The sequence below is a fragment of the Oncorhynchus tshawytscha genome, linkage group LG28 (assembly GCF_018296145.1).
Source record: "Oncorhynchus tshawytscha isolate Ot180627B linkage group LG28, Otsh_v2.0, whole genome shotgun sequence".
In the NCBI taxonomy this organism is placed as follows: domain Eukaryota; kingdom Metazoa; phylum Chordata; class Actinopteri; order Salmoniformes; family Salmonidae; genus Oncorhynchus; species Oncorhynchus tshawytscha.
Window position 1 is genome coordinate 8,971,323 of NC_056456.1, and position 72,089 is coordinate 9,043,411.

The window sequence follows — 72,089 nt, forward strand, 5'->3', positions numbered from 1 at the left end:
TAAATAGCAACCCTGTTTTCAAAAAACAGAAAAAGCAATACCTCACGGCACAATGCCTCTCCCCTATTTGACCTAGATATGTGTATGCATTGAAATGTAGGCTACATGTGCTTTAAAAAAATGTTGTATGTAGTTCTGTCTGTCCTTGAGCTGTTCTTGTCTATTAATGTTCTGTATTGTCATGTTTCATGTTGTCTGAACCCCAGGAAGAGTAGCTGCTGCTTTTGCAACAGCTAAATGGGGATCCTAATAAAATACCAAATAAGTATTCTTGTTTCATGCAAACCATTTATTTAATATCCTTGAATAGGACATCTTATAAATACAACTGATGTTTTTCTTAAACAACACTGACCAACACACAGGACATAGAGAGTATTGTACAAGACAATGTACAGTGTAGTTCTGAGAGTCCAATAGAGGATGCACTCCCTTTGAACAAATCAGCCAATGATCACAGGGTTTGAGTTCCACTGGATTGTGCTTGTGTACCAGCCCACAACACCAAAGAACAAGAGGAGCAAATGCAATCAATGGTGTACAGTAAGCCTAAATTAAAATACTTTCATACTTTGTTATTTGTTGCAACAGGACAAAGAACCTTTGAGGAGTAAAAAGTGTCCTAGCACCAGTAGGTCATAGCATCACACAGTAGCCTAGCCGATTAAACTCAACTCCATGATTTAAAATGGAGTTGAGTGGTGACTAGTTTAGGCGGACTGGAGCTCCGACATCACATAAAATTAAGTTTTTATCCAGATCTACTGATTTCAGCACCCAAAGAATAGCCCGCAATTACACACAACATTGTTCTGTGTAATTGCGGCTATTCCTTGGGTGCTAAAATCAATTGTTTTTGATTTAAAAAACTACATTTTCGTGATGTCGGAGCTCCAGTCCGCCTACACTAGTTGCCGCTCAACTCCATCGTGAATCATGGAGTTTAGTTGAGTATAGTCGGCTAACAATAGCCTAGGCCTAGCGCGCACGCACACACGCACACACACACTAGAAAATAAGGTTTTACGTGAGTTGTAGCAACGACACACACAGTAGAGAAGGTTTAGTCAAGTGGAGCACCATACCATCATTGCACCAACATAATACAATAGATTAGAGCATTGGCATTCTAGATGCACAAAAACAACTAGACATGTTTATCTCTAATCCAGTAGTCATTAACCCAGGACCTGGAAGGTCTGCAGTGATGTACAGGTTCAAGGTGTGCATGATTTTGTTCCAGCCCAGCAATAACACACATGATTTAATTTATCAAGACTTTAATTCGTTGATCCAGGTGTTAGTGTTGGGTTTGAACAAAAGCCTGCACACACACCCAGTAGCACTCCGGGACCAGGGTTGGTGACTACCGCTCTAGTCTCTCTCTAGTCTGGTTTCTCAAGCTTTTGGTGTCACTCTTTCTAGTCTCCAGTGTGGCGTCAGTTACATCAGCAGCAGGACAACAGACACGTTGGCTCAATCGGAACAATGGAGTAACAGGCTCAGTCATTGGTCCTTTGTATTTGTGTGCTCATTTAATGCTCAACCCCACTGGTTATCCCTTCTTGAAAACTGTTTTGAGGCCGCAATTTTAGGCTGCTGAACACAACTCAGGTGGATAAGATGCGTTACCCAAACATGGTGGGAAACACTTTGAAAGGTACTGTAGGACTGTGATCCATGAGGACCATCTATTCTGTAGTCCACCAATCAGAAGGCACAGGAAGAGAAGAAAGCTGCTGCTGCTGGTGGTGGAAGAGTTTTGACCGCTAGTTGGCTGAGAAATTACAGGAAGTCAATCCTGACTGGTCCGTCTCTTCTCCAGTTTCATTTTGAGCTCCTCTGTGAGGCCTAGGGAGAGAGGAGTGAGACCTCTGTAGTATGAGAGTGCGTGTGGGAATGAGTGGATACATTGATCAGGACACATGCCACTCACTTTGTGCGAGGAGGGGGGAGGGGGAGAGAACAAGCCGTCTCATTGGGCTGCTGGGTGATGACGGAACTGGTGATGTCACAGCTGACAGAATACGGCGGTCGGGAGCGGGAGACCTGGGTAGGGGTTTCCATCGCTCTACACCAGGACAAACAGAGCGGTTAGTATGTGTGTGTGTATGTGTGTGTGTGTGTGGTGTAGGATTTCTGGGTACCTTGTTTGGGGGGTAGGGCGGGGGCTTTGGGTAGTGGGCTGGAAGGGGCACAGTGTAATATTCTCTCTCCATTCTCTTCATTGGACGAAACAAACGCTGAAGGCGACAAATACAAAACATCAATTAACTACATGAACGTTGGACAGAACCTCAGATACTGTATCTCTTAGGATTTCAATCAACACAGTGTAAGTGGAAATGTGCTGAGGATTAAAGTGTGCCCGTGTGTGTCTCACTGATGTTCTCCTCATAAGGTTCCTCCAGAAGAAAGGGCTGAAGGGTTCCTGCTGTCTTCTCCACCAGCGCATCGATGACATCATGAAGCGTAGCACAGGGAATCTAGAGAGGGAAAACACAGAGTTAGGACCCATGGAATAGCAAGATATGAGGCAAGACAACAATGTAGCATGTGTTTGTGTGTGTGTGTTGGACTTACTGGGTTCTCAACATCTATCACATATCCTCCCTGCTCTCTCTGAGTCACACGATAGTGTCTGAACACTGACCTGAGAGAGAGGAGAAAGAACGCAATTGATGGATCCAATCAATCAAGAAAATGCTTGCAGATCTATGTGTGTATATCTATGCTGAGTGGCCGTTACCCGTTGAGATCCTGGCGGGTGGTGACAGCCAACGAAGATCCGTCTCTGCCGGGCCTCAGCAGCATGTTGCCACAGTCTGGATGTCTCTCTAACAGAACTTCTGCCTCAGTCCTCGACACAGGCCGGAAACACCTATAGACACACAAAAACATATACCGCAGTTTCATATACACACCTAAGTGTAACACACCTGCACTCACTTCATTGTCAGCAGTGTGTGTGACTCACGATGGGATCTCCCCTAGTAGAGGTACTGATAGGGGGGAGGGGGGAGCGCGGGTGGGGGTGCGTGCTGCTCTGCGTCTGTTCCTTTCTCGGTCCACCACCTCTCTCAGCATCTGTACCTGCCCCGGCAGCAACGTCAGACAGCTAGGCACACTCAGCTACAAGAACCAATCACACACGGGGTTACTGACAGTTCAGGGATCAACCACCAATCAGACATGATTATACTGTGATGTAGGGTGTATGATACTTACATCTACGACAGATTGGAGGAAGCCCTTCCATAGCTCTCGAGCCTCTAGATTGGCAACCTGGATAAGAGAACAGAGAAGGGGTTGTTTCTCTCTGGCTGGCTGTGTGTGTGGGGGTGTGTATCTGTGTGTTTTATTACGGTGAGTTTTGTCTCGCCATCCTTCATGCGCAGTATGAGTCTAGCTGCCTCCAGGTTTCTGTCTCGGCTGCAGTCATCTTTGAGTGAGACAAAGCCACTGAGATCCATCTTCTCCACATACTGCAACAGATAGACAAATTAACATATACAATAATTCATCCCTGAAAATTTACAAAGTGTTTAATGCACACACACACACACACACAGAGAGCATTTACGTGAGTGTCCTTGGCATTATTAAAGAAGAAGAGGGTGTTCCCACACAGACAGGTCCACAGCCGCCGAGAGATCTGGGAACACATATGGACAGTTACACAGAGGGAATTAGAGCAGTTTAATATTTTCATTGAAAATTTCAACATTTATCATGGTTATAACATTAATTGTATTACATATATTCCCACACAGTTTATCTCCCTCACACACACTTTGGCCCAATAGTGATCCCAGGTCTCAGGGGATGAATCTGCACCACAGCTGTTGTCAATCTGTGGCCATGTGATCCTCCCTTCAACAGAGTGCACCTGAACCCCAGCCCAAATATCTGGTCTGTGTGTGTGTCTTTGTTCCACATTCCCCCCATCACCTCCCTCCCAGCTGTGCCCAGGCAGTGTCATTATCATGCAGCACCACAACCCACACAGCTCAGCTGGGCTGACCACTGACACAACCCCATACTTCTCTCCTCTCCCATACTCCATAGCACAGCGGCACTACCACTCAGCGATAGGCATTGCCATAGTACAAGCAGCTGTCAAACATTTACAGTCGTCAAAAATCACTGTGCCAGCCCGAGCCTTCCTTTTCGGTTGAATAGGCCAATACATTGATTCATTTGTGTTACTGACATAATGACAAATAATGTCTTGACTAGGCTACATTCACCGGGAAATGCCTGTAGTGTTATCCTTTTAAATTCAGTGGCCACTCTAACCCGAGGTTAATAGGAGGACGTTTAGTATACGCGCTTAATTAACTCGCACTCCAGTCGTCTGCTAGTAATCGTGCGCAATAAGCAAGTGTACCGCTGATGAAAATCACTGCCAGCTTTTTCAAGACTCGCCCATTCGCACACAATAAGGAAGTTGACAGCTTTCGCAGACTGGGATTTCCAAGGAATTCGCCCCCGCCCGGTGCGCGCTATCTGGGCGACACTATGCAGCCACTCACACAGCATGCAATGCAATGCACAGACATTTGCACATTGGCGGTATGGCTGCACCTACCTTTTCTTTCGGTCCCCGTTTTTCCAGGTATCCTTCGTAGTAGCAGGGAGGGAGCTGAGCCCTCGTTCCCGAGCGCTGTTTGACTGGTGCAGCCGCCATGAGTATCGCAGGCTGGCTGGGCATAGACAGAGGACAAAGGGGCGCTTAGTAATTGGGAGAGATGACACGCCTTCCCCCGAAGAGATATCACCATGGATATCCGCCAACAGCTGGCTGTCGTGCACGTCCTTATGTGTCAGTCAGTATAGGATATGTCATTGTGTGGTTTATTGTGAAGTTTGTTTTGATTAGGCTTCTTCAGTAGGGTGAGAGATTGGTTGTGACATCTCAAATAGATTGCTTGTCTAACACCACCTGCTTGGACACTTATTCCACTGACCTATTTTTTTGTTGTTGACAAGACTTGTTTTTGAAACCACTGATTAAATTATTCTACGAATTTAGGCTACAGTTAACGTCAATTTCATTCAACATGTGTATAATATTGAAACTACACTGTATTAATGAAATACTTCTGAAAATAGTGTAAATGATATGCATAATGTGCATCCCCCAAAAATAAAACAATCCATCCAATCATGCATTGTAACCCTGAAGACACAACCAACCTGAAGACACAACCAAGCACACGGAGGGCCACTTCACTTCCCTTTATATGTATTTAACAAGTGAAAGGACAGCATCCTTTCCCCTTTACATCATCACAAAAATACACAATACACAGGAGATTATGACAATACAAAGATAATATAGAGAGAATCCATATAAAAAGATCACCCTGAATTGGTTCAAGCCTCGATCCCTGGAGTGTCACAGTTACAACAAAAAGAGCCTCATAATGAGGCATTAAATCGCTAAACCAAGGCATTACCTATAGACACATGCAGGCTACTAGCAATTTACACGGGACACCTTCCAATATGATTCTGTATATTAAAATAAAGTTAAGATAATACTTATTTTCATAATATCTAAATAATATGGTACTCCAGTAGGGGGGTTGGTAGATCTTACCCCAGCTCCGAATTGTAGTGTGAAAAACATACACATATAATTAGTCACCAGTGGCATTAGAATAGTTGACAATGACACACGTCCACAAAAACTGACAAAAGATGGTCTGAACCCTTTGTTATATTATTAAATCGACACAGGTATAACGAGGTACTTGGCACAACATGATCCTCTCTTCCCCCTGCCTAGTTATTTTCAGTTAGGCTAAAGGACCATGGCACCTGCACCTAAACATTACTCACTGACAGAGGCCCAAAACCATGTCAACTCAACAAATATACAAGACAACAAGAGAAACATGTAAACATTAAGTTAACAGGAACATGCCAAAATGTTCTAGGGAAGGAGTGGAGAGAGAGGGAGAGTTCTGTAGTGATGGGAGAGGCAGGGCTCGAGGGGGAGGATTAGGAGATGAGTGGGGGGTTAGGGATGACAATAGGGAGGGACCAGGGGCAGGTGTGAGAGAGGGGTAGGAGGGGAGGCAAGGGGGCATAGGAATGGGGGCAGGGGATGGGGGCAGAGAGCCAGAGAGTGGGGGTAGGGGATAAACTGTGCTATTTCTATATGAAAGATTATGCTCCAGTTCCATGGATGCCATGAATGAGTGAAACAACGAGATAACAAGGAGAACCAGTTATTGTCTGTGTGTAGAGTTCATATCTTTACAGTTCTGAGGCTCCGTTTGTAACACCCAGAAAAACACCAGTGTTTGGTCATATCCAGTACTCTGTCCACTCTTTCTCTCCCACACACACACACACTGGGGTGACACGTAAATACTCTAGAAAACCTGATAACAGACTCCAAGACACTGCCAGCCGTGTCAACAAGCTATGCATACTGACAGACATACACCTTACTGACTGTACATAGACTAACTGTAGCAAGTCAATTATAGGCCACTGTGGTATCAATCTCCACGTAATTTAAAAAAATGTTAAACTTTGGTTTCAGCCCTCAGGCACAGAGACTAGGGTTATTGTCACAGGGTGCAGATTACTACAAATTGGTTTTAGAACACAAAAACACATTCAGAACTAAGGACTTTGGGTGAGAAATGCAAAATGTCCCCTTTTTGATAATTAGACCATGTAAAAGTTAGTGTAAGGCAGAGATACAGAGGAGAGGGGGAGGAAAGGCAGAGAGGTATTGCAGACAGAGTCTATGAAAGGCAGCCTAGCAGTAACAGTACTAAACAGAGATAGTGTTCAGAGACGTAGTACAACTCTGACCAGCAGAGCTGTGTGTATGCCAACAGAAAAGGACCATTCACTACAGTTATTCACTAGCCTAGGTGCCCAACCCCATTTTGTTGCCTTACCAAGACAATGGCCACTTTGGCTTCAGTAGAAACAGGCTGGAAATCAGGCTAGTTATTCCACATAGAAGCTGAACAATCACATTTTTACAAGTATGGGATAGATTATGAGTTTGAAAAAAGGACCATGAAATAAACCATTAGGGGGGAAAACACGCAAAAGGATCAGTATCTATTGCAACTCCATCCTACTCCTGACGGTATAACACACAGACCAGCAGAGGGCAGCATATAAGTGCTAAAACGGAGCTCAATGTAACGCTCCACATCTTGTGTTTGTATATAAAAGAAGAGGGCGTGTGTGCATGAAAATTAAACAGGCTTTGATTCCCACTCGTGGAAGAGTAAAACATATTTAAACAATTCTGCCTAGAAATGAGGACAACGTAAAGTAAATTAGTGATTAAAGGCAACAATGTCAAGGCAATTTTGCTGCCGTTTTTTCCCCCCTAGGTCTGCTTACAGCATAGCCTGGTAGTGTTCATAGGTACAGGTCACGTATAATAACACAAACATCTCCTCTAGGAACCCCTTCTTCATATCTCCCGGTAAGGGAGGTGAAGGGTAGAAAGTGCACAGGTGCATAGAGAATGAAAACAAAGATACACCCAACCCCAATGTTGTACTAACTTTTGCCTCCGTCAGCATCCTTATCCTGTCTCCCTCACTTTTTCTGTCCATACATATTTGGGTGAATCTCAATCTAAAGTGACCTCTCTCCTCAGCTACTTTCCTCATGCCGAGATCTCCTTGTATTTAGACCAGTGACCCACTTCAGACAATTGAGATGCCCCCTCGTCTCCCTCTCCCTTCTCCTCTCTGAGCGTTACAGGGGCACCACCACTTCTACGTAGTTGTTGGGGAAGAATCCTGATTGGCCGTGGAGTGTGCCCTCTAACCAGTTCTCGTCGATGCGGTTGGTCAGCGTGATGATGTCGCCCTCGTGGAAGCCCAGCTCACCCTCGTTCTCCGGCTCAAAGTCATATAATGCCTTAGCGCACGGCTCAGAGCCTGGGGACAGGGAAGGAGAGGAATGTGTTGGAAAGAGAAAAAGGAAACTTAAAAATGTTGCATTCTTCTTAAACACTGTTCGCATTTTCAAACCAGGACCACTTCCAGAGTTTAAATGAGGGAGATGCAGGAGAGGAACACTTCAGAAACCTCCAAACCTCTGGGTTCAGAGGGCTGAAGGGAATTGTTATCAGCTACCAGATCCAGTACACAGGGTTAGTTTAGTGATTGTAGAGGCTGGGGCACGTGGGAGTGTGTGTTAGTGACCAAACATATACTCTTTGTGGTGACATGCAGGGGATGGGAGGTTTAAGCATCCAACACACACCATTCCATGTTAATTTAAAAAAACAACTCCCAAAGGGAGTCATTAAAATACCATTTAAGTGTCACTCTTTCACAGATTCACACACACGCTCACAGTGTTGATTGTTCTTCATGGACGGTGTTCTGTGGAAGGATGGAATTTCTACAAGGGGGGCTATACATACAGAGAAAGATCAGTTCTGGGCTGGTGAGACAATAGATACACACAGACAGGGACAAAAGCACGCACACCACACGCAGCTAAGGGCCAATCTTACCTGATGAGTAGGAAGGGGAGTATCCTCCGTTTGAGTGCTCCGGCTCTCCGTAGTCAAAGGAGGGTTGGGGTTTAGGAGTGTACTCACGCCTGGGGCGAGACTGGGCCTCGTTCACCCTGATTACACACACAGGAGAGGGGATGACTCCGGTCACACACACACACACACACACACACAGTGACAATCAACACAAACATCTTCAACTGAATTGTAGATGTCCACACACACAGAGCTTAAATACCGGTCTCGGAGTTTGTCAGTCAGCTCCTCCAGAACCTGCACGGCCTGTTTGTGATACTGCAGCTGGGACTCCACCAGAGAAGCCATCTGACTCACCTGCTCCACCTACACACAAGCACAGAAATCAGTCAGATGTATTATTTCTACAGGGGGACGGGACAAGAAATGCCATTACCATGGAACACTTAGGCACGTTGGCTTCATTGTTCTTCATTCTCTCCCCTCACAAGGCCTATTTTCTGACTCTCAAAACTGCTTTGTTCCTGACTAACACGTGTTGTACTCACTCCATACCTTGATGGAACAAAAGGTAAATACCTAACATGGGCCTCGTTTATAACAGTTGCGTAAATTTCACAATTTCTGCATGCATAATTTCTGAAATTAATATGTATGTCTAAAAATAAATCAGACCCGTCTTAAAACTGTGCGAACGTGAACAAGCATTATAACTCTGCCTGGAAAACGCCCTCCATTCACCTTTTATTGTGAAAACACCCTTTATTTGCTGCATAATCTGTAACTATTGGAATTAGGCCACGTCAGTTTCTAAAAGAAAGAGCAATGGCAAATTTGATCAAAATGTCTTTGAAGGTGTTGGCAGAATCTTTTAATCTTTTACAGTAATTTATGCAGTATTTGGCAAAGGACTGACAGATTCTTAAATAAAATCTGCTGCTAATTGTTGTGGATCTGTCAGCAGAACGTTTGAATTCAACAATGTTTTAGATCGACTTTTACCCCAATCCTAAATATGCTGGACTGCCCGCAAGTTCTGAAACTACTCAAAAACATTGACATAACAGTAGGCTACTTACGGTAGTTGCATACATAGTGCCTTTGGAAAGTATTTAGACCCCTTCACTGTTTCCACATTTTGTTACAGCCCTATTCTAATATGGATTTTTTTAAAAACCCTAAGCAATCTACACACAATACCCCATAATGACAGAGCGAAAACAGGTTTAGATATTTTTGCATATTTCTATATACACTGCTCAAAAAAATAAAGGGAACACTTAAACAACACAATGTAACTCCAAGTCAATCACACTTCTGTGAAATCAAACTGTCCACAAAGGAATTGTCTTGCATTAGGGTTCCTCCTAATGCAAGACAATGCTAGACCTCATGTGGCTGGAGTGTGTCAGCAGTTCCTGCAAGAGGAAGGCATTGATGCTATGGACTGGCCCACCCATTCCCCAGACCTGAATCCAATTGAGCACATCTGGGACATCATGTCTCGCTCCATCCACCAACGCCACGTTGCACCACAGCCTATCCAGGAGTTGGCGGATGCTTTAGTCCAGGTCTGGGAGGAGATCCCTCAGGAGACCATCCGCCATCTCATCAGGAGCATGCCCAGGCGTTGTAGGGAGGTCATACAGGCACGTGGAGGCCACACACACTACTGAGCCTCATTTTTACTTGTTTTAAGGACATTACATCAAAGTTGGATCAGCCTATAGTGTGGTTTTCCACTTTCATTTGGAGTGTGACTCCAAATCCAGACCTCTATGGGTTGATAAATTTGATTTCCATTGATAATGCGTGTGATTTTGTTGTCAGCACATTCAACTATGTAAAGAAAAAAGTATTTAATAAGAATATTTCATTCATTCAGATCTGGGATGTGTTAGTTTAGTGTTCCCTTTATTTTTTTGAGCAGTGTATATATAAAACAGTAAAGTTTGGACACACCTACTCATTCAAGAGTTTTGTTATTTTTACTTTTTTCTAAATTGTAGAATAATAGTGAAGACATGCAAATGATGAAATAAGACATGGAATCATACAGTAACCAAAAGTGGCATTAAAACACAGTTGGTTTTTCCTTTATTTTGGCAGTTACTGAAAGATCCCCCCTAACCTCCACTATTAATGGTAATTGTTTTGAATATACAATAAAGCTCAGTATTTCAATTATTTACTTAATAGTCCTTATTGCTCATGTTTATCAAGAATCTCAATAATGTCAGACTGCACTATATATATATATATATAAAACAACACAGTACCAGTCAAAAGTTGACACACCTATTCATTCCAGGGTTTCTTTATTTTTTTAAAACTATTTTCTACATTGTAGAATAATAGTGAAGACATCAAAACTATGAAATAACACATATGGAATCATGTAGTAACCAAAAAAACGTGTTAAACAAATCTAAATATATTTTAGATTCTTCAAAGTAGCCACCCTTTGCCTTGATGACAGCTTTGCACACTCTTGGCATTAGGGGTGGTAAGTATTCAGACCCTTTGTTATGACACTAAATTGAGCACAGGAGACATGTGCAGTTTCCATTGATCATCCTTCAGATGCTTTCACAACTTGGAGTCCACCTGTGGCAAATTCAATTGATTGGATATTATTTGTAAAGGCACACACCGGTCTATATAAAAAGTCCCATAGTTGACAGTGCATGTCAGAGCAAAAACCAAGCCATGATGTCGAAGGAATTGTCACAATCCTGTCTCTGAGCACTACGGACGAGGCACAGAATGTCTGCAGCATTGAAGGTCCCTAAGAACACAGTGGCCTCCATCATTCTTAAATTGAAGAAGTTTGGAACTAGCCGCCCAGAAAAACTGAGCAGTCGGGGGAGAAAGGCCTTGGTCGGGCCAAAAAACGAAGGTCACTGACAGGGCTCCAGAGTTCCTCTGTGGAGCCACTCCTCAGTAAAAAGGCACACGACAGCCCACTTGGAGTTTGCAAAAAGGCACCTAAAGGACTCTCAGAACATGAGAAACAAGATTATCTGGTCTGATGAAACCAAGATTGAACTCGTTGGCCTGAATGACAAGCGTCACCTTGAGAAAAACCAAAACCTGGCACCATCCCTACGGTGAACCGTGGTTGCGGCAGCATCATGCTGTGGGGATGTTTTTCAGTGGCAGGGACTGGAGACCAGTCAGGATCGAGGCATACCCAAGAAGACTCAATGTTGTAACCGCTGCCAATGGTGCTTCAACAAAGTACCGAGTAAAGGGACTGAATACTTATGTACATTTATTTTTATTTAATCCATTTTAGAATAAGGCTGTAGCATAACAAAACATAGAAAAAGTCAAGGTGACTGAATACTTTCCGAAGGCACTGTACTTCAATGTAAAAGATCAACTGTCCACCTGTTAAATTCAACTTGATTCTGTTATAAACCGTGCTGCCAATGGGATGGCATAGGCAACAGCAAAGCTTGAAATACATAGCCTCTATTTACTAAGCTACTTGGCCCAATTAAATTAGAGATGCGCATGGTCATTTGTTGTATGGCTACTTCAGGGATGCATCATGGGCAGAATGTGAGGAATTTATTCTGCAATGAAAATAAAATAAGTAGGAAACTATTTCCTATGTCTAATTATTTTAGGTAGGTTGTTTTTATACACAGATTTTCACTCTTAGGCCTACTAACTGCCAATGACTGCATCTTGTTTTTTATTCATCCCCCATTTGCATGCAATAGAATACTTCAACCACTAGAAAATGTGCGTATACATGGTCTAAAGTTTGCGTGGAGTGAAGCACATCCCAACGCCAAGCTTAGTTTTAATAAATGCCAACATTGCAGGAAAACTGGCGCATGCATGTTTTGGGGTATATTTTATACATACGCAACATTTATAAATGAGGACCCAGGCCATCAGACGGTTTAGACATGTTCTCAGTTGCTAGTACCAACATTGCTGTGACATGACTTAACTGTTCCACTCGCCAGCTATGTAGTCGTGGCAAGCGGACTGCATTCTGGTCCTGAAATACTCATCAAGGCTAATGCTAACGTTGATGCCAAATCTAGTGCTAATGCTAGCGATAGGGTATTATGGCTTGGGAGTATGAAACCTCATATGGCATGACGATCATACTAGCTCTGACCTTCTACCCAGACAACCAATGGAAAATAGGCTCCCTTTATTCCTTGTCACTGTTTATACTTGCTATTGAGAAGTTTAGGCACATACTGTATGTTCCTGTTAAGGGAGCACTTTACGACCAATTCATTTGTAAGGAGCACTAGAAATAGTATACAGGCAGTGGCGACCCATCATTCAGGTCAGGCGGGGCAGAGAGCCACCTGTTTAGCTAATATTATTATATATATATATATATATATACACACACACACACACGTGTGTTTTGCATGTTATTTTGGCATTACTACGTGTCACTTATCAGTTTGCAAACTATGTAAAAAATGTATAATTGATATAATAAAGCCGCATACAAACATTATCTATTTTTTGCTTTCTTGAGTAAGGCAGCTCCAAAATCCAGGTGTTTCAGCCTAGCTCAATGTGGTGGTGGGGCAGCCAGTGGAAAATACAGAACGTAGGGGTTGGTAATCTTCTTTACTTATGGGGACACTACGTCACCGCAAAATCTACAGGGGGAGCTAGAAAGTTCCAAGCCCCTTGGGTGCTGCAATAGATTTACATTAGAAGTGTCCATCTAAGAATGCTGAAGGTCATTGGCCACAAATAAAACAATGTCAAATCATGCTATGTCTACCGTAGCTTTGATTGGACTCATGTCGACATCATACTTTCAAAATATTAGCTATCAAGCCAGACAAGCAGTCATGAATCACATCGACAATCTACTGGCAAATCCTCTTCAATCCTTGTCATATGAAGTGAAATGATAAAACCTATCTATCTGTGCTATTCGGCCATAAACATTATAAGTTGGAAATTGTAAATTCAACAATGAATGGTTAGGAAGGAATCCGTGGCTAACTGCAAGTATTGCATGGCAATGACTATTTTCCTTCCCCTGCCTGCTATTCGAAGGAGAGGGTGTGTGGTGGTCCAACGTTTCAATCCTTCTGACTTCAGTGAGTTCAAGACAACTGGGAACTCTGGGGGAGGGGGCTCCTACTTCGAACAGTCATCCAACTCGCAATTCCAAGTCGGGAACTCGGGCCTCTTGCTAGAGCGCCAACCTGAAGATCACTGATGTCATGATTCGACCTTGCCCCCCCCCCCCGTAGCTAAGGAAGTAATACGAAGTGTATGTTGTGTAGTAAGCCGTTAGTAGCCCATGTGCCTCACCCTGATAATTTGGTCCCTTTCCCCTTACTGTTTTGACTTGGTGGTGCACATGTAGCCTATTGCCTGTTTTAGAGAAATATTGTTGAATATTGTAAGAGCATTCATTGTCTGCTTATACGCTCCCTTTATTTATCCTACGGTTCTGACTTGGTGTACAGGGAGAATACTAAGAACAGCCCATGTTCTGAATTCTGTCGCTGTACATTTCAAGAGTGCTGAACAAACAGTTATATTGATTACGTCCGTCCTAGCTCTCTCATTGTCTTAAATCAAAATTACGGATGGCCTCTTTTCCGCTCATCGTTCCATAATGCCATAGTTTGTACATCTCAATTGTCAGTAGAAACCACATTTGTTTAAGCAAGTCAGCCATATCAGCTATGTTTTTTAAAAAAAGGCAGTAAATGAGGCTGAATGAACTGTTTCACTGGTAAGGATTCACTACATGGTGCTTAAAATAAAGCTCTGCTGTTGGGACAGGTTTATGTAGGCCCTAACAGTTTGTGGGCATAGTTTGTCACCGTTATAATGCAATGTTTAGTGTTGTGGCCTTGCTGGCATGCATTAAAAAAAAGTTTGCCCCACCAAGATGCATATGCTAAAATCACCACTGTATACAGGTAACTGTCAAAATAAGGGAAACACCAACATAAAGTGTCTTAATAGGGCGATGGGGGCCACCACGAGACAGCACAGCTTCAATGCACCTGGGCATAGATTCTACAAGTGCCTTGAACTATCGGAGGGATGCGAAACCATTCTTCCACTAGAAATTCAATAATTTGGTTGTCCCATAAGTGTTCAATTGGGTTGAGATCTGGTGACTGAGACGGCCATGGCATATGGTTTATATCGTTTTCATGCTCATCAAACCATTACGTGACCACTCGTGCCCTGTGGATGGGGGCATTGTCATCCTATGGGGGCATAGCCACGGTAGCCAAAATAATGGCCTATCGAGCATTTTTATACATGACCCTAAGCATGATGGGAAGTTAATTGGTTAATTAACTCTGGAACCAAACCTGTGTGGAGGCACCTGTTTTCAATATATTTTGTATCCCTAATTTACAAAAGTGTTTCCATTATTTTGGCAGTTACCTGTATATAATTTAGCAGACATTTATCCAAAGCGACTTACAGTCATGCGTGCATTTTTACACCGCTGCGACCATCTATGCATAATCACTCTACCTACATGTACATATTACCTTAATTACCTCGACTAACCAGTGCCCCCGCACATGGACTCTGTACCGGCACACCCCTGTATATGTACATATATTTTACTGCTGCCCTGTAATTACTTGTTCCTTTTTATTTCTTATTCATATTTTTTTAAACTGCATTGTTGGTTAGTGGTTTGTAAGTAAGCGTTTCACTCTAAGGTCTACTACACCTGTAGTATTCGGCGCATGTGACTAATACAATTTGATTTGATGACTCACGTCAGTCTCCAGCAGGTTGTGCATGGAGCTCTCAGCCATCTCTTTGGACTCGTGGAACTTCTCCAGGGCCGATCTCAGCTCCTCGTCTGGGATCTTCCCCTGTCGCTTCTTCTTATAGTCGTAGTCCAGACGCCTGCCCTCCAGCTTCTTCAGATGATGCTGGGCAGGGAGAAGGAGAGAGCCCTCCCTTAGTTGATTTTGCAGGGTTAGAACAAAAATGTGTAACATTGGGGGAGAGTCGAGAATCACTCATTCTAGATCTGTACCTGGATATCTTTGATGTCCTTGTCGACGACGGCCTGTAGTGGGTCGATAAAGTTTTGCTTGACGTCGATATCCAGAGAGTCCTTGACTTCGGCCAGCCTCTTCATGGACTCGCCCACGTCCACCAGGGCCCCACCTACAGGACAAACATTTACATGAGTGGGTACACAATCCACTCAACTGCCACAAAGGACAATGTTCTTCTATTGAGTACTGTTTTGAGTGGTCATTACTTCATACATACGCACACACACCTGGAATTCTGTATTTTGAGGGGCAAAGGCTAAAATAAAAAACTTATGGCGATTTATGAAACCAATTTCTTTCTTACCAAAGTTGGTGTCCTCTCCCATCTCTCGTCCGAACTTGGCCATGCTCTCTCCCAGCAGCCCCTCAGCCTGGGGGTAGCCAGGGCTCTTCACCTGGCCCCGGATCTTAGACACTGTGTTCAGCATGGTCAGCTTGGCCCTAGATGCTGGGTTGGGCTGCAGGTACTCAGAGGTTTTAGAGATTAGATCCACCACCGCTTTGCTGGTAACATCTGCCCTCTGTGGGGAGGAGAGAAAGGGTAAGACAATCATGTATAACTTCCTTTAACAAAAACGGTTGTTTGTAGTACAGGAGGGTCGTTTTGTTAAGGAGAAAGAGCCCTTACCTTCTCCAAATCTTTGAAGTCTTCATCCAGCTTGGTTCCTTCTGCACCCCCCACCTTCTCACTCACCATCTACAAAGGACAAGGGAGGAGAATAATAAGTTGACTACAAGTCTCTTTCACATCCATTCTGCACGGGACATGAATTTTCAATCACAACAAAGCAGGCCTAATTCAGACAGAATAGTAGCATACAGAAGTGAAACGTGGTATTGCCCATGTGATGGAGAAAGTTTACTCTTCTCCAGTCTCTGCTGGTTCATTACAGGACATGACTACTCCTAGCAGTGAAAGTCTACACTGAACATGGTCAATACAACATTTCACCTCTATATGCTACTATTTCAAAGATTTTACTGAATTACAGTTCATATAAAAGGAAATCAGTCAATTGAAATAATTTGATTAAGCCCTAATCTATGGATTTTCACAAGCCCAGGAATACAGTTATGCATCTATTGGTCAGCAATACCTTAGAAAAAAAGGTAGAGGCGTGGATCAGAAAACCAGTCTTTATGTGGTGTGACCACCATTTGTCTCATGCAGCGCAACATCTCCTTTGCTTAGAGTTGATCAGGCTGTTGATTGTGGCCTGTGGAATGTTGTCCCACTCCTCTTCAAATCGCTGTGCAAAGTTGCTGGATATTGGCAGAAACTGGAACACGCTGTCGTACACGTTGATCCAGAGCATCCCAAACATGCTCAAATGGGTGACATGTCTGGTGAGTATCCAGGTCATGGAAGAACTGGGCCATTTTCAGTTTCCAGGAATTGTGTACAGATCCTTGTGACATGGGGCGGTGCATTATTATGCTGAAATATGAAGTAATGGTGGCAGATGAACGGCACGACAATGGGCCTCAGGATCTCATCATGGTATCTCTGTACATTCAAATTGCCATTGATAAAATGCAATTGTGTTCGTTTTCTGTAGCATATACCTGCCCATACCATAACCCCACCATGGGGCACTCTGTTTACAACGTTGACATCAGCAAACCGCTCACTCACACGAGCCATATACGCCGTCTGCCATCTGCCCGGTACAGTTGAAACCAGGATTCATCAGTGAAGAGCACACTTGTCCAGTGTGCCAGTGGCCATCGAAGGTGAGCATTGGCCCACTGAAGTCGGTTACGACTTCGAACTGCAGTCAGGTCAAGACCCTGGTGAGGACGATGAGCACACAGATGACCACTTTGTTTTTAGTATTTTTCATATTATATTTATTTCTTGCCAGTTTTTTTTTTCTTTCTTTTTAGTGGCAGCCTACGGGTACATGTTTTATAAACGTTAACATTTAAAGGGATAATGTACCTGTAACTCCACCCCCAACAAAACAAAAAAACACATAAAAAAACGTGGTTTAATAAAAAATACAATTTGCTGTCAGCATAATTTTATTTTAATTCATTTTGGGGTAGAATGTCCTTTTAAAAAGTCACCAGAGCAGACCCCACAAGTCACCGACAGACAGGAACACTTTCAGACAGAGACGTTCTCACACACACACAGACACACCCATGTGCACATGCACACACAATCACCAGAAGCTTTTGGTTGATTGGCAGGTAAAAATCACTCTTTTTTGAATATTCCTCCACCATGTGACTCAGTGCAGCTGTCTCCAGGGCATTTCTCTCACTACATGCACACTGCAGATGGGTTAGTCAACCAGTCTTTACATTAGCAGTGTTCTTTCATCTAAGTCATGGAGACCCAGTGTATGCAGGCTTTCGCTCCATTTCAAAAGTTTTACACCACTGATTAAAACGTATCAACTAGTAACTACTCATCAACATCAATAACCTGCCCATCAGTGTGCAATACACTCGCAAAGACCGTACGCCTGCTTCAGTCCTGCTTCAGCTGTTGCCATGAATCGTGAAACAAGTTGCACCTGAAGTGCAATAACTGTTGCAGTTACCATAGTCACATAACCTGGCATGCTCAATGCTGTCACATTACATGCTCAGTGGCCAGGTTTCAGCTACTGATAGCTGTAATCCACATGATGCTATATGGCATAACATGTAGGACTGGGGGTGGGCCTGCCTGGGAGTGGGAACATATTTCTGGTGCGTTTGTTCATGTTATCAACACATCTCTCTGGTGTACGTTCACATGAGGAGCACCAGCCATTTTGCAGGTTCTCCCTCCGTGCATTAATGCCTATTCCATGATCTGCGGTACAAGATGTAGCAACAAGTAGGCTGCTAATTTTAAAACCCCAGCAGCAAAATGATCAACATATGTTGCCAAGAGCCAACTCAAAATAATTCCTCATATGACAGTAGAGTCAATATTATGAAATGGAACAGACTAATGTATGGAGTTCAGTGACACAAAATGAAGCAATTATGTATTGGTTTTCAATGTCATAGGCATTGAAATTTGACATGACATAATTTCAAGTTCATGTTGACCGTGACTAACAAATGAGCTTGAACTGTGTCAGAGAGAGAAGAGGAAGCGCAAGAGTGTCTGTATATGCGTGTGTGCCAACAGACTGTTACTGACGTTGTATTGTACGTGCATAACACTTTGCATGTGAGTGTGTGTGTGGAAGTGACTGTGTGTGTGTGTGTGTTTATCGGCAGGCTGTTGACCCGATCGGTTCTCCTGGTAAAAATAACGACCCAGGAATCCGGTTTGGGCACTACTGCTGCGTTGCGAGATTTACGAAACACACCATGGCCCACACCCACAAGCGAACAAGTCACCCCACCAGATACAGGGTAAGTAACACACCAACAGACTAGTGTTGCACGGCGTATCAATTAGAGGTCGACCGATTATTGGAGGACCAAAAAAGCCGATACCGATTAATCAGCCGATTTTTACATTTATTGGTAATAATGACAATTACAACAATACTGAATTAACACTTATTTTAACTTAATATAATACATCAATAAATCCATTTAGCCTCAAATAAATAATGAAACATGTTCAATTTGGTGTAATTAATGCAAAAACAAAGTGTTGGAGAAGTAAAAGTGCAATATGTGCAATGTAAAAAAGCTAACGTTTGAGTTCCTTGCTCAGAACATGAGAACATATGAAAGCTGGTGGTTCCTTTTAACATGAGACTTCAATATTCCAAGGTAAGAGGTTTTAGGTTGTAGTTAATATAGTATTTACAGGACAATTTTTCTCTATACCATTTGTATTTCATATACCTTTGACTATTGGATGTTCTTATAGGCACTTTAGTATTGCCAGTGTAACAGGATAGCTTCCGTACCTCTCCTCGCCCCTACCTGGGCTCAAACCAAGAACACATCGACAACAGCCACACTCGAAGCAGCGTTACCCATCGCTCCACAAAAGCCACGGCCCTTGCAGAGCAAGGGGAATAACTACTCCAAGTCTCAGAGCGAGTGACGTTTGAAACGCTATTAGCTCGCACCCCGCTAACTAGCTAGCCATTTCACATCGGTTACACCAGCCATTAGGCTGATCGGCTTGAAGTCATAAACAGCGCTGTGCTTGCGAAGAGCTGCTGGCAAAACTCACGAAAGTGCTGTTTGAATGAATGTTTAAGAGCATGCTGCTAACTACCATCGCTCAGTTAGACTGCTCTATCAAATCATAGACTTAATTATAACATTATAACACACAGAAATACGAGCCTTTGGTCATTAATATGGTTGAATCCGGAAACTATAATTTCGAAAACAAAACGTTTATAATTTCAGTGAAATAAGGAACCGTTCGGTATTTTATCTAACGGGTGGCATCCCTAAGTCTAAATATTCTTGTTACATTGTACAACCTTCAATGTTATGTCATAATTACGTAAAATTCTGGTAAATTAGTTCGCAATGAGCCAGGCTGCCCAAACTGTTGCATATACCCTGACTCTGCGTGCAATGAACGCTAGAGAAGTGACACAATTTCACCTGGTTAATATTGCCTTAATATATGCAGATTTAAAAATATAAACTTCTGTGTATTGATTTTAAGAAAGGCATTGATGTTTATGGTTAGGTACAGTCGTGCAACGATTGTGCTTTTTTCTTTTACAAATGCGCTTTTGTTAATTCATCTCCAGTGTTGCATCGATTATATGCAACGCAGGACACGCAAGATAAACTAGTAATATCATCAACCATGTGTAGTTAACTAGTGATTGAGTGATTGTTTTTTATAAGATAGGTTTAATGCTAGCTAGCAACTTACCTTGGCTTCTACTGCATTTGCGTAACAGGCAGGCTCCTCATGGAGTGGAATGAGAGGCAGGTGGTTAGAGCGTTGGACTTGTTAACTGTAAGGTTGCAAGATTGAATCCCAGAGCTAACAAGGTGAAAATGTGTTGTTCTGCCCCTGAACAAGGCAGTTACCCCACCATTCCTAGGCCGTCATTGAAAATAAGAATGTGTTCTTAACTGACTTGCCTAGTTAAATAAAAGGTATTTTTTTATATATATATTTTTTATAAATACATTTTTTTTTTTTAAATCGGCAAAATCAGCGTCCAAAAATACCGATTTCCGATTGTTATGAAAACTTGAAATCGTCCCTAATTAAATCGGCAATTCCGATTAATTGGTCGACCTCTAGTACCAATACTTCAGAGCTTTTTCGAATACTACAACATTAAGAACGATCCGGTATTAGAATGTTACTTTTGGTTCTTCTATCAAACGTGTCTCACGTTTGGAAATCAACTAAATATACTGAACTAATTAGAAAAGCAACACATTTTCCCAATGTTATCATAAGACATGAACAGAACGCATCAGTGATTCGTATTCCCCGAAGTCTGTGTGTGTTAGCAGTGTGAGTATGTCTACCAGCTTGTGTAGCCATTAGGAATGCTAATGATAACCGTTTTCTGGTAGATGGAAAGGCTTTCCCAAAAACCTTCTCAAGTTAAGTACAAACTAGCCTACACCTACCTGGCAGAATCAGGATCATTTGCATCAATCAAGTGGGCATTTGTTTTGCAAACTCCATGTGAGCTAAAGAAACACTGCTAAACAAAAACAGCCCTAGGTGCATGAGCACTTGAAATAAAGGCTAACTACACTCAAATCAATATTTAGAGTTTTACCAAACCTCAAAAATGGTCTCCTATGTGATTTCAGCATGGTTGTGGACTTAAAAAAACAGAAGCATTGGATGCTCTATAAATTTTTAAAAAGTGAAATTTTGAAAGCAAATCTCCCCCCCACAAAAAAGAAGAATCAGTCCATCTCCACACGTAGTTTTTATTCTCCTTCTGCAGTATTGTGATAGTATAGAGCCCTCAAACTCAACTCTGGACCTCAAAGCCTGTTCCACTGTGTTTTTCCCCCCAGTGCTGCCTTCTAAATCAGGGACTGATTTAGACCTGGGACACCAAGTGAGTGCAATTAATTATCAATGCTGAACATAAAATCAGCAGGCTCCAGCACTCGTAGGGTCAGAGTTGAATACCCCTGGTAATAAAGTAAGTGATACTAAAATTTGGGTATCGTGACTAGGGTTGGGCCGATATGTGATTTAATAGAATATTGTGATATTTGACATTGACGATATATCGTGAAGTGTAGACTATACTCTATTTGAAATGTACTAACCAAAATTAGGCAGTTTTATCAGTTATGCTGTATCAATATGTTGAAAATTGCATCTAAATTGATGAACTAAGCTGTCATGACTCTCTCTCCTCTCTCATGACTCTCAAAGGCGCCAGATCAGCTCGGCACAAGGCTGACAGATAGCCAGACCCCCCCCCCCCCTCCCACCAGAGAGGAAGGGGGGAGTTGGACAGGTTTTATGACTTAACGCAGGTCGTAAACTTTCTCTCTCTTGCCCTGTAGTATTGAACAAAGGAATGTGCTGTGTATAGAGAGAGACTCTTGCCAAAACTTCAACATCAGACACCGGGACAATATATTTCCACATCCAAACATTGGCGATGATGAGGGATGGAATAAGGAAAATGTCTATTTTGTGATGTCATTAAAATGATCAGAAAGACTGTATAACAAGATAACTGTAACTCTGAAAGTGTACACGTCCTAGTTATCAGGTTTGCATCTAAATGTTGTATAAAATGAAAGACGTATAAGAACACTTTTGAAACGATAGAAGCGTGATTTTAGCCTTTAAATTAGATAATGGCTTTTCCTTTAAACCTGGGCCCAGTCAATAACCACGGTCATGTGTCAACAGGACAGAACACCCTCCAAGGCCAGAGTTCGCTGAGAATTTAAATACAGACCAGAGAATGTGAGGACTTGGTCCATCCACACTAGAGGTCGACCGATTAATCGGAATGTCCGATTAATTAAGGCCGATTTCAAGTTTTCAGAACAATCGGAAATCTGTATTTTTGGGCGCCGATTTCCGATTTAAAAAAAAATAAATGTTTTAATACCTTTTATTTAACTAGGCAAGTCAGTTAAGAACACATTCTTATTTTCAATGACTGCCTAGGAACTGTGGGTTAACTGCCTTGTAAAAATCTGTCATTCTGCCCCTGAACCTTGTCAGCTCAGGGGTTTCAATCTTGCAACCACACAGTTAACTAGTCCAACGCTCTAACCATTGCACTCCACGAGTAGCCTGCCTGTTACGTGAATGCAGTAGAAGCCAAGGTAAATTGCTAGTTAGCATTAAACTTATCTTATAAAAAACAATCAATCATAATCACTAGTTATACTAATCCAGTTTAGCAGGCAATATTAACCAGGTGAAATTGCATCATTTTTCTTGCGTTCATTGCACGCAGAGTCAGGGTATATGCAACAGTTTGGGCTGCCTGGCTCTTTGCGAACTAATTTGCCAGAATTTTACGTAATTATGACATAGATTGAAGGTTGTGCAATGTAACAAGAATATTTAGACTTAGGGATGCCACCCGTTAGATAAAATACTGAACTGTTCCGTATTTCACTGAAATAAACATTTAGTTTTCGAAATGATTTGATCATATTAATGACCAAAGGCTCATATTTCTGTGTGTTATTATGTTACAATTAAGTCTGATTTGATAGAGCAGTCTGACTGAGCGATGGTAGGCAGCAGCAGGCTCGTAAGCATTAATTTAAACAGCACTTTCGTGCGTTTTGCCAGCAACTCTTCGCAAGCACAGCGCTGTTTATGACTTCAAGCCTATCAGCCTAATGGCTGGTGTAACCAATGTGAAATGGCTAGCTAGTTAGCTGGGTGTGCGCTAATACTGTTTCAAACGTCACTCGCTTTTAGATTTGGAGTAGTTATTCCCCTTGCGCTGCAAGGGCCGCGGCTTTTGTGGAGAGATGGGTAACGACGCTTCGAGTGTGGCGGTTGTCGATGTGTTCCTGGTTCGAACCCAGGTAGGGGCGAGGAGGGGGACGGAAGCTATACTGTTACACTGGCAATACTATAGTGCCTATAAGAACATCCAATAGTCAAAGGTATATGAAATACAAATGGTATAAAGAGAAATAGTCCTGTAAATACTATATTAACTACAACCTAAAACCTCGGAATATTGAAGTCTCATGTTAAAAGGAACCACCAACTTTCATACGTTCTAATGTTCTGAGCAAGGAACTTAAAACGTTAGCTTTTTTACATGGCATATATTTTACATGGCACATATTACTTTCTTCTCCAACACTTTGTTTTTGCATTATTTAAACCAAATTGAACATGTTTCATTATTTATTTGAGGCTAAATTGATTTTATTGATGTTTTATATTAAGTTAAAATAAGTGTTAATTGTTGTAATTGTCATTATTACAAATAAAATTCGGCAGATTAATCGGTATCGGCTTTTTTGGTCCTCCAATAATTGGTATTGGCATTGAAAAATCATAATCGGTTAACCTCTAGTCCATAAGTTAAAATGGTTAAAACTACAAGACCAAAATGGTAAAGACCAAGTGACAATGTAACCTTAATTTAACTTGGCAAGTCAGTTAAGAACAAATTCTTATTTACAATGACAGCCTACCAGGGAACTGCCTTGTTCAGGGGCAGAACGACAGAATTTTACCTTGTCAGCTCGGGGATTTGACCCAGCAACCTTTTGGTTACTGGCCCAACACTCTAACCACTAGGCTACATGCCAACCCCTGAAGGTGAAGACTAGACCAAACATTTCCAGTCTGCAGCTGGTATATAAAGTAGTCTAGGACAATTGACCAAAGACGGGAGGGAAGACAGATCCCTTTCACCACCGTGTGGTACACCTCTGATGTATCCATTCTAAGAACACTCCAGAACTAAATAAGCCTACAACTAAGAACATTGTGACCTCTGGTGGACAACAAGAGACTTACATCAAATTACTTGCCATAAACAGACCGAGTGGTTTCAGAGAGACTGCAGAGAAAGACATCTACGAGTAAGTATATGTTGCATTTCTAATCCGAATGAGCGGTTGTTAGGGTGCTAAATATTCATACTTACAGTGAGCATAGTTTCCAAATATATGTACGATAAGTCAACTCTGTCTCTCCCGTTCTTTCTTTGCCCACCCCCTTTCAATTGTGTAACAAGCCGTCATATTGGGTTAGTCCACTAGGGACTGTTTTCATTGCATTATGTTAGTAATCAATAACCTATACCGTGTGTGTGTTTATGTATGTATTATTTAGTTAGTAAATATTCGTTTTTTGCTGATTCATCACTTAGTTTAGGGTTTGTCCAGATTTACAAAGTCAACGACATTCAGAACGAGTGATATAAGGAAATGATTGATTGATGACTGGTATGATATCGATATATTCCTGAGTTAATTTGGGAAATGGTAACTCATTAAATAAACTTTTCCCGTGGTGCCCCAAATTCCCAATGAGTTAACTGTTACATGGTAAATTTAATTGAGTAATAATTAAACGTAGTTGGTAATTATTCGATGAATAGCATTCATCACATTATTGATAGCCACGTCACAACAAAGCCTTATTTTTTCACCACGGGAATAGGACTATAAATATTGTAAATAAGCACAACAATTGCAGTCTGGAAACATTGTCATTAACGTGGCAAAACAGTTATATTGGATATTGTGATATTTGGAGCAGAATATCATAGAAGAGGTCTCCCAAATATCACCCAACCTTAATCGTGACAACAGTACAACAGACTGCACTCGTATTTCCAAAACAGGCCCCTATAACATAGCAGATGGCCTCATAAGGGTACGCCCGAGTCTCTGCACACTCATGGGGCATTTAATGACAGGGGCTTGAGGGTGACTAGGCCCAGCCTAATTGGTGTCTATGCAAAATGACCTGTCTGAGACTAGGATATGCTGTAGAGGTGAGTTGTACAGTCAGAGGCCATTCCAGTTCACACACATACACACAAACACATTGTGTTACAGCAGTATTTATGGAGGGCCTCAAGTGTATTTACAAAAACCTAATAGGCCCATTTCAACAGTTTCTCTCTCTCAAAGCTGTCAGATGACTTCCTTAGGACTATACAAACTGTTCTGTAGTTATTTCCCTTGATGCCAAATGCAGATTCTGTTCGTATCGGCAAGAGCTACAATGCGTTTTATATCCGTTCAATAACAAACGTATTATTAGATAAGTGCTATTGTTAGTGTGACAACTACATCATGCACTAAATTCCACAAAAGGGCATGTTGTATCTGGCAAGTAGAGACTGTGCTACTCATAGCGCGTGAGTGAGGAATTCACCTGTTATGGCTGGTAGACCCATGGAGTCAATCATGGTTACCAATCATCCCCTTATGCAAATTAGCACTATCACTCCAACTACAAGATCATTTGTCATGGAGATGGACAGACGGAGGGAATGGTAGAGGGGGAAGGGAATAGTTTGTAGAGAGAACAACAGTGAACAATCGGAATGGCCGAATAATTCATAACAATCAGAAATCGGTATTTTTGGACACCGATTTTGCCTTTTTTTTTTACACCTTTATTTAACTCGGCAAGTCAGTTAAGAACACATTCTTATTTTCAATGACGGCCTAGGAACGGTGAGTTAACTGCCTCGTTCAGGGGCAGAACGACAGATTTTCCCCTTGTCAGTTCAGGGGATCCAATCTTGCAACCTTACAGTTAACTAGTCCAACGCAATAACGACCTGCCTCTTGTTCCACTCCACAAGGAGACTGCCTATTACGCGAATGCAGTAAGCCAAGGTAAGTTGCTAGCTAGCATTAAACTTATCTTATAAAAAAACAATCAATCAATCATAATCACTAGTTAACTACACATGGTTGATGATATTACTAGATATTATCTAGCATGTCCTGCGCTGTGTATAATCTGACTGATCATACAAGCATACAAGTATCTAAGTATCTGACTGAGCAGTGGTAGGCAGAAGCAGGCGCATAAACATTAATTCAAACAGCACTTTCGGCCCCTTGAAGTTTATGACTTCAAGCCTATCAACTCCCGAGATGAGGCTGGTGTAACCGAAGTTAAATGGCTGGCTAGTTAGCGCGCGCTAATAGCATTTCAAACATCAATCGCTCTGAGCCTGTAGTTGTTTCCCTTGCTATGCATGGGTAACGCTGCTTCGAGGGTGGCTGTTGTCGTTGTGTTTCTGGTTCGAGCCCAGGGAGGAGCGAGGAGAGGGACGGAAGCTATACTGTTACACTAGCAATACTAAAGTGCCTATAAGAACATCCAATAGTCAAAGGTTAATGAAATACAAATGGTATAGAGGGAAATAGTCTTATAATTCCTATAATAAACAACCTAAAACTTCTTACCTGGGAATATTGAAGACTCATGTTAAAAGGAACCACCAGCTTTCATATGTTCTCATGTTCTGAGCAAGGAACTTAAACGTTAGCATTATTTAAACCAAATTGAACATGTTTCATTATTGATTTGAGGCTAAATTGATTGTATTGACGTATTATATTAAGTTAAAATAATTGTTCGTATTGTTGTAATTGTCATTATTACAAATACATGTGTTTTTTATTTGATTATTAATAACAATAATCGGTATCAGCTTTTATGGTCCTCCAATAATCCGTATCAGTATTGGCGTTGAAAAATCATAATTTGTCGACCTCTAGTCTAGAAGGAATGGAATGTCCCTCTCCATCCAGAAACACTACACTTCCCTCCAGCCCTCCCAACAAACGGACACGACATGACGGTAACTTCAGTCAGAGGTGCATTCTCTGTAGTCATGACAATTGATATGGCAATGCAGGCTGTACAGATAAGCATCTGTAGTTTTACCAATATATTTAGCTATTATAATAAAATGTCCATGACATCATCCCGACACACACTTGTTGGTTGAGCTCAGATAAAAAGGTTTAATGTCTCGTTCACTCACACAGCTAGTTTAATTCGCCTCTAGTCTACCCTGCTTTATAGGGGGGAGTATTTAAATTGAGTCAAGTCAACATTCTGATACGAAACTCACTAGCTAATTTCGCTAGCTATGCAAACATATATAATGACATCGCTGCAATGGCGCTGTTTTCAAACGCGTGTTTTTAATGGCAAATTGAAACATTGTAGTGAGCTAGCCGTAGTAAATTTAAACATTGTGTCAATCGCATAACGACGCGACAAAGTAACTGCACAGTCAAGAGTTTCTAAACCGTGCTGAACTGACATCTAGCTAGCTGCTAACAGTAGTTAACTAACATACCCAACTCACCGGCGCTATGCCGATTTAACTTTGCGAGGACTTTACCCGTCCACCGAAGTTATCCATTAGACTAAATTAAAAGTCGAATAATTTAGATAAACATTTGGGTCACATATTTCCTCGTAAAAAAAAAAAACATTAATAGCTTTTGCATGAGTAAAGCTACCGCTAGCAAGCTATAACGTTAGCCGAAGTAAAAAAGTTGTTCACTGACCTGGCTGGCTTTATAAAATTGTTTCTTGAAGCCTGCGACAGACATTTTTGCAGCAGGATATTCGTTTATTTCTTTACGTGCAAGCTGCTTCAAAATAAATGCTGAAAGTTAGATTTTAGGAATAGCTCGCTGAAGTTTCTCTGCTGCTTTGACCATACACGTCTTCCAGATGGTTTACCTTATGCCTTGGTGAGTGGAACTTGCCTGGCAACCATACTTCCTGTAAGGAGTAGTAAAATCTGTGGCTAGATGACGATTTTGCAACTCCCACTATTGCCCAAGGGGATTAAAGTAACTGTCCAGTGTTCCCAAATGTATATGAAATATGACCTATAGTTACTTACAATATGAGTTAAATAGTTTTCCTTCCAAAATGTTTTTCATTAAGTATGTTACAAATAAACGTTTCTGTGTTGGATTGGTGTAAACCCAGTGACACTACATGGCACAATGATGACAGCCCTTCTCTTTTTGAACACATCTAACCAGTTTTCCAGACACGGATTGGGCTAAATCCTAGTTCTGAATTTGTAGAGCATGTATGAGTCATAAAACCCGGAAATGGTTCCAATCGTTTTTTCCACCATTCATTTTTCCATCTGGGATTTTGCAAATAGCCACTTCATATAAAGTCTGTGTTTCATGTCGGTTTACCCTGGTGTGATGTTTTAACTTCGCAAATCTCTCTGGACAAGGTAACTTTTAGCAATAATTAGCATTGCACACTTTTGCAAGTAAATTGAGGTGAATATGTTGAGAAAACTCACCTTGACCAAGAGAGAATTACATGGCTATCCAAAATGTCACGTTAAAGTAAGCTTTTTTGTAATATTCACGATGTAAAAAATGAATGGTGGGAAAACCATTGGAACCATTTATGTGTTTATAGGTGTTAATGAGCATTCACTGTGGCTGACAATGGAAAATGTCTATCGACATTTTATTTTTAGTCCAGGACTAGGCCTAATCTGTGTTAATGCAATATTAGTTTAGAAATTGTGCAAGGGGTTTGATTGGTTGTCAGAAAATGTATTTTTTTTTCTCTGGGTTGATACCTCATTGTTTGCATTTTGAAAATCTAACCGTTGTAAAGATAAGGGGATGCATGTGGGATTTTGAGTGAGAAAGACAGAGGTTGTGCCAACATCATCAAAGACCCATTCAAGACTGATGTCAAGAGGAGTTAGCCATCTTCTTTATCTGCTGAACTGTGAGAGGACAGGTGGTTGCTACAATGAAAGGTGGATGCCACTTGGAATCTTCTTTCACCTTTACCCAATCCTCCATACAGGTAAAGGAAATTAGATATTGGTGAAGGGACTAGCTGTGGGCCGTAGATGTGACAGCTCTACTGAGGACAATGGATGCATCTCAGTCTGCTCACTATCCTTTCCCAGGGGTGAATGTTTTTGGCAACATTTGTGCCTTATTCAGAAGGGTGCAATATTCACACTCCTGCATATTATATTTTAAAAATGGTTTCTGATGTCAGTTGGCCAATACCTTTCTACATGCAGGCAATCATGTCTGTTCAGTGCAATATATTTGTATCTGAACATTTTACAATTCCATCCTGAATGATCCATGACCCTATTTCAGAAAGCGGGTTTAGTGAACTAATTGTTATCACCTGTTCTGAAACCGAAAACCCTCTGAGTTTGACAGCTCAGAGATAGTCAACCCAGAGTTCAGGTTTAAACTCAGTTTGTTAAACATGCTTTCTGAAACAGGGCCCAGGTCCCACTCTGCAGTTTGGAATGCGATGTGGTGTTGTTTCTGCTCTCTTGCCAACTTCTTAAGGAATTGTCATGCCAAACAATGACAACGGAGTAGGCAAAAGTACACATCTGGGACCAGGCTAATGTGTTATACATTGGCCCATTTTGGTCCCTAGCCCTTTAAGTTCTTACAACTTCAGTGTTCACAGATCAGGATCAGCGAGAGCAATATGGCAGACGCTCCACTTAGCTTGTTGGAAGACTAGGGGGAGCCATCACGATAATATTCACACCTATCTCGTCCTTTCAGAAATATTATTTTTGTTACCCCCTCTATACTGTAGCACATACAAGTATATTGTGTATTACCCTGAAAACAAGAATATGATTATAGTGAAATTTAAGGGATATCTAGGCAAATAATGTTTTCATTGTGAACTTGTTGCCATACTATTGCCACTTCATTACATGATGTAAGTGGTATTATTTTTTTACTGTGAATAAACCAAGAATTGACATTTTTAAAAGACAGACTTCACTGATTCAAAAGAAATACTTTTATTACATTCTTTAAAGCACATGTAATGTAACCCAATGTACAATATATATTGAGCTGACTGACTCATTTACTCTTTAACTAACAAAATACCTCTTGTACATTTTGGGGGGAAGACAGAAATGTTATTGATTTTTTCAAATTTAATTTCCCTAGGTTCTTAAAAAAATAGATCACTTTTTTGTCTTGTAAAGTCAGTTATGACATGAAAACAAATCAACGATCAACAGAGAAATAAAAATCACAACCAAGGTAACATTAAATCACAAGAACAAAATATTTTTTAAATTCTATTTGTATTTTCTTGATTCTGTCTTTTAAAATTCAGATTGTGTTTTAATATCAAGAATAAAGAGAAAAGATATTTGACACGGAGTACCATTCACCAAAATAGAGCTTACGTACACAATGATCAAGGTTATGGGTCTTGTCTTAGGTGCAAGGTGAGAAGAATACAAGGCTAGTAGAAAACACTAGTGAGAGGACCCAGACTGAACTCAGCTAGCTCCCTGAGTCACTCAAAATAGTCACTATGAACCCTTTCTGGAGTGAGTTCTTAGAACCTTATTCTCAATATTCTGTTCCGTAACATTACAGTTCAATAAGGACTGAATTAGAATCAGGATACGCTGTCTGTCCATACTCTTCAAAGGGGTAAGTGATGCTGTGTCTGTATCATAAACCTAATTAACATCAAAGCCTAACTCAGGGGTAGCTGGTAGCTCAGTCCATCATTAGACTTGTGCCCACCCAGTGGGACCGTGGATAGGAAATATCTTTGACATACAGTGAGTGGAGGACACGGGAACATCAATGTACAAAAATAATACAGTTGATCCAACCAGCAAAGAAAGCTTATGATACAAACAAACTTAATTGTAGCCCAAAGAAAAGCAATGAGTGAAGGGGAGCCTATTCCTATTGGCTGGCTGCTACTGGTTAGGTACTCTCACAGAGAAACTCTTCTCCTCGACTTATTTCAGCGGTCTCCTGAGGCAAGGGTCCAACGTTTCCGTCAATATTGGGTCATTGACAATGTTGGGCCATAGTCTGTACAGTTCAGATACTGGCCCAAGAACGTGTCTCCTCCTTTGCCTTTGTGTGATTGGACTGCCTACCCCGGGAGTATCCACTAGGCAAAGAGTGTTCTGCCTCCTCCCCATTGGTCACATGACATACAGTACATAACCCCATTGGGTTGCAATGGGGGTGGGTGTTGCCATGGAAACCAGTGAGAGGAAAACAGTCCAGGAAAAAAATTATTTTCTAAGAGTGCTTTTTTTGAGATCACTCAAGTCCATTTCGTTCTCTTTCTCTCCGCTCATCTCCCTCTCACACCCCCATGCTCTCTAAATATACACACACATTTATCTATATACATTCTTAATTAAAATATTCAATTATAAATTTGTATATAAATTAAAAGATCATTTATTTTCTTGTCTCTAAGTGGCATTAACAAGGGAAGGGGGTGTGGGACTGAGGTTTCTCATTGCATTTTAAAAGCCTACAAAGGGCAGCACCAAACACTGTCAGAACAAGTGCCTATGTCTATGTGTGTGTAACCATTCTGTGAGTTTGTTATTAACCTACTGGCAGACAATGATCAGCACCAAGTAGTGTGGCATGTCATACCGGTTTATATCTTCTTATATTTAACAGATAAATAACTGAATCATAAAATTGGTCCCTTGGTGAAAATTGGTGAGTACATACCTGCACAAGATACAGTACCAGTCAAAAGTTTGGACACCTACTCATTTAAGGGTTCTTTATTTTTTACTATTTTATACATTGTAGAATAATAGTGAAGACATCAGAACTATGAAATAACACATATGGAATCATGTAGTAACCAAATAAGTGTTAAACAAATCAAAATATATTTTAGATTCTTCAAAGTCGCCACCCTTTGCCTTGATGACAGCTTTGCACACTATTGGCATTCTCTCAATCAGCTTCATGAGTAATGCTTTTCCAACAATCTTTAAGGAGTTCCCACATATGCTGAACTTGTTGGCTGCTTTTCCTTCACTCTGCGGTCCAACTTATCCCAAACCATCTCAATTTGGTTGAGGCCAGTGATTGTGGAGGCCAGGTCATCTGATGCAGCACTCCATCACTCTCCTTGGTCAAATAGCCCTTACACAGCCTGGAGGTGTGTTGGGTAATTGTCCTGTTGAAAAATAAATGATAGTCCCACTAAGCGCAACCCAGATGGGATGGCTTATCGCTGCAGAATGCTCTGGTAGCCATGCTGGTTAAGAGTGCCTTGAAATCTAAATAAATCACTGACAGTGTCACCAGCAAAGCACCCCGACACCATCACACGTCCTCCTCCATGCTTCACAGTGAGAACCACACATGCAGAAATCATCTATTCACCTACTCTGCGTCAAAGACACAATGGTTGGAACAAAAAATCTCATTTGTACTCATCATACCAAAGGACAGGTTTCCACCAGTCGAATGTCCATTGCTCATGTTTCTTGGTCCAAGCAAGACTCGTCTTCTTATTCATGTCCTTTAGTAGTGGTTTCTTTGCAGCAATTCCACCATGAAGGCCTGATTCACGTAGCCTGTGAGCCAGTTTCATCATAGCGCTTGATGGTTTTTGCAACAGCACTTGAAGAAACGTTCAAAGTTCTAGAAATGTTCCATACTGAGTGACCATTATGTCTTAAAATAATGATGGACTGTCATTTCTCTTTGCTTATTTGAGCTGTTCTTGCCATAATATGGACTTGGTCTTTTACCAAACTGGGCTATCTTCTGTATACCAACCCTACCTTCTCACAACATAACTGATTGGCTCAAACGCATTAAGGAAAGAAATTCCACAAATTAACTTTTAAGAAGGCACAACTGTTAGTTGAAATGCATTCCAGGTGACTACCTCATGAAGCTGGTTGAGATAATTCCAAGAGTGTGCAAAGCTGTCATCTACTTTGAAGAATCTAAAATATATTTTGATTTGTTTAACCCCTTTTTGGTTACTACATGGATTCCATGTGTTATTCCATAGTTTTGATGTCTTCACTATTATTTTATGATGTAGAAAATAGTACAAATTAAGAAAAAACCTTGAATGAATAGGTGTGTCCAAACTTTTGACTGGTACTGTATATGTAGCCTACATGCAGTTGAGGTCGGAAGTTTATATACACCTTAGCCAAATACATTTAAACTCAGTTTTTCACAATTCCTGACATTTAATCCTAGTAAAAATTCCCTGTCTTAGGTCAGTTAGGATCACCACTTTATTTTAAGAATGTGAAATGTCAGAATAATAGTTGAGAGAATTATTTATTTCAGCTTTTATTTCTTTCATCACATTCCCAGTGGGTCAGAAGTTTATATGCACTCAATTAGTATTTGGTAGCATTGCCTTTAAATTGTTTAACTTGGGTCAAATGTTTCGGGTAGCCTTCCACAAGCTTCCCACAATAAGTTGGGTGCATTTTGGCCCATTCCTCCTGACAGAGCTGGTTTAACTGAGTCAGGTTTGTAGGCCTCCTTGCTCACACACACTTTTTCAGTTCTGCCTACACATTTTCGATAGGATTGAAGTCAGGGCTTTGTGATGGCCACTCTAATACCTTGACTTTGTTGTCCTTAAGCCATTTTGCCACAACTTTGGAAGTATGCTTGGGGTCATTGTCCATTTGGAAGACCCATTTGCAACCAAGCTTTAACTTTAAGACTGATGTCTTGAGATGTTGCTTCAATATATACATACACATACTTTTCCTGCCTCATGATGCCATCTATTTTGTGAAGTGCAAAGTGGCTTTTTTATGGCAGTTTTGGAGCAGTGGCTTCTTCCTTGCTGAGCAGCCTTTCAGGTTATGTCGATATAGGACTCATTTTACTGTTGATATAGACACTTTTGTACCCGTTTCCTCCAGCATCTTCACAAGGTCCTTTGCTGTTGTTCTGGGATTGATTTGCACTTTTCGCACCAAAGTACGTTAATCTCTAGGAGACAGACCATGTCTCCTTCCTGAACGGTATGATGGCTGCATGGTCCCATGGTGTTTATACTTGCATACTGTTGTTTGTACAGATGAACGTGGTACCTTCAGGTGTTTGGAAATTGATCCCAAAAATGAACCAGACTTCTGGAGGTCCACCGTCTTGGCTGATTTCTTTTGATTTTCCCATGATGTAAAGCAAAGAAGCACTGAGTTTGAAGGTAGGCCTTTAAATACATCCACAGGTACACTTCCAATTGACTCAAATGATGTCAATTAGCCTATCCGAAGCTTATAAAGCCATGACATCATTTTCTGGAATTTTCCAAGCTGTTTAAAGGCACAGTCAACATAGTGTATGTAAACTTCTGACCCACTGGAATTGTGATACAGTGAATTATAAGTGAAATAATCTGTCTGTAAACAATTGTTGGAAAAATTACTTGTGTCATTGCACAAAGTAAATGTCCTAACCGACTTGCCAAAACTATAGTTTGTTTTCAAGTATTTTGTGGAGTGGTTGAAAAACGAGTTTTAATGACTCCAACCTAAGTGTATATAAACTTCCGACTTCAACTGTATATGGTACCGCCAAGAACTGTCTGTGGGACTACAAATGAATGAACCCTGGGTATGTTGAGTAGAACCAAAGAATTACAACGATTCTAAATTGAACAGTCGAACTGAAGCAGGGTGTTAGTATTTACATTTGGTGTGGGGCTCTAGCTGGTGCATTGGTGCTTGTCAGTGAGGTACATTCATGACAGGGTTGGGGAGCATTGAAAAAATATGTTCTAATGCTAAATGATCTATGTGCATACTGTAGAATATGCATATCGCCCATTAGTTTGTCCAAAGTGCTACGGTACAAAAGGACCGTGAAGGTGAAGTCTGTAGTGTAAGATGTATGGCCTGCTGGGATAGTGGTGGACTAACACAACAGGATGCTGGGAGACTGAGTATTTTAAGTCCTGGATTGTCTCGTTAACAGCTGGTTATTTCTGAGGTCACTATTTATATCCCTCACTTGTTCATTCTCTCCTTTCACTTCCCTACCTCCATACATATTTCTCTCTAACACATTCACTCCATCTTTCTCTCTAGGAGTTGTTTGTAGAGTCGGGGAGAGAGATCTCACTCCCGAACACTTCCCGGTAGAGTGGTGGGAAGCTGTATGCGGTCTCGGGGTGGACCAGACGAAAGAACTCCAGCTTGTCGATGTGGAGATTACAGATGGACTTCATTATCGGCAGCTTGGATACCATCTACAGAGGGGACACATCAGGATCAGTCAGGAAAACACAATCAATATTTGTGGACTTGGTGTGACGGAATGGGAAAAATCTGGAGAATGCATGAAATGTGTATGTACTTAAGCTACGCTAAAATGGGATAGATCCGGTCTACAGCACTAGACTGGTTAACTGTTTGTCTTTGTTAGATTTAAAGAATACCAGCATGTCTACAGCACAAGATTGTTCAGCCCATAAGGCCCTATAAAATGTGCATATGCAGCTGTTTGGGATATTCTGGAGAGGATCGTATCATAAAGTTCTTGGAGAGGAGACATATGCTACACCAGTATGGAGTATGGTCCAATATGGTGGATCTCAGCTAATGACAACTGGGCCATGACTAGAGACTGTGGGGTATGTTATGGTGCTGTGGAGTGTGCTAGGCCTGACCTGGTCTAGCTTCTCGTCAGCAGCCCCGCTCATATGCAGACTGTGTTGCAGAGCCAGGTAGACCTTCGCCTGTAGCTTCTGGACCTTCTGGCTGTCGGCTAACCATGGTCGGTCTGGGGACAGTAAGCAAGCGGCACTGAACAGAGCCATCTCCTCATCGGTCAGCTGCAGGCGGGAGAGCCCTTTAGCCAGGTCAAACACGGCACTAACCAGGTCATCGCAACCTGCAGAGAAATATCACAATATTAGATATCCAGACACCATGTTGAGTTTTCATTGAATGAGTTAGCCTGTCCCAATCTCGCGAGCTTACATAAAGAGCAGCGGTCAGGCTGGTCTTTGATCAGGCTAATTTGCAGTAGCTAACAGTATCAATCAAATGTTATTTATAAAGCCCTTTTTACATCAGCCGATGTCACAAAGTGCTATACAGAAACCCAGCCTAAAACCCCAAACAGAAAGCAATGCAGATGTAGAAGCACGGTGGCTAGGAAAACCCTATACATTATACTGTATCGCAGAAAGAGTAGCCTATTAATAAAGACACTTACCGAGGGCTTTGAAGAGCTGAGCAGAGGCAAATTTGCCATTAAAGAACATGGTGTTGGTGGTGGCGTTAAATGCCCTGCACATCCTAATCAACAGCACCTCCAGACAGCCTGCAATGGTAACCATAGAGAGCCACAGAGATGGAGGGAGGGGAAGACAGAGAAGACAGAAAATGCTCCAACATGCAAAAACACACAATGAAAAGTAAATATTTCAGATTGGAGGACAGCAGATGTAAGGCATTTGAACATTTAGAAAATCAGCAGGGTAGGATGGATTTGTCAAAAGGGGTTTCAAACATTTACAAATGGTATAATATGGAGTATTGTAAAATAAATGTGTTTGTGTGTTGCAGATATAATGATAAATTATATACAGAAATGTACGTTCCAGAGATGGTTAAATGGTCAGAGCAGTCATGTGTGGTTTGTAAAAAAACAAACAAATGCAAATAAAAGGAGCACAAAAGGAAGAAGGTTGGAGAAAAGAAGTACAAGAGCCAAAGTTAGCAAGATAAAGCATTTCTTCTCTCACATTACAGAAATGTTCACGTGGTGCTATGGTATACGGTTTGAAATAATGGCTGCTTGCATATGTAAGTGTGTGTGTAAGAGAGAGTGTGCATGTCACACAGAAACAATTATCTGTGTAAACATGCCCAATTGGTTTTGCGTATCATTGTGTCTATGTCCTGTAAGAACTGAAGTGATTTGAGCAGTCAAGTCTAATTTGCATATACACTGCTCAAAAAAAATAAAGGGAACACTTAAACAACACAATGTAACTCCAAGTCAATCACACTTCTGTGAAATCAAACTGTCCACTTAGGAAGCAACACTGATTGACAATACATTTCACGTGCTGTTGTGCAAATGGAATAGACAACAGGTGGAAATTATAGGCAATTAGCAAGACACCCCCAATAAAGGAGTGGTTCTGCAGGTGGTGACCACAGACCACTTCTCAGTTCCTATGCTTCCTGGCTGATGTTTTGGTCACTTTTGAATGCTGGCGGTGCTTTCACTCTAGTGGTAGCATGAGACGGAGTCTACAACCCACACAAGTGGCTCAGGTAAGTGCAGCTCATCCAGGATGACACATCAATGCGAGCTGTGGCAAGAAGGTTTGCTGTGTCTGTCAGCGTAGTGTCCAGAGCATGGAGGCACTACCAGGAGACAGGCCAGTACATCAGTAGACATGGAGGAGGCCGTAGGAGGGCAACAACCCAGCAGCAGGACCGCTACCTCCACCTTTGTGCAAGGAGGAGCAGGAGGAGCACTGCCAGAGCCCTGCAAAATGACCTCCAGCAGGCCACAAATGTGCATGTGTCTGCTCAAACGGTCAGAAACAGACTCCATGAGAGTGGTATGAGGGCCCGACGTCCACAGGTGGGGGTTGTGCTTACAGCCCAACACCGTGCAGGATGTTTGGCATTTGCCAGAGAGCACCAAGATTGGCGAATTCGCCACTGGCACCCTGTGCTCTTCACAGATGAAAGCAGGTTCACACTGAGCACATGTGACAGAGTCTGGAGACGCCGTGGAGAATGTTCTGCTGCCTGCAACATCCTCCACAACATGACCGGTTTGGCGGTGGGTCAGTCATGGTGTGGGGTGGCATTTCTTTGGGGGGCCGCACAGCCCTCCATGTGCTCGCCAGAGGTAGCCTGACTGCCATTAGGTACCGAGATGAGATCCTCAGACCCCTTGTGAGACCATATGCTGGTGCGGTTGGCCCTGGGTTCCTCCTAATGCAAGACAATGCTAGACCTCATGTGGCTGGAGTGTGTCAGCAGTTCCTGCAAGAGGAAGGCATTGATGCTATGGACTGGCCCACCCATTCCCCAGACCTGAATCCAATTGAGCACATCTGGGACATCATGTCTCGCTCCATCCACCAACGCCACGTTGCACCACAGACTGTCCAGGAGTTGGCGGATGCTTTAGTCCAGGTCTGGGAGGAGATCCCTCAGGAGACCATCCGCCACCTCATCAGGAGCATGCCCAGGCGTTGTAGGGAGGTCATACAGGCACGTGGAGGCCACACACACTACTGAGCCTCATTTTGACTTGTTTTAAGGACATTACATCAAAGTTGGATCAGCCTATAGTGTGGTTTTCCACTTTAATTTTGAGTGTGACTCCAAATCCAGACCTCTATGGGTTGATAAATTTGATTTCCATTGATAATTTTTGTGTGATTTTGTTGTCAGCACATTCAACTATGTAAAGAAAAAAGTATTTAATAAGAATATTTCATTCATTCAGATCTAGGATGTGTTATTTTAGTGTTCCCTTTATTTTTTTGAGCAGTGTATATAGGTACTGACCTGCTTTGAGCAGAATGATCTGGTCATTCTGACACAGGTCCATGAAGCCTGTAATGCGTTTGGCAAACTCCACCACGTACTGGATGGAATTGGTGATGTGGTGGGCACATTGCTGCCACACAGACTCTGCAGACTGCGAGAAAGAGAGAAATAATAATTTAATACGACGATAATACAATATTATACTACGTATTGTGATGGTGAGTGCAATGTGTGTGAGTGTGAGTGTGTGTATTCACCTCGCACTGGAAGTTGCGAGTCTCCTCAGGTGAGTACTGCATCCGATTGTATGTCAGCCTCTTCAGTTCCTCAGAGCTGTACTGACTCGTCTCCAAGTGGGACTTGACCACACTCTGGGTGATACGCTCTGAAACAACACAGGCACACTTATGAATACAAGACCACTACAGACAACATGTTTACTTGATACTGGGAAACTTTGTTGGTTATGTTAGTTATAGCAATAGTAATAGATTTCTTACCTATATCCATAAGAGTGCAGTCATCAGGCAGTGTCTCTAGCAGTGTGGCGTGTGTGTGTGCCAGGAGCACGTGTGTGTGCGACAACATCTGGTACTCGTGTTTGATCCCATTGGCGTCGGTGACATCCAGTAGATTTTGCTGGGGAGAATTCTGATTGGACGAAATGGGCGAGGATGATGATGGTGATGAAGAATTGGAGGTGTTCCCAGTGCTTCCGCCGTGGTCTTCTTGCAGGTCCAGACTGCAGTACTCGTGGGCCTCCTGTGGGGTCAAGGGGAGGTCAAACAGTTTGGGGAGCACCGCAATGTCATCCAGGTCACTCAGGGTGGAGCTGGAGCCCCCGCTGCTGTAGGAGCGACTGAGCTCCCCGTGCCTGTCCCCCTTGCTTTCTCCCCCAGCCACATCTTCCCTGGACAGTGGCAGACCCTGGTTCAGACACTCCTGGTTCTTCTGGTGCTTCTGGACCTCAGCGTACAGGCTGTCGCGCTGCTTCTTAGACATACGGCCAAACTTCACCGCTGGACGGAGACAAGCGACGGGGAAGAATATAAGTTCATGTCTGTGTGGATTGGAAATAACTGTTGTATAATGCTGTCATGAGTTATCCTCTGGGTTAGAATACTTGCACGTGTGTGTGTGTGTGAGTGAGTTAGAGAGACTCACCGTCCCGGCTCATGCCTAACACCAGACATTTCTGCAGTCTGCAGTGTTGGCAGCGGTTGCGGCTGGTTCGGTCAATAAGACAGTTCCTCTGGCGGGAACACGAGTACATGGCATTGTTCTGCTGGCTGCGGCGGAAGAACCCCTACACAAAGAAACACAATGGAATGAGTCAAATGATTACATAATGGATATAATTCCAGCATCATAAACCTAGATGTTATAGCATGGATATATAACATCACTGATGACAACAAAGGATATTTTATATTGCAGCTTGTCTTGGTTTTACATTGTTAAGACAGTCAGTCTCCCATTACCTATTTTGTGACGTGGTGAAGTGGAAAAACTCTAGTACTAGCTCACCTTGCAGCCTTCACAGGTAATAACTCCATAGTGGATTCCTGAGGACTTGTCCCCACAGATCTTGCAGGGTATTACTTCTATTTGAGCTGCAGAGACACACACACAAAGAGAGAGAGAGAGTACATATTGAAAAAAGTGAGTTATCAAACCTGTATCAAAACCTAATGAGAATGCAGAAAAATAATAATTTCCTGCCAAGTCTACAGCTAAGTAGATCTCAAAATAAGGACAGGAAATTCAACTGATACAGCCTACACACACACTCCTCTCACTATTGAATAACACCCCTGCTGAGGCCAATCTCTCTTGGGGCACGGCCAAGAAGAGTTTGTATCAAAACCAGATGTGATTGCATAAGGAGTTGCAAACGTTCACACATACATTATAGACACTCTGCAAGACTAGCATTGGCTTCGAGTCAGAGGAATATTGGCGTTTGCAACCGGTTAACAGGTTTCCACCTGGCATGTGGCTATGGTTAGCACAGTGTGAAGGAAGAGTTGGTGAAAGTGTAAGGCAGGCTGTCAGTTTGGCTCTGCCTTGCATGCTCTCAGTGTAGCAACAGCAGACAAAGGCATTCAAATGGGAAAATATTGACTTGAAATCACGGTGCATCTACTGTAGGTAACTGCCAAAATAAAGGAAACACTAGAGTAAATGGGGGATACAAAGTATATTGAAAGGTGTTTCCATGCAGGTGTGGTTCCTGAGTTAATATAGAAATTAATCTCTTCATGCTGAGGGTCATGAATAAAAATGCAGAGTTGCCCGTTATTTTGGCTACCATGGCTAGAAGAAGAGATCTCAGTGACTTTGAAAGAGGGGTTTTAAAGGGGCATAGGTGGTTTAAAGGGTGTATGTGTGTCTCAATCACCATATATGAACCCAAGGGGTGCCTGAGACAGCGTTTTCTACCACCATCAACAAAACACCAAATTATCACATTTCTCATGGGAAAATGGTGTTGCGTTCCTCCAATAGAGTTTCAGAAACTTGTAGAATCTATGCCAAGGCGCATTGAAGCTGTTCTGGCGGCTTGTGTTGCTAGGTAAAGCCCCGCCTTATCTCAGCTCACTGGTCACCATAGCAGCACCCACCCATAGCACGTGCTCCAGCAGTCACCCCCAAAGCCAATTACTGCTTTGGCCGCCTTTCCTTCCCGTTCTCTGCTGCCAATGACTGGAACGAACTTAAAAAATAACTGAAGCTGGAGACTCATATCTCCCTCACTAACTTTAAGCACCATCTGTCAGAGCAGATCACAGATCACTGCACATAGCCCATCTGTAAATAGCCCATCCAACTACCTCATCCCCATACTGCTATTCATTTATTTTGCTCTTTTGCACCCCAGTATCTCTACTTGCACATTCATCTTCTGCACATCTATCACTCCAGTGTTTAATTGCTATATTGTAATTATTTTGCCACTATGGCCTATTTATTGCCTTACCTCCCTTATTCTACCTCATTTGCACACACTGTATATATACTTTTTCTATTGTATTATTGACTGTATTCCATTCCATTGTTTATTCCATGTGTAACTCTGTGTTGTTGTTTGTGTCGCACTGCTTTGCTTTATCTTGGCCATGTCGCAGTTGTAAATGAGAACTTGGTTAAATAAAGGTTAAAAAAAAAAGCGTTTACAAGCACAGTAATAGTTCAATATTAACCTGACTATGGAAGTAGGCAGATTATGCAATAGTCATGTAAACACCTTACACTGCTTATCTTAATTCTGCTTAAGGTCAAAATCGAAGTAAGCATACACCAATTAAAACACCTGGTTTCCTGAGCAATCTTTTGAATTATTAGGACATGTAAACGCCTTAAAACGGCATTCCAGCGGTGTATTTGATCTGCGTACGTGCCAGCACCAGCCAAGCGAGCCTCCCTCATTATCGTGAATGGACTGAGTTCGGAACTGAACGTATGAGTCTTAAAGGTCGTTTTCAAAGACAAACTGTACATGTCCCAGCTCAGAATCAAATACGCTTCCCAAAAATAACATGGTCGCTGTAGTAGAACCTTTATTTTCATTGCCGATTTTCTGCATTTATCAGGTAGCCTGATTTCAGATGTGTCCATGTAAATGGGATTATTAGAGAAATCCTTCTTCTTGCAAAGCATGTAAACGTTTTAATTGAACTATTATATTAATCTGACTATACGCAATAATCGTATTATTGTGTGCATGTAACTGGACTCACTGTTTCCTTTATTTTGGCAGTTACCTGTATGTGCCACATTTCATACAAATACAGTTGCACCCCAGACAGATTGATCCAGCAAAGAGAAATAGTACAACTCAAAGTAAACAGTGCAATAAAAGGAGCGGGCGGATGATTTGACTGAAATGTTTTGCACCTGAACTTGGCCGAGTGTCTCTAAAGTTGTCTCTGACTGTGGACCCAGTGAAGTGAAAGAGACAGAAATAGACAGAGTCATGTGTCAGAAACCTCAGTCCCCTCTAACACACTCTCCCACTCTCTCCCTTCACATACACGGGGCCCATATGATATGAGAGGCTAAAATGGAGGGCAGTACGTGAAGAAGAAAAACATGTTTCCTTTTAAAGACAGAGCCGGTCAGCTGTATTAGTTCACCACAGCCACAGAACTAAACAGAGACAAAAACAACTAACTTATGAATGTGACATGCTAACATTACTCAATCTGTCAGTCTATTTTATTTTTGTGCTATATAAAGAGAGAACAAATGTGTGTTATTCATAAAGCATGGGCTCTTTAGTCTTCCAAGAGGCAGACATAAGGAAAATCACTTTACACTGTAATTGAATGCATTATTATTGTGGCATTGCATGTAGGAAAATGTCCATTTAAATGTGTTTTTTAAACTGGGAAATTCTGCTGTCCTCTCTAAGTAATAACTCAAATACACAGAGTGACTGAGGCAGCTGCAGGCATGCAATGGGAAAAAAAGTGACTCCCCCCCCTCCACTCCACTCTCTTTTCTCTCGAAACCCCCGCTCGCTCCCCCTCCCTTTCCTCTCGATTATATAACTCTCATCTGCAAGCATTCCGTGAACACACTCATTCAGGGAGGTCACTCTACCAACGCAACCGCCCTGCCTACTCTGTCGCTACAGCTCCCATTGGCCGAGGACCGGGCAGGGCCTGTCTGGGGTTGGTTGTGTGGGATATCACTTAGGCGCGGTTGCCTGCCAGACTATTCTGTCCCACTGACACACTTTCTCTGTGTAGCGGACAATTGTGGATGAAGATCGTCATGAAAATATATTCACCGTCGTACGTTTTTTTGTGTTTGGTAAGAACAGCTGACTGAAGAAGACAGGATGGCCGGGCATCCGTGCGGTTGAGTCCGCTTCTGCTGTAACATGGACTCTACAACGTCATTAAACTTTGTTGCTCCTTAATGAAACAAGAAAAGTATTATAGCAAACGAGTCTATGGCTGCCTAGGGAACACCCCCCCCCCCCCTGCAGTAGCACATGCAGTCAGGAGAGGAAAAGAGGCGAAAATGTACTTCTTTAAGTACAAAATTAAACTAACTTTGCTACTTGAACGGTTATTAAGGTGACCGCATCATTTGGCTGACCAATAACTGTCATCCTAAATTCCATGACTGCCACAGCCCTAGGTCCAGCAGTACCATGTCTGCTATCTGACTTCTCTCGCTGACATGGAGCTTCTGCTTCAAGTATTGATATTCTTGTCCCCAGCTTGAGGGAAGGCAGCGGCCAGAATAACGCACAGCAAATGTGTGATCAGAATTTTAACTCCCAGTGTTAAATTAAACACTTTTAGTAATTTATATGTGACCCAAAGTCTTGATAAACTAACACACCAAGACTGTTGGGTCCCTAACGCCATGGGTGTTGCAAATTCCAACTTAAATGAACTTTTTATTAGAGCTGATGCCATTACACTTTCTCAGTGTTAGGGAATTAACACCTGTGGTGTTACATTAACTTGTTTTGGGGTGTTGTTTTAACACTGTAGGGTGCCTTACTTTCATATTTATTTCCCAGGGTGCCTTTTGAGTGAATTTTAGAGGTACCAGTACCATCCATGACTGTTTGCTAGTGACAGAGACATGGTTGTTGCATTCAATGACTTTAAGTTCTGTAGCCTTTACCAATTGAGTGCCTAAGATAATATAAATATTTAATTATTTATGACAATAGAACACTTTTTTTTGTTTTTACAATAACACATTTCGACAGCCTAGTATTAACCTAACACACTGGTCAAAACCTCCTGGTTTGCAGGTCATACCAACAAGTCATATAATGCTGGCTTGCAAAGTGTTATATAGTTCCTGTTGGAATCCAGCCAGAGTTAGGATATCCAACAATTGGAACTTTTAATCCCCCGCAATCTGCAGTTAGAATGACTGCCACGGTAGGGAAGATCAATAAATGAGACTACCTAAACCATCTAAACTGGCAGAACCATCTCAATAACAGGTGAAATAAGTCCAATAATTTACTGATTGGATTAGTTTAGGAAAATGTATGTTATTTATCTTTGTGTAGTATAAAATCAATTAATCCACCAATGTGCATGCAGAATCATAGATATTAAAACAAACTATCCTAAAAAGCAACCTGCAACAAAACATCCTGAGAAACACGATAATTAGGCCCCTCCCATGTCTTTTTCAATCGAGTAACACCACCAGCTGATTAACACTTCATTTATTCACCGCAGGTGGCGTCAATTTAAATCCCACTGGTGTTAACCCCACTAGAATCAACACTCAGGTGGAACTCAAAAAACTTTTTTTTTTACCTTAACATCGAGATTTTAACACCCACAAATTTGCTATGCACAGACCCCCATTTCGTGACATCATCATTCAGTTCTGTAGTTGACTCCTGACCTGGGCTTCCACACCAATCCCCTTTAACCTCTGACCTATCCTCCTGGAGAGCAACCACAACATAGTAAAATGTAACTGAACTAGTTACATAACAAAGAAATGTGAATCGGCGTCCCCAGTTTGTTTCAGTTGTAGAGGCCAAACTAACACAAGGTTGAAGTTTTTGCACAGAAGTTTCCATGTTCAAAATGACTCATTCTAACCCTAAACTCAACGCAGATATCTCAGAGAAAGACAAAGTTTCAAAGTGGTAACATTATAGGTCTATTTTCTCACAAGGCACCCAAACCAGGTATCTCGCAAACAATCAAATCAAATTGTATTAGTCAGATGCGCCGAATACAACAGGTGTAGTAGACCTTACAGTGAGCCCCTAACCAACAGTGCAGTTTAAAAAAAATACAGATAGAGTAAGATATAAAAGTAACAAGCAATTAAAGAGCAGCAGTAAAAAAATAACAATGTATACAAGGGGGGCCGGTACAGAGTCAATGTGCGGGGGCACCGGTTAGTATTATGTACAGTTGTAGTATGTACAGTTGAAGTCGGAAGTCTACATACACCTTAGCCAAATACATTTAAACTCAGTTTTTCACAATTCCTGACATTTAATCCTAGTAAAAATTCCCTGTCTAGGTCAGTTAGGATTACCACTTTATTTTAAGATGGGTGAAATGTGAAATGTCAGAATAATAGTAGAGAGAATTATTTATTTAAGCTTTTATTTCTTTCATCACATTCCCAGTGGGTCAGAAGTTTACATACACTCAATTAGTATTTGGTAGCATTGCCTTTAAATGGTTGGGTCAAACGTTTCAGGTAGCCTTCCACAAGCTTCACACAATAAATTGGGTGAATTTTGGCCCTTTCCTCCTGACAGAGCTGGTGTAACCGAGTCAGGTTTGTAGGCCTCCTTGCTCGCACACGCTTTTTCAGTTCTGCCAACACATTTTCTATAGGATTGAGGTCTGGGCTTTGTGATGGCCACTCCAAAACCTTGACTTTGTTGTCCTTAAGCCATTTTGACACAACTTTGGAAGTATGCTTGGGATCTTTGTTCATTTGGAAGACCCATTTGCACCAAGTTTTAACTTCCTGACTGATGTCTTGAGATGTTGCTTCAATATATCCACATAATTTTAATTCCTCATGATGCCATCTATTTTGTGAAGTGCACCAGTCCCTTCTGCAGCAAAGCACCCCCACAACATGATGCTGCCACCCCCGTGCTTCACAGTTGGGATGGTGTTCTTCGGCTTGCAAGCCTCCCCTTTTTCCTCCAAACATAACAATGGTCATTATGGCCAAGCAATTCTATTTCTGTTTCATCAGACCAGAGGACATTTCTCCAAAAAGTACAATCTTTGTTCCCATGTGCAGTTGCAAACCGTAGTCTGGATTTTTTTATGGAGGTTTTGGAGCAGTGGCTTCTTCCTTGCTGAGCGGCCTTTCAGGTTATGTTGATATATGACTTGTTTTACTGTTGATATAGATCATTTTGTACCTGTTTCCTCCAGCATCTTCAATGTCCTTTGCTGTTGTTCTGGGATTGATTTGCACTTTTCGCACCAAAGTTTGTTCATCTCTAGGAGACAGAACGCGCCTCCTTCCTGAGCGGTATGATGGCTGCGTGGTCCCATGGTGTTTATAGTTGCGTACTATTGTTTGTACAGATGAACGTGGTACCTTCAGGCATTTGGAAATTGCTCCCAAGGATGAACCAGACTTGTGGAGGTCTACAGTTTTTTAAGACTCCAGTCTTATGGCTTAGGGGTAGAAGCTGTTCAGAAGCTATTTGGTCCTAGACTTGGTGCTCCGGTACTGCTTGCCGTGCGTTAGCAGAGAGAACAGTTTATGACTAAGGCGGCTGGAGTCTTTGACAATTTTTAGGGCTTTCCTTTGACATGCCTGGTGTAGGTCCTGGATGGCAGGAAGCTTGGCCCCAGTGATGTACTGGACCGTTCGCACAACCCTCTGTAGTGCCTTGTGGTCAGAGGCAGAGCAGTTGACATACCAGGCAGTGATGCAACCAGTCAGGATGCTCTCAATGGTGCAGCTGTAGAACCTTTTGAGGATCTGAGGACCCATGCCAAAACTTTTCAGTCTCCTGAGGGGGAATAGGTTTTGTTGTACTAAAAAGGGAATAAAACTAGCTACCTCTGTCTGTTTATCAGTCACAGCCTAAGCACGTAACTGTGTTCTCTACTAGAGGCTAATTCAATAGCTTTATGGCTCTGGTCTCTAACCCTTCTCCTTTCTTGGAATCTAACATGGAACATGTGGGGGTAATTTTATTGTGTCAGTTAGTCAGTGTGTCAAGCTGTCAGTGGGCCAGTAAACTCAGATGTATTGGATGCCCTTTACCCAACCAGCCTTCTGGAACACGACTCCTACCACTTTTTCTAGGCTAACATAACATGGCACATATCGGCAGTTGTTGCCACATACAAGGCCCCTCTAGTCAAGTCCCTTAGGTGATTGTTGTCTGTTGTTTCTGACAAGGTGAAGGACATAGTGTAAAAGTTCATTTCTCAACTGAGGTCATTTTCCCATTATGAACTTTTCGCTTTGTAGCTCACAGAGTTGCTTACGGTCAATCTGGTGAAGCGAGATCACCATGATGATGATGATAATAATAATAATAATAAAGTACAGTGAGTATTTCTTTGTACTCAAATGGCTCTACCCCTAACTCTACCTTCCCACTTACAAAACAAACACTTATTTCCACTTTGGCTGTGAAATAAGTATTTGCATTTCATTGTCTGACATGGAATGCAAATATAACTATATATATATATATATATATATATATATGCGTATTCTGAGGTGTGAAATCCATGTGTTAGTGATAGCTTTTAATGACATTTCAAAGAGTTAGCGTATACATTTCGATATCCTACCAGATGTAGAACCACCCTCTACAGGCCAAAACAATCTCCCTCCCTCCCCAAGCAGATTAGGAACAGAGTAGCCTCTGTGCCAAAAACCCTCATTCCAAACAAACACTAAGTACTGTAATTCAACAATATAAATATATATGCTTTATATGCTACAATAGCAATATGTTTATCAGTCTTACAATGTATTGTTACATTATTGTGACAACAACAGAGAGTAGGCTAGTCTATCTTGTAATTGTAACAAGCCTTGTGTGCCTTTTGATTGTAACGTTGCAGTAACGTTGCAATTTTAGAGGCAACATCGTGAGAAGATAGGCAGCAACAAAAGTAGCAGTAGCATTGCAGTAAGTATGAACCTTTTTATCATCATCTTTCTGTTCGTTGATTTTGTCAACCTTGTCAACTACTACATCCATTCCAGGAGCTAAAGAAAATGTATCTATAGCCTGCTGCCTGAGTTCAACCTCGTTGCATTCGAGATGCATTCGAGATGCCCCAGGCAAGGCTCTGCAACCAACCAACTGTTTTCGTCCTTTGCTGATCCTTCCCTCTGTCTAAGCCACTCCCTCCTCTCTCTCGCCCCCGCCCTCCTGAATGCCGTATTCGCTCGGTGACATAGGTCACGTTCTCCTGCTCAGACGTTGAATGCGTCAACCAAATGTTGTGTCACGTCGACATGTTCCTCTGCCCGTTTCTGACATGTCAGATCTTACAACACCTAGATAGGTATTTTTAGTATCAGCTAACCACATTAGGGATGATTATTTTACATAATTTCACAATTCAAGTAATATCATAACATTTTTCCAGATATCTGCATGATCAAACTTGTATTTATTTATTTTAAACTTTGTTTAAACTTGCTGCGCAACCTGTGCGACTCAGGAGAAAGAGTGCGCTCTACAGCAGAGCGGGCAGGGGCCGTGTGCGGGTGTGTGACATTGGAGGAAGAGAGACAAAAAGTAATCACTGACTGGCGCTAGGTAGATAGACAAACATCCCATCTGGCAGTGCCTGTCTTTACTGCATCAAATCGATGTAAAGAAGCTAGCTAGATGATAGCTTGCCAAGATGGCTAGATGATAGCTTGCCAAGATGGCTAGATGATAGCCTACCTGTCGTTTGCTCATTGTAGCCTACACCTTCTCATTTAGCTAATTGAATTATGTAATTTGAATTCCATTTTTCATTGAATAAAGATCTCCTACTTCACGTTACTACACATGGAACCTCTGACTGTAGAGTGCCAACAACAGGCTACACGCGTGACATGTACGGTCTTTTCGGGCGACGCACGTCAAAAAACGACATTCAAAAGTTTGTTTTATTAAATTAATATTTTCTAATGTCATGGTATATCCTTCTGTGTAGCAATGTCACGTTGATATTCGAATACTAACGTCAGTTCGGATATTTGAATAACCGTGCCCATCCCTAAACCACATCATCATTACGTGGCACGCAACCAGAACCATTGATTGATGCATGCAACATATGAGCAGGGGAACGCGACCAATTAGGTCAGTGGAACAGCCAACATTCTCTCCCTCCACACAGTCGGCCATGCTGGCACCACCATCACAACAACATGCCGAAATAAATTCATTTTAGATTAATTAACCCACTGAACACCACACATGAACAATATTACACACTGAGTGTACACAATATTAGGAACACTTCCTAATATTGATTTGCACCCACTTTTGCCCTCAGAACAGCCTTAATTCGTCGGGTCATGGACTACAAGGTGTCGAAAGTGTTCCACAGGGATGCTGGCCCATGTTGGCTCCACTGCTTCCCACAGTTTTGTCTATTTGGCTGGATGTCCTTTGGGTGGTGGACCATTCTTGACAAAGAAAACTGTTGAACGTGAAAAACCCAGCAGTGTTGCAGTTCTTGACACACTCAAACCAGTGCGCCTGGCACATAGAAAGGCACTTAATTATTGTCTTGCCCATTCACCCTCTGAATGGCACAAATACACAATCCATGTCTCAATTGTCTCAAGGCTTAAAAATTATTCTTTAACCTGTCTCCTCCCCTTCATCTACACTGATTGAAGTGGATTTAACAGGAGATATCATAGCTTCACCTGGTCAGTCTGTCATGGAAAGTGCAGGTGTGCCTAAGGTTTTGAACACTCAGTGCAATTCTGGTTTCATTAACATGGATTTATAGCACCGTTTGTGCTCAGGATAGCTAATATTCTGGCAAAGATATTAAAATAAAATGCCATAAATATGCCAGTATGATTTACAAATGTAATTGTTTGATTTATAGCCAACTAATTTTAGTCCTGCTATTCCAATTGACTATTGTTTTGATCACATGTGTAGCCTATTTTAGAACCTGTAGTGCACATTTTTACCAGTGTGCACCTCCTATCGACTCGTTGCATCACCCAATATGGATCCTCAGGCACATTTTACAGACAGAGTCTCAGGTGGAATCAACCTGATTATTATGACATTAATGCAACAAGTCAAATCATAGGCTTTTAAAACAAAACACATAGGCTATTTACAACCATATGGTCTCAATCCTGAATTAAATGTAACATTGTTCAAATATTGAACCAAAACATTTTATGATGAATATAAGCATTTTCACTAGTTCTCTGTCAGACAGAAAAACTCTCTCCAGTCTATACAGTAACAGCCAGGACGCCCATTCACAGCGGCAGTGGCGCACCTGGCAAAACTAGCCAGATAAACCAGTCAGGCACAACAGCATGAGATTAGCATCATACGCACTTCGAAAAGAAAGCAGTTACACTGTTAATTACACAGTTAGGCCTACAGTAACTTACATTTCAAAAGCGTTTTATACATTGTTTCATATTGAAATGACCATCGTATACTTTGCAATGTCACATATATATACTATGTATATTAACAATAGTATATGTGACATAGTAAGGTGATGGCCATTTGAATATAAATGATAGCCTAATAATAAATGTACCTCTCATGTTGAATATTATCGTTTCTGGATCAATGAATTGGACTTCATGTGGTGTGTAACAAAATAAAAATATATGTCCAACTGTTGAAAGACAAGCATTTGCTGGCACGTAAAATAAAACGTATTTAGCCTGACGAACTAGATTTTTATATATATATTAAACAAGGAAAAATCCGCGAGTGCTTCCTTATCGTTCGACAAAGTCTTGCAATGGTGAATCAAATACAAAGCAAATCGACTGTTCAAGTTGAATTGTGTCCTGTTTGTCTCGATGCACTATTTCGGTAACTTTTTACAAAATGCTCCCACGGTCGTTTAGCTTGCAAGCAAGGTCCCAAATACTCTACCTCCCCTTTTTCGTTCGGACTGCCTTTCACTCTGTCTACCCTGCTAACCTACTTTTCGACGCGTGGACTGGACTCTCATATGATCTCACACTTCAGATAGCTCCTCTTCGCGGCCGCGCGTACGCGGGATCGAGTTTTAAGGAAAATCAGATCTACTGGCAATAACAAACAACAATTAACGCTTTAACTCTAATTTAGAGTAACGTGGGTTTGAAAATATCGTTTTTTGGGGGTAGTTTTTCACAAATCAATATTTTTTTGCAAGGCATGGACATAACACTATGGGCTATTACACCCTTTTTCTAATGCACTTTGTATTGAGGTGGATAGGCCATATCGAAGAACAATGGGCATTATGATAATAAAAACTCAGAGCTTTGTGTTGCAATGATTACTTCGGATTTATGCCATTCACAGGGAAGTTCTCCTGTGTGAGAGCTGTTTGGGGGTTGTGCTTTGTCATGCAAGGCTCTGGCAGTTTAGTTATGAAACCGGGAGAAGGCAGATTGCGCAATAGGTTTGTGGAGCCCGAAGCCACACACCACTCAATATCGTCATATCTTGTTATTGATACCATGTCTTGTTTTGATGTGTTTTGACTGTCATGTCTATGCTAGTATAGCAAAAATGTACTAGCTATCTAACCATCAACTGTAACGATATATTTGAGAAACAACAAGTGCTCATTGTGCAAATGTATTTATGTTTTCAATAAACATTTGGAGAGGAAATATAGTTTACATGTTGTCAACAATCTAAGCCAACCCCATCTGTTTTCCCCATAGTTGAGCATGGGTTAGTTTTGTTGCTAAACAACCAACCTGTCTATGCCTCATCTGTCTTCCTTCTCCTTTTAATTTATTTAAATGACTGATAATACATAATTATAGTATAATCATAAATCTCTCTTTTCTTTCTCTCATCTGTATCCTTCCTCTCTATCCTCCCTCTCTCATGTCCCTCTTCCATAGCCACTCTGTTTTCTGTCTCCCTTGACAACCGGGGTGACACTCTGACCTGAAGACTTACATAACTACAGAACAGGCTAGTGTGGAGAGGATGGAGGGAGAAAGGGAGGGAAAGAGGGAGGGAAGGAGGGAGGACTCCAACATAGCTGGGAGACATGCATGCAAATATGTTACTCTAGTCTGTTGACAAGGAGAGCGAGAGTTAAAAAAACCTGTATACCCTAATTGACAAACAAACAAACCAAAACAAAGTCTTCTCATGCTTTGTTGATTTCAAAAAAGCCTTTGACTCAATCTGGCATGCGGGTATTCTATACAAATTGATGGAAAGTGGTGTTAGTGGAAAAACATACTGCATTATAAAATCAATGTACACAAACAACAAGTGTGTGGTTAAGATTGGCAAAAAAAACACACACATTTCTCTCCACAGGGCGAGGGGGGAGGGGGTGCAGACAGGGAGGGGCAGACAGGGATGCATCTAAAGCCTCACCCCTCTTCAACATATCTATAAACGAATTGGCAAGGGCGCTAGAACAGCCTGCAGCACCCGGCCTCACCCTACTAGAATCTGAAGTAAAATGTCTACTGTTTGCTGATCTGGTGCTTCTGTCCTCAACCAAAGTGGACCTAGAGCAGCACCTAGATCTTCTGCACAGAGTCTGTCAGACCTGGGCCCTGACAGTCAATCTCAGTAAGTCAAAAATAATGATGTTCCAAAAAAGGTTGCCAGGACCACAAATACAAATTCCATCTAGACACCGTTGCCCTAGAGCACACAAAAAACATCAGCGCCACAGGTAACTTAAAGCTGTAAACGATCAGAGAGAAAAGGCAAGAAGGGCCGTCTATGTCATTCAAAAGAACATAAAATTCAACATACCAATTAGGATCTGGATAAAAATACTTGAATCAGTTATAGAACCCATTGCCCTTTATGGTTGTGAGGTCTGGGGTCTGCTCACCAACCAAGAATTCACAAAACGGGACAAACACCAAATTAAGACTCTGCATGCATAATTCTGCAAAAATGTCCCCTGTGTACAACGTAAAACACCAAACAATGCATGCAGAGCAGAATTAGGCCGATACTCGCTAATTATCCAAATCTAGAAAAGAGACATTAAATTCTACAACCACCTAAAAGAAAGTGATTCCCAAACCTTTCATAACAAAGCCATCACCTACAAAGAAATTAACCTAGAAAAGAGGCCCCTATGCAAGCTGGTCCTGGGGCTCTGTTCACAAACACAAACGGAACCCGCAGAGCCCCAGGACAGCAACACAATTAGACCCAACCAAATCATGACAAAACAAAAAGATAATTACTTGACATATTGGAAAGAATTTACAAAAAAACAGAGCAAACTAGAATGGTACTTGGCCCTAAACAGAGAGCACACAGTGGCAGAATACCTGACCACTGTGACTGACCAAAAATGAAGGAAATCTTTGACTATGTATAGACTCAGTGAGCATAGCTTTGCTATTGAGAAAGGCCACCGAAGGCAGATCTGGCTCTCAAGAGAAGACAGGCTATGTGCACACTGCCCATGAAATGAGGTGTAAACTGAGCTGCACTTCCTAACCTCCTGCCAAATGTATGACCATTTTAGAGACACATATTTACCTCAAATTACACAGACCCACAAAGAATTTGAAAGCAAATCCAATTTTGATAAACTCCTATATATATTGGGTGAAATACCACAGTGCGTAATCACAGCAGTAAGATTTGTGACCTGTTGCCACAAGAAAAGGGAAACCAGTGAGAATAAACACCATTTTAAATACAACCTATATTTATGTTTATTTATTTTCCCTTTTGAACTTTAATTATTTGCACATCATTACACTGTATATAGACATAATATGACATTTGAAATATCTTTATTATTTTGGAACTTTTGTGAGTGACTGTACATTTTTTATTGTTTTTTCACTTTGTTTATTATCTATTTCACTTGCTTTTGGCAAGATAAACATGTTTCCCATGCCAATAAAGTGCCTTAAATGTAATTGAATTGAAATACACAGAGAAAAAATGCAAAGAGAGCGAAAAGAGAGAGAGAGAGAAGGACAGAAAGAGAGAGAGAGAGAGAGAGAGAGAGAGAGAGAGAGGGGCAGGAGTGTTGTTTTGAAGGTTGTCAGCAGCTGCGAAACAAGCCAAACAGAACAGATGGAGATGTATTTGGCAGACAGACAGAGCGACAGACGGACTGACAGACAGAGCGACAGACGGACTGACGGACAGACACAGGGAAAACAAAGATTACATACATGGATAAGTGATGCGTAGCTAGATACTGTATAGAGAAAGAAAAGAGAGCGATTGATCAGTTTAAATCAGGAATGAAATCTTGCGTTGACAATGGCCTATCAGGACTAGGACTGGTGACTACTATTTCCACAGAGAATATGTCAGGATCCTGTCGTCCATGGGGGTATAATCCCTCTCCCACTTCTCTCTCATTCTGTAATCCCTCTTTCAGAGCCCCTCTAATCCTTCGCTCCCTCCCTCTGCTGTGGGGATGTAATCTGGCCCGGGTAAAACTCGTTGTGCCACTAGGTCAGTGTGTCAGCTAGCACAGAAAACAATTTCCTCTCATTCATCAACCTGCTCTACTCCAACTTCTCTTCTTCCCGGTGGAATGTATTCATGGATGCCAAGGGAAACCATGCTTCCCCCAAAAATTGACCATGAAAAAAATAAACAAATGACCTCTGTGTTTCTTATATTTCCTTCAATTTGCAAGAGGCTGAATATACAGTTGAAGTCGGAAGTTTACATACTCCTTAGCCAAATACATTTAAACTCCGTTTTTCACAATTCCTGACATTTAATCCTAGTAAAAATTCCCTGTTTTAGGTCAGTTAGGATCACAAATTAATTTTAAGAATGTGAAATGCCAGAGTAATAGTAGAGAGAATGATTTATTTATGCTTCTGTTTCTTTCATCACATTCCCAGTGGGTCAGAAGTTTACATACACTCAATTAGTATTTGGTAGCATTGCCTTTTAAATGGTTTAACTTGGGTCAAACATTTTGGGTAGCCTTCCACAAGCTTCCCACAATAAGTTGGGTGATTTTTGGCCCATTCCTCCTGACAGAGCTGGTGTAACTGAGTCAGGTTTGTAGGCCTCCTTGCTCGCACATGCTTTTTCAGTTCTGCCCACAAATTTTCTATAGGATTGAGTTCAGGGCTTTGTGATGGCCACTCCAATACCTTGACTTTGTTGTCCTTAAGCCATTTTGCCACAACTTTGGAAGTATGCTTGGGGTCATTGTCCATTTGGAAGACCCATTTGCAACCACGCTTTAACTTCCTGACTGATGTCTTGAGATGTTGCTTCAATATATCCACATAATTTTCCTGCCTCATGATGCCATCTATTTTGTGAAGTGCACCAGTCCCTCCTGCAGCTAAGCACCCCCACAACATGATGCTACCACCCCCATGCTTCACGGTTGGGATGGTGTTCTTCGGCTTGCAAGTCTCGCCTTTTTCCTCCAAACACAATGAAGGTTATTATGGCCAAGCAGTTCTTTTTTCTGTTTCATCAGACCAGAGGACATTTCTCCAAAAAGTGCAATCTTTGTCCCCATGTGCAGTTGCAAACCGTAGTCTGTCTTTTTATGGCAGTTTTGGAGCAGTGGTTTCTTCCTTGCTGAGCGGCCTTTCAGGTTATGTTGATATAGGACTCGTTTTACAGTGGACATAGATACTTTTGTACCTGTTTCCTCCAGCATCTTCACAATGTCCTTTGCTGTTGTTCTGGGATTGATTTGCACTTTTCACACCAAAGTACGCTCATCTCTAGGAGACAGAACGCGTCTCCTTCCTGAGCTGCGTGGTCCCATGGTGTTTATACTTGCGTACTATTGTTTGTACAGATGAACGTGGTACCTTCAGACGTTTGGAAATTGCTCCCAAGGATGAACCAGACTTGTAGAGGTCTACAATTCTTTTCTGAGGTCTTGGCTGATTTCTTTTGATTTTCCAATGATGTCAAGCAAAGAGGCACTGAGTTTGAAGGGAGACCTTGAAATACATCCACAGGTACACCTCCAATTGACTCAAGCGTTGTCAATTAGCCATCAGAAGCTTCTAAAGCCATGACATCCTTTTCGGGAATTTTCCAAGCTGTTTAAAGGTACAGTTAACTTAGTGTATGTAAACTTCGGACCAACTGAAATTGTGATACAGTGAATTATAAGTGAAATAATCTGTCAATTGTAAACAATTGTTGGAAAAATGACTTGTGTGATGCACAAAGTAGATGTCATAACCAACTTGTCAAAACTATAGTTTGCTAACAAGAAATTTGCGGAGTGATTCAAAAGCGAGTTTTAATTACTCCTATCTAAGTGTATGTAACCTTCCGACTTCAACTGTATCTCACTGGAGAAAGCATCTGAGCGAACAAAGCAGTGCACCCTCTGTAGTATGCTAATGTTAACTAGCTGGCCTTGAGCATCGTTGCCCATGAAAGGAAGTTAGGCTAGCAAGCAAGTATTTTAGCCAGGTAGCCTAAGACAACTAATAATTAAAAGCCAGTGGATTGTATTCATGGCTGCCAAGGGAAGCCAGGCTTCCCCAAAACATTTACCAAGAAAAAAACAAAAAGACATACAAAATAATTTCTCTTTCGTTTCATACATTTCCTTCAATTCACAAGAGGTTGAATGAATCTCACCGGGAAAAGCATTTCCAAATTGTGTTATGTTACAGCTTTATTCTAAAGTGGATTAAATGACAAAGCAAAAACAGATTTGTTGATTTTCTTTTCAATAAATCCCAGGAAATATCTTATTTACATAAGTATTCAGACCATTTGCTTTGAGACTCAAATTATTTGAGCTCAGGTGCATCCTGTTTCCATTGATCATCCTTGAGATGTTTCCACAACATGACTGGAGTCCACCTGTAGTAAATTCAATTGATTGGACATGATTTGGACAGGCACACACCTGTCTATGCAAGGTCCCACAGTTGACAGTGTATGTCAGCACAAAAACCAAGCCATGAGGTCGAAGGAATTGTCCGTTGAACTTTGAGACAGGATTGTGTCGGGGGAAGACAGTTTGGATTTGGCTTCAGACCAATCACATCACAAGCCAAACCTCATTATTAACTAAACATTTTTTAAATTGTTGCATCTTGTTGTGTTGTTGTCCTCCAGTGGCTAGCTAGCTAAAATTGAGTCATAAACCCTTTAGGCATTATGAAAGAGGATGGCATTGGCATTTCTCTACAAGTAGGGTGAGTCAACATGTTTTTACTACTTGCACGCACGCACGGACGGACAGAAATCAGAACCATGGACAGCCATGTCATATTTAGCTTGAGTTGATTGGACTTTTTTTAATGTCTTTTAGTTGTCACTGTATTAGACTAAGCAGAGGTGATTAGAAGATGTTGAAATTTCTTGACCATGCTGCTGTAGGTCATGTAACTGTTTGTTTCATGCAGGTTTGGGTAGGTTATTTTCTAAATGTAATCCGTTACAGTTATTAGTTACCTGTCCAAAATTGTATTCAGTAACATCATTTTGGGATTACCCAAACTTCCCGTACCACGCTGCACCTTGGTCCTCCTCTTCTCCTTCATACGACGACCGTTACATTATGTTGTGGGATCTTGTTTTTGTACAGCTCTTGTAGCTTATGGAACGGTATGTTCGTTTTGGTTTCACTTTGTTATTTTGTTGCTGGTTCTCATTTAATAAATATGATGACCACAAATTATGCTGCGCCTTGGTCTCCTTCAAACAACGCACGTTACAATTTGGATGTTAAATTTATCTTTATGGGTTGGTTATGTAGGCTTCTTCTAACCCATCGCTTTCTACTACATATAATAATACGATTACATTTTCTCTTTACATTAATAACCAAAGTCTATCAGAATTCCAGTCATTCCAATAAATGTTATACCCCTGAGATCTTCAAGAATAGGACTTGGAAATATGGAAGTATAGATTAGCCAAATTGTTTTACCTAAGCATGACCCCAAAACTAAGGACTTGTTGGTCAGCCTTACTCTGCTGTTTATGATTTTGTTGTCATGGAGGACTGATTGGGCGTATGGAATCGAGTTGAAAAATAAATGCTGCACTCATGGAAATGCATGTTTTGAGCACTACTGAAAAGTGCTATTAACATGTGGAAAATGAATGCCATATGCTGCATTTGCAATAGGCCTATTGTTGACCTTTTTTGTTGGTGACACTTTGATATTGTCACACCCTGACCATAGTTTGCTTTGTATGTTTCTATGTTTTGGTTGGTCAGGGTGTGATCTGAGTGGACATTCTATGTTGGATGTCTTGTTTGTCTATTTCTATGTCTGGCCTGATATGGTTCTCAATCAGAGGCAGGTGTTAGTCATTGTCTCTGATTGGGAACCATATTTAGGTTGCCTGGGTTTCACTGTTTGTTTGTGGGTGATTGTTCCTGTCTCTGTGTTTTTCACCAGATAGGGCTGTTTTTGGTTTTCCACGTTTATTGTTTTTGTTAGTTTATTCATGTCTAGTGTCTTTATTAAAAAACATGAATAACCACCACGCTGTGTTTTGGTCCGCCTCTCATTCACCTAAAGAGAACTGTTACAGATATCTTGATAATATGCAGCTGTTTAAAGGGCAAATCCACAGATGAAACAATAACAAAATGGTTGCCCCGCCTCTGTATCGGTAAAAAGCTGAGGTATGGGCCTGGAGAAATGTAACCACTCTCAAGACAAATAGAGCGAGAGAGCTATGTATGCAAGGACTGACCATCCATGATAACAAAATTATTGTTTTAACCATGTTATGAGGCTATACAGTGTTTGTTTACAATTACAATATTTACAAACATTGGAGAAAAACAAGTATATTTTGGGTTCTCATGGAGTGTGACAGTTGAACTAAACTCATGAGGCATTTATAAGTTATACTGTTCAGGAATCAATGGACATCCAAAAAATGGATGTAGCAACTACAGATTGCCACGTTAAGTCTATCAAACGTGTACAAGTTTGAGCATGTGTCCAGTAGGCCTATGGATTTTAAAAATTTATCAGCATGATTGCGCAATAAAAGCCACACTTTTATTCCATGGGCTTGGATCTGCAATGTGCAGCTGTTGCAAGAGCGCATTTTTCACTGGCTGTCCACTGGTTTCAAAAACAATGATTGATAGACAGCTTAAATTTCTTGAATTCAACCATTATTTGGTTCAAATACACTTAGATTTGTGAACAGCCATCCACAACAACCACAATCTGTAAGGTGCAAATAGTGAAATGAGAGAGCAGCAGTGTGATTCACATCAATGCGCTATGTAGATATCAATAATAAGTGATGTCTGTACTAAATCACTGCTGACATCCTTACCTCCAAGCGTTTATTCAAGTTGGATAATCTTTGGATGCCGACAGCAGTCGCACTATTGGAAGACATAGTTTGGACTGTAGCCTACAAAAGCCTATTCCTGCTCTGTTCCCGCAATCCATCAAACATATTTGGTGTGTCATCATAGTGTTCTCTGAGCTGTGGTCAGACTCGTTCAGGTGGAACAAACATACATTTGCACCTTTTTCCAATGCTGATTTGAATGTCATTGAGAAAATAGAGAAGTGTCAAAGATTGTTTTTTCGCAAAAACACCCTTTCTGAATGTAAAAGTAAACCTCAATGAAATCATCTAGTTTTTCAAAAGTATCTGTAATCTGACTACAATATGTTTGCTGGTAATGTAACAGATTACAGTTGCTGGTTTTTGCTATAGAGCAAACAACATAATTATCACAACACAGGTTGTAATATGGCTTTTTTTCTGGATTGGTTTCCCCAGTGATTTTCCCCATGCACCACTACTGCTTCTTATTCTACCTCCCCATCTCCGTCTCCTTCTTCACTTCTTCCACCTCTTCTCTGCCTTCTTCCTGTCCCTCTCTTCCTTTTCCTCCTCTTTCATTATTCAATCCTCTTCTCTTATTCATCCCTGACATCATGATCGTTTCTGTCTTTCCTTTCATCCTCTCCTCTCCTCTTCCATCCTTCTCCTCTCTTCCTCTTTCCTATCTCCCTCTTCTCTTCCCTCAATTTCTCTCTTTACTCAGAGACAGTGTTCCATGATAAATATTTATCAGATGGATGGGGTTGAGTTCAGTCTGAGCTCAATAGAAACACAAACTCTCAGAAATCACACACACACACACACACACACACACACACACACACACACACACACACACACACACACACACACACACACACACACACACACACACACACACACACACACACACACACACACACACACACACACACACACACACAGTGTGTCAGTGGAAAGAACACAGTGTCCCCACATAGCTACTCTCCTGAAAATAGTTTATATTGCAAACATTATGACAAAGGACAAGGTTTTGATCCTTGGACTGGAGAGATGGCATTGTGCTAACCCATTCAAGCCAAAGGCCTTACAGTGATTGCTTAATTCTTATTCCACATGAATCGTTACTGTTATGGTCGCTTTCACCCTCCAAGCTGCACATATACAATACAGCTACATAAACTTGCATGGTCTTTATCAGGGTTGGGTAGGTTACAGTGGCAAGGAAAATTATGTGAACCCTTTTGGAAATTCCTTGATTTCTGCATAAATTGGTCATAAAATTTGATCTGATCTTCATCTAGGTCACAACAATAGACAAACACAGTCTTCTTAAACTAATAACACACAAACAGTTATATGATTTAATGTCTTTATTGAACACACCGTGTAAAGATTCACAGTGCATTCACATTTTCCTTTGGCAGCAATAACCTCAACCAAACGTTTTCTGTAGTTGCGGATCAGACCTGCACAATGGTCAAGAGGAAATTTTGACCATTCCTCTTTACACAACTGTTTAAGTTTAGCAATATTATTGGTAAGTGTGGTGTGAACTGCTCACTTGAGGTCATGCCACAGCATCTCAATCGGATTGAGGTCAGGACTCTGACTGGGCCACTCCAGAATGCGTATTTTCTTCTGTTGAAGCCATTCTGTTGTTGATTTGCTTCTGTGTTTTGGGTCGTTGCCCTGTTGTATCATCCACCTTCTGTTGAGCTTCAATTGGCAGACAGATAGCCTAACATTCTCCTGCTAAATGTCTTGATAAACTTGGGAATTCATTTTTCCGTTGATGATAGCAAGCTGTCCAGGCCCTGAGGCAGCAAAGCAGCCCCAAACCATGATGCTCCCTCCACCATACTTTACAGTTGGGATGAGGTTTTGATGTTGGTGTTGTGCCTTTTTTTCTCCACACATAGTGTTGTGTGTTCCTTCCAAACAACTCAACTATAATTTAATCTGTCCACAGAAAATTATGCCAGTTACGCTGTGGAACATCCAGGTGCACTTTTGCAAACTTCAGACGTGCAGCAATGTTTTTTTTGGACAGCAGTGGCTTCTTCCGTGGTGTCCTCCCATGAACATCATTCTTGTTTAGTGCTTTAGGTATCCTAGACTCGTCAACAGAGATGTTAGCATGTTCTAGAGATTTCTGTAGCTGACACTAGTATTCTTCTTAACCTCATTGATCATTCTGTGCTGTGCTCTTGCAGTCATCTTTGCAGGACGGCCACTCCTAGGGAGAGTAGCAACAGTGCTGAACTTTCTCCATTTATCGACAATTTGTCTTACCATGGACTGATGAAGGCTTTTAGAGATACTTTTGTAACCCTTTACAGCTTTATGCAAGTCAACAATACTTATTCTTAGGTCTTCTGAGATCTCTTTTGTTTGAGGCATGGTTCACTTCAGGCAATGCTTCTTGTGAATAGCACACTCAATTGTTGTGAATGTTTTTTATAGGGCAAGGCAGCTCTAACCAACATCTCCAATCTCATCTCATTGATTGGAGTCTAGGTTAGCTGACTCCTGACTCCAATTAGCTTTTGGAGAAGTCATTAGCCTAGGGGTTCACATACTTTTTCCAATCTACACTGTGAATGTTTAAATTATGTATTCAATATAGACAAGAACAATGCAGTAATTTGTGTGTTGTTAGTTTAAGCACACTATGTTTGTCTATTGTTGTGACTTAGATGAAGGTCAGATAAAATTGTAAATCCAATTTATGCCGAAATCCAGAGGGTTCACAAATTCCAAATTCCAAAGGGTTCACATTCTTCTTCTTGCTGCTGTACTATCTAAATGTATTCCGTTACAGTTACTAGTTATCTGTCCAAAATTATAATCAGTAACGTCATTTTGGGATTAACCAAACTCAGTAGCGTAATCTGATTACATTCACTTACTTTTAGGTTACTGTCCACTTAAAAGGCATTAGAAGAAGACAAAAATGTATGTTACTAATTGAACAACATCTATTACAGAATAAATCAATGTTAAAATGTACATAGATGGCCATATTTGGATGTTAAATGTAACTTTATGGGTTGGTTATGTAGGCTTCTTCTAACCCATCACTTTCTACTACATATAATAATATGATTCAATTATATCTTTCCATTAAAAACCAATGTCTATCAGAATTCCAGTCATTCCAATAAATGTTATACCCCTTGATCTTCAAAAATAGGACTTGGAAATACATATCTTTTTTTGTTATTTAACCTTTGTTTAACTAGGCAAGTCAGTTAAGAACAAATTCTTATTTACAACGACGGCCAACCCCAGACAACGCTGGGCTAATTGTGCGCCGCCCTATGTGACTCCCAATCACGGCCCGTTGTGATGCAACCTGGAATTGAACCAGGATCTGTAGTGATACTTCTAGCACTGAGATGCAGTGCCTTAGACCACTGCGCCACTCGGCAGCCCAGATTTGCCAAATTGCCAAATATGGAAGAATAGATTAACCAAATATTTTTACCTGAGCATAACCCCAAAACTAAGGACTAAAAATAAATGCTGCCGCTTATGGAATGGCATGCTTTGAGCTCTACTGAAAAGTTCTATTTACATGTGGAAAATGAATGCCATATGCTGCATTTTATTTAGGCCTGTTGTTTACCTTATTGTTGGTGATACTTTGACATCTTGATGATATGCAGCTGTTTAAAGGGCAAATCCACAGATGAAACAGAAACAATAACAAAACCGTTGCCCACCTGTTTTTGTAAAAAGCTGAGGGATGGGCATGGAGAAATGTTACCACTCTCAGATATGTAAACGGAGCTATGGATGCAAGGACTGACCATCCATGTTATCAAAATGATTGTTTTAACCATGTTATGAGGCTATACAGTATTTGTTTACAATTACAATATTTACAAACATTGGAGAAAAACAAGTATATTTTGGGTTCTCATGGACTGTGACAGTTCATGAGGCATAAGTTATATTCTTCAAGAATCAATGGATATATATATATATATATATATATATATATATATATATATATATATATATATATATATATATATATATATATATATATATATATATATATATATATATATATATATATATATATATATACACTACTGGGCAAAAGTTTTAGAACACCTACTTATTCAAGGGTTTTTCTTTATTTGTACTATTTTCTACATTGTAGAATACTAGTGAAGACATCAAAACTATGAAATGACATATGGAATCATGTAAGTAACCAAAAAACTAATCAAAATATATTTTATATTTGAGATTCTTCAAATAGCCACCCATTACCTTGATGACAGCTTTGTACACTCTTGGCATTGTTAATGTTGTAAATGACTATTCTAGCTGGAAACGGCAGATTTTTAAAATGTAATATCTACATAGGCGTACAGAGGCCCATTATCAGCAACCATCACTCCTGTGCTCCAATGTCACGTTGTGTTAGCTAATCCAAGTTTATCATTTTAAAAGACTAATTGATCATTAGAAAAACATTTTGCAATTCTGTTAGCACAGCTGAAAGCTGTTGTTCTGAATAAAGAAGCAATAAAACTGTCCTTCTTTAGACTAGTTGAGTATTTGGAGCATCAGCATTTGTGGGTTTGATTACAGGCTCAAAATGGCCAGAAACAAAAACTTTCTTCTGAAACTCATCAGTCTATTCTTGTTCTGAGAAATTAAAGCCATTCCATGCGAGAAATTGCCATGAAACTGACGAGCTGGTACAACACCAGTCTCAACGTCAACAGTGAAGCGGCGACTCCCGAGGATGGCCTTCTATTTTTTTTTATTTCACCTTTATTTAACCAGGTAGGCCAGTTGAGAACAAGTTCTCATTTACAACTGCGACCTGGCCAAGATAAAGCAAAGCAGTGCAACACAAACAACAACACAAAGTTACAAATGGAATAAACAAACATACAGTCAATAACACAATAGAAAAGTCTATATACAGTGTGTGCAAATGAGGTAAGATAAGGGAGGTAAGGCAATAAAAAGGCCCTGGTGGTGAAATAATTACAATTTAGCAATTAAACGCTGGAGTGATAGATGTGCAAAAGATGAATGTGCAAGTAGAGATACTGGGGTGCAAAAGAAGCAAAAAAATTAAAATAACAGTATGGGGATGAGGTAATTGGATGGGCTATTTACAGATGGGCTATGTACAGGTGCAGTGATCTGTGACCTGCTCTGACAACTGGTGCTTAAAGTTAGAGAGGGAGATATGAGTCTCCAGCTTCATTGATTTTTGCAGTTCGTTCCTGTCATTGGCAGCAGAGAACTGGAAAGAAAGGCAGCCAAATGAGGAACTCGCTTTGGGGGTGACCAGGGAAATATACCTGCTGGAGCGTGTGCTACATTTAAATCAAATCAAATAAAATTTTATTTGTCACATACACATGGTTAGCAGATGTTAATGCGAGTGTAGCGAAATGCTTGTGCTTCTAGTTCCGACAATGCAGTAATAACGAACAAGTAATCTAACTAACAATTCCAAAAAAACTACTGTCTTATACACAGTGTAAGGGGATAAAGAATATGTACATAAGGATATATGAATGAGTGATGGTACAGAGCAGCATAGGCAAGATACAGTAGATGATATCGAGTACAGTATATACATATGAGATGAGTATGTAAACCAAGTGGCATAGTTAAAGTGGCTAGTGATACATGTATTACATAAGGATGCAGTCGATGATATAGAGTACAGTATCTACGTATGCATATGAGATGAATAATGTAGGGTAAGTAACATTATATAAGGTAGCATTGTTTAAAGTGGCTAGTGATATATTTACATCATTTCCCATCAATTCCCATTATTAAAGTGGCTGGAGTAGAGTCAGTGTCATTGACAGTGTGTTGGCAGTAGCCACTCAATGTTAGTGGTGGCTGTTTAACAGTCTGATGGCCTTGAGATAGAAGCTGTTTTTCAGTCTCTCGGTCCCAGCTTTGATGCACCTGTACTGACCTCGCCTTCTGGATGACAGCGGGGTGAACAGGCAGTGGCTCGGGTGGTTGATGTCCTTGATGATCTTTATGGCCTTCCTGTAGCATCGGGTGGTGTAGGTGTCCTGGAGGGCAGGTAGTTTGCCCCCGGTGATGCGTTGTGCAGACCTCACTACCCTCTGGAGAGCCTTACGGTTGAGGACGGTGCAGTTGCCATACCAGGCGGTGATACAGCCCGCCAGGATGCTCTCGATTGTGCATCTGTAGAAGTTTGTGAGTGCTTTTGGTGACAAGCCGAATTTCTTCAGCCTCCTGAGGTTGAAGAGGCGCTGCTGCGCCTTCCTCACGATGCTGTCTGTGTGAGTGGACCAATTCAGTTTGTCTGTGATGTGTATGCCGAGGAACTTAAAACTTGCTACACTCTCCACTACTGTTCCATCGATGTGGATGGGGGTGTTCCCTCTGCTGTTTCCTGAAGTCCACAATCATCTCCTTAGTTTTGTTGACGTTGAGTGTGAGGTTATTTTCCTGACACCACACTCCGAGGGCCCTCACCTCCTCCCTGTAGGCCGTCTCGTCGTTGTTGGTAATCAAGCCTACCACTGTTGTGTCGTCCGCAAACTTGATGATTGAGTTGGAGGCGTGCATGGCCACGCAGTCGTGGGTGAACAGGGAGTACAGGAGAGGGCTCAGAACGCACCCTTGTGGGGCCCCAGTGTTGAGGATCAGCGGGGAGGAGATGTTGTTGCCTACCCTCACCACCTGGGGGCGGCCCGTCAGGAAGTCCAGAACCCAGTTGCACAGGGCGGGGTCGAGACCCAGGGTCTCGAGCTTGATGACGAGCTTGGAGGGTACTATGGTGTTGAATGCCGAGCTGTAGTCGATGAACAGCATTCTCACATAGGTATTCCTCTTGTCCAGATGGGTTAGGGCAGTGTGCAGTGTGGTTGAGATTGCATCGTCTGTGGACCTATTTGGGCGGTAAGCAAATTGGAGTGGGTCTAGGGTGTCAGGTAGGGTGGAGGTGATATGGTCCTTGACTAGTCTCTCAAAGCACTTCATGATGACGGATGTGAGTGCTACGGGCGGTAGTCGTTTAGCTCAGTCACCTTAGCTTTCTTGGGAACAGGAACAATGGTGGCCCTCTTGAAGCATGTGGGAACAGCAGACTGGTATAGGGATTGATTGAATATGTCCGTAAACACACCGGCCAGCTGGTCTGCGCATGCTCTGAGGGCGCGGCTGGGGATGCCGTCTGGGCCTGCAGCCTTGCGAGGGTTAACACGTTTAAATGTCTTACTCACTTCGGCTGCAGTGAAGGAGAGACCGCATGTTTTCGTTGCAGGCCGTGTCAGTGGCACTGTATTGTCCTCAAAGCGGGCAAAAAGTTATTTAGTCTGCCTGGGAGCAAGACATCCTGGTCCGTGACTGGGCTGGGTTTCTTCCTGTAGTCCGTGATTGACTGTAGACCCTGCCACATGCCTCTTGTGTCTGAGCCGTTGAATTGAGATTCTACTTTGTCTCTGTACTGGCGCTTAGCTTGTTTGATAGCCTTGCGGAGGGAATAGCTGCACTGTTTGTATTCAGTCATGTTACCAGACACCTTGCCCTGATTAAAAGCAGTGGTTCGCGCCTTCAGTTTCACACGAATGCTGCCATCAATCCAAGGTTTCTGGTTAGGGAATGTTTTAATCGTTGCTATGGGAACGACATCTTCAACGCACGTTCTAATGGTGCTGCTATGGTGACCAGTGAGCTAAGATAAGGCGGGGCTTTACCTAGCAAAGACTTATAGATGGACAAGTTGCTGTTCTAGGCAGAGTTCTGTTCATTTGCCGATCTTAATCATTTATTTTTATTTGCCAGTCTGAGATGTTTATTTTTCTTTGCAACTCTGCCTAGAAGGCCAACATCCCGAAGTCGCCTCTTCACTGTTGACGTTGAGACTGGTGTTTTGCGGGTACTATTTAATGAAGCTGCCAGTTGAGGACTTGTGAGGCATCTGTTTCTCAAACTGGACACTCTAATGTACTTGTCCTCTTGCTCAGTTGTGCACTGGGGGCCTCCCACTCCTCTTTCTTTTCTGGTTAGAGCCAGATTGCGCTGTTCTGTGAAGGGAGTACTACACAGCGTTGTTTGAGATCTTCAGTTTCTTGGCAAAAAATGTGCTTTTCTTTAAAAAACAAGGACATTTCTAAGTGACCCCAAACTTTTGAACGGTAGTGTATATAATTTAAGTCCAAAAATGAATGTCGTAACTACAGATTGCCCCTTTAAGTCTATCAAAAGTGTGAAAGTTTGAGCATGTGCCCCACATTTATTCCATGGGCTTGGTTCCGCGCTATGCAGCTTTTGCAAGAGTGCATTTTCACTGGCAAAAACAATGATTGATATGCAGCTTAAACTTCTTGAATTCAACCATCACTGGGTTCAAAATTCAAAAGGCATTAGCACATCTGAGCAATTTTTTTGCAGGTGCATGGTAATAGTTGAATAAGATGAGAAAAAGAAGGAACCTGCACACTGCTCTTGATAGTGTCACTCCCCTTTAATAAGCTTTACAATATCTGCCTCATGGTCTTTGTCAGAGCTTTTGAACACTTATGGGGTTCAAATACACTTTTCTGTTCATGAACAGCCATCCACAACATCCACAATCTGTAAGGTGCAAATAGCTAAATGAGGGAGCAGCAGTGTGATTCACATCAATGCGCTATGCAGATGCGCCATGCGCCTCTGCTGTCATTCTTACCTCCAAACGTTTATTCAAGTTGGATAATCTTTGGATGTCGACAGCAGTCACACCATTGGAAGATATAGCTTGGACTGTAGCCTACAAAAGCCTATTTCTGCACATTTGGTGTGTGGTCATAGTGTTCTCTGACTTGTGGTCAGACTCGCTCAGGTGGAACAAACAAAATGTGTGTCTTTTTTCTAAGCTGATTTGAATGTCATTGCAAAAACAGAGAAGTGTCAAAGATTTGTTTTTGCAAAATTCTTTCTGAATTTAAAAGTAATCATCGAAGTAATCATCTAGTTTTTCAAAAGTGTCTGGAATCTGATTACAATATTTTTTTGCTGGTAACGTAACCGATTGTAGTTAGTGTTTTTTGTAATTCTTTACATGTAATCCATTACTCCCCAACCCTGGTCTTTATGCAAAGCCATGTAACTACACATTAACTAGCCATAACAACACATTTTACGTAAACAGAATTTGTTCAGTTTAATTCAATTCAACCACTGTTTCATGTATCTTATCTGACAGCAATATGTATATTGTACAATTGAGAAACAGGCCTATACCCTGCTTACCAATGTCTTCTAGTTTAACAACATATTGAACGATAATGAATCCCCTACAAGCAGGTAGCCTATAACTATTTAGTGAGATGCAAACAAGGCAACAACACATAGAACAACACACCCTTATTTATACTTCTCTGTTCAGACCTGCCTTGAAAAGACAACACTGAGCCTCTCTCTCTCTCTCTCTCTCGCTCTCTCTCTGCCTCTCTCTCTCTCTGCCTCGCTCTCTCTCTCTGTCTCTCTCTGTTATTGAACAAAGCTGGTGGGTGCGTACACGCAAAAGCAAACAACAGATCAAAAGGAACATATGAAGTGTTTCATTCCAAAATGCCATTTTCATAAATGTTGGTAAATTACCTATTTTATTGCTTAAAGAAATTATGGGAAGAGATTGGTGTGTTTTTTCACTATCTAATAACGGCATGGGGTTGTTCATTGACAGACGTATTTGCTTAAAATCTATCCCTTGATGGTTTCATGTCATAGAGACAAATAATCCGTTTTTTTTTTCTTCTGTAAATCCTCCTCACTCTCAGAGAAACAAGTAGTACTGCTAGGTTTTACACAGTCAAATGTAACATATAACGACATTTTTTTATAAAGACATCAATAGTAAAATTAAAATAAAATCAGGATTCAATATAGTAATATCTGCATATATCTGCATATAAAACATTGTCACGTCTACTCCCGCTCTGGTGCTCTACGTCGCCGTCATACTAACCCCCGGTCCAGGCAACCACTCATTACGCACATCTGGCAACCCTTGTTATACACACCGGAGCCTCATCATTAGGCTCACTTGGACTTCATCACTGCCCCGATTACTTCCCCTTTATCTAGCACTCCATAGCATTACTCTCCAGGCAATATTGGTTCTGTGTTCATGTCCAGACGGTGCTCTTGTTTTGTATCGCTCTAGGTTCGTTACTATTAAACTCACCCACTACGCCTGACTCCCAGCATCGTTGTTACAAGCTTTAACATTTCAGTAATTTAGCAGATGCTCTTATCCAGAGAGACTTAGTGCATTCATCTTAAGATAGCTGGGGGAGACAACCGCATATCACAGTCATATATATATATACAGGATATGAACACTTCCTTCCAATTAAACAATGGATATATAGCGTTTTACAAGACAGATCTATGAGTGAAAAATCTGAGAACAGTAATATTTTACACACACATGAAGGTACCCATAAGCAATCATTTCTGATGAAAAACAGGAATGTGAAAATTGGTGGATAAAGCATATTGGAAATGAACTCTTCATATGGAAAGTGTATTCACAGTCACACCCACATGCTTGAATAGAGGTAGGATTTATGATGTGTCAAAGAATATTGAATACAGTAGATGGACCAGCTAACACGGTTATAAATCACATTAAATCACTTGTTGGTATGATGGAAGACAAGTCTGAATGTATAAGACAACCTCTAACATACTATCTGTATTTGGGTGGTAAATTAAATGGATGGAAACTGGATGCAAATACAAAAACATACGACATGCAAAGAAGTGGCCTTGGTGAGCTGACGTTACCATGGAGACAGGGTGGAGTTTATCTACTGTGAGTCAGCATGCTCTGCCATTTGATCCTGAACCACTTACAGATAGGCACTGATACATGCACACAAACTTGCACTCACTTGCGCACGCACGCATGCACACACACACACGCACATACACTGTAAGTCAGACACACACACACGTAAGTTACACACACACGTAACACACACAACGCACACACGTAATACACACATGTAACACACACTTAAAACACATACTGTATAGACATATTACCAGGAAGTCTTCTGCCAGTAGAACCTCATAAAAGTATGAAGGGATACCCAGCAAGCCTGTAAGGAAATGCCCTTGAACAGTGCCCAGGAGGTAGCCATACCTCTGGTGGAGTGAGCCCTCATGCCCTCCAGAGGCTGTAACCCCTTGCTATTATAGGCCAATATAATAGCTTCCACAATCCAATGTGATAACCACTGACGAGAGAGGGGCCTCCCCTCGCAGGGAGGTGCCCAGGACAGGGAGAGTTTGTCACTCTTGCGCAAAGCTCTCGTTCTATCCAAGTATAAAATACAATTTTATTTGGCACGTACACATATTTTGCAGATGTTATAGCAGGTATAGCAACATGCTTATGTTCCTAGTTGTAACAGTGCAATAATACATACTGTAACAATGCATAATAATACAGGCAAATAAAACAATTAAAATAAATAAATAATTGTTAAGAAATATTAGAACGAGCAATGATAGTGTTTGACCAGATTTTGGTTGACTACCTCATCTCTTTACTCCACATATACAATTATTATAGGGGCGGCAGGGTAGCCTAGTGGTTAGAGAGTTGGACTGGAACCGGAAGGTTGCAAGTTCAAACCCCCGAGCTGACAAGGTACACATCTGTTGTTCTGCCCCTGAACAGGCAGTTAACCCACTGTTCCTAGGCTGTCATTGAAAATAAGAATTTGTTCTTAACTGACTTGCCTAGTTAAATAAAGGTTAAAAAATAAATACATCTGTAATGTCCCTCAGTCTTGCAGTGAATTCCAAACACAGATTCAACTACAAAGACCAGGGAGGTTTCCAATGCCTCTCAAGAAGGGCACCTGTTGGTAGATAGGTAACAAAAACAAACAAAAAAACAGACATTGAATATCCCTTTAAGCATGGTGAAGTTATTTACTACACTTTCGATGGTGTATCAATACACCCAGTCACTACAAAGATACAGGTGTCCTTCCTAACTTAATTGCCGGAGAGAAAGGAAACGGCTCAGGGATTTCACCACGAGGCCAATGGTGACTTTAAAACTGTTACAGAGTTGTCTGTGATAGGAGAAAACATTGTACTTACTCCGCAATACTAACCTAATTGATGGGTGACAAGAAGGAAGCCTGTTCAGAATAAAACATAATCCAAAACATGCATCCTGTTTGCAATAAGGCACTAAAGTAAACCTGCAAAAAATGTGGCAAAGAAATTAACTTTATGTCCTGAATACAAAGCGTTATGTTTGGGACAAATCCAACATCACACAATTGACCACTCTTCATATTTTCAAGCAT

The 72,089-nt window shown here is 41.4% G+C and overlaps 3 protein-coding genes across 6 annotated transcripts; all 3 read right to left on the minus strand.

The window, feature by feature from the left end:
• Positions 1 to 276: 276 nt before the first annotated feature.
• On the minus strand, positions 277 to 4,975 carry LOC112226620 (signal-transducing adaptor protein 2-like). Of its 2 annotated transcripts, none has more exons than XM_024391076.2 (11): positions 4,592 to 4,975; positions 3,584 to 3,655; positions 3,366 to 3,485; positions 3,229 to 3,285; positions 2,978 to 3,132; positions 2,750 to 2,881; positions 2,584 to 2,653; positions 2,384 to 2,486; positions 2,148 to 2,243; positions 1,937 to 2,071; positions 277 to 1,851 (listed from the first exon to the last, which is right to left on the minus strand). In XM_024391076.2, exons 1-11 carry the CDS (start codon positions 4,712 to 4,714, stop codon positions 1,796 to 1,798), a joined length of 1,119 nt encoding a protein of 372 aa, XP_024246844.1. In that variant the 5' UTR covers positions 4,715 to 4,975; the 3' UTR covers positions 277 to 1,795. The 2 variants fall into 2 exon arrangements, with proteins under 2 accessions (XP_024246844.1, XP_024246843.1); XM_024391075.2 differs by lacking the exon at positions 4,592 to 4,975 and adding an exon at positions 3,794 to 4,451.
• Positions 4,976 to 5,226: 251 nt separating this feature from the next.
• LOC112226645 (endophilin-A2-like) lies at positions 5,227 to 28,424 on the minus strand. Of its 3 annotated transcripts, none has more exons than XM_024391100.2 (8): positions 28,323 to 28,424; positions 16,181 to 16,249; positions 15,857 to 16,073; positions 15,528 to 15,661; positions 15,262 to 15,420; positions 8,760 to 8,863; positions 8,519 to 8,634; positions 5,227 to 7,934 (listed from the first exon to the last, which is right to left on the minus strand). In XM_024391100.2, the coding sequence occupies exons 2-8, from the start codon at positions 16,247 to 16,249 to the stop codon at positions 7,750 to 7,752; spliced, it is 984 nt and encodes a 327-aa protein (XP_024246868.1). In that variant the 5' UTR covers positions 28,323 to 28,424; the 3' UTR covers positions 5,227 to 7,749. The 3 variants fall into 3 exon arrangements, with proteins under 3 accessions (XP_024246868.1, XP_024246869.1, XP_024246867.1); XM_024391101.2 differs by lacking the exon at positions 28,323 to 28,424 and adding an exon at positions 28,157 to 28,264; XM_024391099.2 differs by lacking the exon at positions 28,323 to 28,424 and adding an exon at positions 27,979 to 28,264.
• A 6,269-nt stretch (positions 28,425 to 34,693) lies between these two features.
• Positions 34,694 to 51,465, minus strand: LOC112226646 (nuclear receptor ROR-beta-like). The gene is made up of 9 exons (XM_024391103.2): positions 51,038 to 51,465; positions 40,299 to 40,384; positions 39,936 to 40,077; positions 39,272 to 39,790; positions 39,029 to 39,156; positions 38,790 to 38,922; positions 36,463 to 36,570; positions 35,912 to 36,135; positions 34,694 to 35,491 (listed from the first exon to the last, which is right to left on the minus strand). Exons 1-9 carry the CDS (start codon positions 51,042 to 51,044, stop codon positions 35,327 to 35,329), a joined length of 1,512 nt encoding a protein of 503 aa, XP_024246871.1. The 5' UTR covers positions 51,045 to 51,465; the 3' UTR covers positions 34,694 to 35,326.
• Positions 51,466 to 72,089: the final 20,624 nt, after the last annotated feature.

Excerpts from the sequence above, each read along its gene's own strand:
- LOC112226646 (XM_024391103.2), bottom strand. Across the intron at positions 39,791-39,935 it reads GTTAGGCATGAGCCGGGACG|CGGTGAAGTTTGGCCGTATG; the intron begins GTGAGTCTCTCT and ends GTCTCCGTCCAG. Across the intron at positions 35,492-35,911 it reads CTGACGAGAAGCTAGACCAG|ATGGTATCCAAGCTGCCGAT; the intron begins GTCAGGCCTAGC and ends TCCCCTCTGTAG.
- LOC112226645 (XM_024391099.2), bottom strand. The coding sequence starts at position 28,023 with ATGTCTGTCGCAGGCTTCAAGAAACAATTTTATAAAGCCAGCCAG. Across the intron at positions 15,662-15,856 it reads GGGAGAGGACACCAACTTTG|GTGGGGCCCTGGTGGACGTG; the intron begins GTAAGAAAGAAA and ends TTTGTCCTGTAG. Across the intron at positions 8,864-15,261 it reads ACAACCTGCTGGAGACTGAC|GTGGAGCAGGTGAGTCAGAT; the intron begins GTGAGTCATCAA and ends GCTTGTGTGTAG.
- LOC112226620 (XM_024391075.2), bottom strand. The coding sequence starts at position 4,066 with ATGGAGTATGGGAGAGGAGAGAAGTATGGGGTTGTGTCAGTGGTCAGC. Across the intron at positions 3,656-3,793 it reads GGGATCACTATTGGGCCAAA|ATCTCTCGGCGGCTGTGGAC; the intron begins GTGTGTGTGAGG and ends ATGTGTTCCCAG. Across the intron at positions 2,487-2,583 it reads TGATAGATGTTGAGAACCCA|ATTCCCTGTGCTACGCTTCA; the intron begins GTAAGTCCAACA and ends TTCCCTCTCTAG.